Consider the following 72,089-nt stretch of genomic DNA (forward strand, 5'->3'; position numbering starts at 1 on the left):
AAAAAATAGTAAAAGAATACTGGCTGAAAATTATTTTAAAAATATTATTTCTTGGATAAATTGTATGACATTCTTATGTTTACTGAGGAAAGAAATATTGTAGGTTTCCATGCACCCACAACATCATGGCCAGTAGTAGGAACTTTGATGGTTGAACCACAACTGAATCAGAAGATAAGGAAGAACTTGACAGATTCTGTGATGCTCTCATAGGTGATATATTTCTCTTGGTCAATTTCAGTCTCAATATTTAGCCTATTCCTTAAAAGTCTGTATGCATCTTGAGTTGTTCTTCAACATGTCTTCAAATTTCTATTTAATTCTGCCAAATAAGGCTGATCAGAATTGATCTTCAGAAAAAGAGACCAAGTGGATTCAAAATTTGTACTTCATTTTTTTGGGGGGGAGGGGGGGGGGGGAGTATCAACTTACAGAAACTTACATAAACAGAAATTTTATAGAAAAAAAAGATACTGTAGCATTGGATTGTTAAGTTTGTAGAACATTATTATAACAGACTTATGACATAAAAAAATGATTGTGGTAGTAGTTTGTGAAACATAAATTATCTTTTAACATAATATTTTCACAGCAATCAGACATGAAATACAAGATATAGAGGAAGGGAAAATGGACAGAAAAATAAACCCTCTCAAGGTTTGTTTACCACTATTTCTGAAACATGCTGCTTTGTTATTTACATATTTCAAAATTCTATAATATTTTGCTTAATATTTTTTATATTTTGAAGTGATTTAATTACAATATTCATATTCTGTATGCATTTAAATTGTGTGTCGAGTTTCTAAGGGCATGTATTATCTTGTATCATGCATGAGATAATTGTTATGAGATCAATTTGTGAGTAAATCAAGTTTGTAGTGTTGCTAGGGCCATCCAACCTTCTTTTGCTAAAATATGATAATAGAAATCTTTTGTTTAGTTCTATCAACACTCAAATTTTGAAGTGGATAGGAAGATGCATGGAATGTTTCTTGTCGGCAATTTCAAGACAAAAGGTATTACTATATAAATTTCAGATGGCCCCACATTGTCAGGAGGATGTTATTGCTGAAAACTGGGACAGACCATATGACCGTAAAACAGCAGTTTACCCGGCTGTAAGTTTATATATATTTAATCCAATGATGTTAATCTTCTTTTAATATGATAAGTGAAGAGAGTTGCTTGGGTGTTCATGAATTAATTAGTTATTGTGTTGTATGTAGTTAAAAGGAAATTATATTAATAAATACCATTACTTTTCTTAGATTAAAAAAAACACATGATTTTTTTAACTCATTTTAAAGGAAATAAAAACGCTAGTTTTGCTAGTATGCAGATTCTTGAGACTATTAACAGTATCAGAAAGATTGTATAGTGGTAGTTGTACTTTATATATTAAAGAGTTTGTGTTATAATTAATTGTTGTTGTTGTTTTCAGTATCATGAATTATTACATGTATAACTTGAATAATTTGAATCATTAAGTTTAGCAATGCTAGATTTCATTACATTTTTTCTCTGTTTTGTTTCTAGGAATTTGTGACACCATCTACAAAGTTCTGGCCAACTGTTGGGCGTATTGATGACATTTATGGTGACCAGAATTTAGTGTGTACATGCCCCCCTATGTCTACATATGAATCTCCATTTGTAGATGATGCTAGTAACGTTCAAGTGTCTCAGAAAACTTAAACTATATTATCAGGAAGGAAAGACGTTTTTATTTGCTTAAAGCTTATCAAAATTTGGTGTGTCATTTTATTTTCTCCTGCCTATTATGAACATACACCATACCGCTTAATACTGTTATAGTGTGAAATTATGAAAATAATCGAATGCTAATTTGTCATTCCAAGTAAATCTGACATTACTAAATAGTGAATTTTAATTTTCAATCTCAAACATATAAAATTTGAACATTTTTGTCTATTTATCTGACAAAAAATCTCATTCTCATTTTGTTCTCCACAAATGATTATCACATTTATATTATATTTAAAAGCAATCTGTCATACAATGTTAAAGAGGTAAAAGGTTACTTCAATAAATGGTAGATCTGTGTGTGACCAAGGTTACAATAGAAACAAGCTAGCACTGATTTGTCCAGAAATCTCATTAGAGAATGATTGGGAAAAAATGAGCCGCGTCACGACAAAACCAATGTTATGCGTTTGCAACCAGCATGGATCCAGACCAGCCTGCGCATCCGCGCAGTCTGATCAGGATCCATGCTGTTTGCTATCAGTTTCTCTACTTGTAATAGGGTTTGTAAGCGAACAGCATGGCTGGTCTTGATCCATGCTGGTCGCAAACCCATTATGTTGGTTTTGTTATGACAACGCTCAAATACTTTTTATGTATAATTATTACTTTATTACTGATCTGATATTATTTTTAATGAATCTGTAAAGGACTTTATGGTATACTTGTTACTTTCTTTTAGTTAACTTTGGGTTTGTATTAAGAATATTCTGCCCTACAGTAGTTCATTTTGATCTCAATAATGTTGACGTATCATGGTTATAACAATATCACATGATTATTTCTAATACATGTAGTCAAACAGTGTAGCATTGGGTGCCGGACATTCAATGGAAATTTGATACTTGCTATATACCAAAATAGAAGTTGAAATATATGTTCTGTTAAAATGTGTGAATGGGTTTTGTTTAGGAATAAGTGATCACAAATTACTAATAATTTTTACAGTTATTGGGCATTGCATTACTAAGACTTTTAATTTCATAAAATAAAATGTGTGATACAGGTTGGTTTTTTTACCTTCTTTTATTGTGAAACAAATATATATATATTGCAGTGTAAAATAAAACTATTATAGTCTGTATTTTCATTCCCTGTAATTGATTTGAAAGTTACCACTTTGATTGCCTTTATCAATATCATATATAAGCTGATGTTGTCATCACTCTATGCATTTGTTTGTATGTACTTATCCTAATGATTATTATATTTTACATTGTACTAGAGTGTTATTTATCTCTGTAAGAGATTTTACAAAAACTGGTTGCATGTGTATTTAGGGTAATATAAGAATTATATGAATAGTTTGTAATCCTGATACATCTTTGTTGTCGTCTATATTAAACGATTTGTGTGAATAAACACTTAGCAAAGAAAGTAAATCTTGTTGAATATTAATTATAACATTTCTTTGTACCACATGGCTTAATTTTTGATGATCTGACCTGAGCACCATTGGCTCAATGACCTGAGCACAATTGGCTCAAGGTGAGCTGTTGTGATCATTCTGGCGTTCATTTTGTACTATTGTCTGAATGGATGGTCAGTAATCACCATACCAACCTTAAATATTTTAAAGACTAACCACTGAAAGAGACAAGTCTGCACTGAGTCTAGAGAGCATATTATATTACACAACAAATTCATTGTCCATTGCTAACATTTTTACTTCACCCAGTAGTGATGAAACTGTACAGGAATAATCCTTCAAATGAACAATGTGGCTGTTGGAGCTAAAAATAGGAAAAATCTTTAAGCAACATTTTTTTAACAATCAAAGAGTAGAATATTATAAAAAACTACAAGAACCTTGATAATTAGGTTGGTTCCTTTTGATAACTGTTAAATAGATATCCCTCCTCAAATCATGATGCAGATTTTGATGAAAGCTTACAGGACTGATTATTTTGTCTGCTGAGTAAGATTGTTGAGAGTTAATAAAGCTTTAAATGGCATTTCAACAGCTTGCTTGAATTTGATGAAACTATGCGAAAGGCTTTGAAGTGGTCAAATCATTCCAGTCAGCTGAACATGATGTGATAATACTGTAAAAATAAAAAAATACTATTAATTATGGACTTATTTTTTGCTATTTAAAAAGAAAATGAACTTTGGTGAACGAATAGATAGATATAATCCGCAAAATATTTTGTGATGGATGGGTCCTTAAATCGTTTCAACTTCCTCACTTGTTTTAAAATTACTGGAAAAAGTGTCTCAATTAATAGGGAAGAGTAGTTGCTTGAAAATTTCAGATGAAAGAATGGGCCCTTCAATTGAATAGGAATGTTCATCCATTTTTATTTGGACAACACAAAACTGAAAACTCACCAATTGTTCAATAATACATGTATCTATGCACTCAACATTAGATGAAATAGCAAATTACAATCAATTCCAAAAAAGCATCAGGAAATTGATAATGATCACCAAATTTATAAACAGTCCCATTGACTTTTTATTTGAATGGTTTACATTAGGCAGCTATCGTATGTTATATAGTATACAATACTGATCAGAATGGCATGCACAGAATTGTATTAAACAAAGAGGTATTATTTGTCGAAAACCATGACAGATGAAATTTTGCTTAGTGTGGTACATGTACAGTACATTTGCTTAACAAAATTTAGTGGCGTTAAACCAATTACGTGTGTCGTAAATTAAACAAACAAGAAACAGCCAATCAGGAGACTCCATGCATTGGTTCCCCGCATTTCGCAATAATCATGTTCAAACGCAGAGGAAGAGGTAAACGGACATAGGGGTACATTTTGGAGAAGTGTCAAAGTTGGTGAAGTTTTTAACAAGTCAAATTGATACTTCACCTTCATATTTAGACAATGTTTTAGGAATTTGCGTGTTTTTGTTAAATGAGTAAGTATGTCGAATTAAAATTGTATCAAATTTATGTACAAAATAAAATATAATTATGACAAAGTTATTTTGGGAGGAGGTGTCTGATGTTGGAGGCATGGTGCAGGTAAACACGGTCGTTTTCTCACAATAAATATTCTTTTTTACTAATTCAATTACAATTTAAAGCAAAGTCTCGTTGTAGAAACATGAATTGAACGTTGAAATGAAACTGAATTTCATATTCATAGGTTACATTTTGGAGAGATTTTGATTAATTTACACCGGAAGTGGATCCCCTGACAAAAGTTACGCCCCCTAAAGTGAAAGTAATTTCGTGAATAAAGATTAAATAATTGGTATGTTTATGCATAATTGATTATATTTGAATATATGTATCGGGGATACAACTTCTTTATTTACAGATCTGCTGCCAACTTTTTAATGCTGCTTTAAAAGCTATTTTTAATTAATTTCAACACTACCTCTTTGGTTAGTCAAACTACATGTATGCATTTTGACCTTACCTTGTTATAGTTTATGATGGTTGCTTTGCCAAGAAGTAAAATATCTTAAAGCAACATCAGATTTATACTAAAACAGTAAAACTGAAATTTTCTAAAAATGGAAAAAAACTTTATTTGAACCAGGGAAAGGACCTGCCAAAATTGCCATGATCATTTTATGGGAAGCTGCAGCTAATAGGGGCTTCTATAGCTGTAAATAAATCAAACTTGATTATTAAGGATCACTTAAGAATGATGTAAAAACATCAGAATAATATTTTAAAAACTTTATGATCTTTCAGCAATTGTCATTGTATAAATTCATTGCTCTGTATTAAATGGTGTAAAAGATAGAAAGCACTTATCAGCAAGCAATATGTATAACATTTATTCCTGTGAACAGTGCAGAGAGATTTAACCTTCTGATATTTATTTTATAGTTGTTTTATCATTTCAGACCCATATTCATATACTAGCAATAGTAATATAAATACAAACAGTATGTCTGCACCAACAGAAGAAACTCCCACAGACACAACCACAGAAAATAAACCAGCTGAAGAAAATACTAAAAAAACAGACACAACCAAAGATGCAGCTGACAACAAACCAATCAAAAAAGTTAAAAGCAAAAAAGGTACATGTAAATGGAACTGTTAATTTATTCAGTTTAGCTTTATGTATTTCAGCATGATTATGATCTTGTAGAAACAATTTGCCAAGTGTCATTTGTCATTAAACATGATAAAAATGTCTTCTTAATATCTTTTATATTTGATCACCCTCCATGTACACTAGATAACTAGGTCAGATATAAACTGAAGCCTGAGTACTTTCATAAATAGTATCTAGAAAATTTATAGTGAAATACTAGGACACATTCAAGTCTTGTAATTTCTCTTATAAAAAGACATTGAATTCAAATAAATAAATACCTAGGCCAAATCAAAAGAAATCTGATAAACACTCAGTGTCCATTTCAGTCTTGTAATTTCTCTTATAAAAAAGACATTGCTAGAAATAAAGAAGTACCTAGGCCAAATCAAAAGAAAATCTTAAAAACACTCTGTGTCCATTCCAATGTTGCTTCTTTTACTCTTAGGTATTCTATTTCGTGGAGTCATTTACATGTAAATAGCTGAGTCCAATTCTATACTAAATAATATAGAGCAAATGATATTGACCGTATTAGCATAAAATTTGGATGTCATTTGTGTGACTGTGGACACTAATGAAATTATGAAAAATATATTTTCTTGCTGTCAATCACAATATTGAATTTTCTTAAATTTAAACAAAATACATACATGTATATCTCTTGTTTCAGACCTTAAGAATGATCCAAGTAGATTTGACCCTCCAGGTGTTAATTTCAATGCCAAGTTAATAGGTATAGATGAAGTAACCAGTGCCAGAGGAGATAAGATGTGCCAAGAAGCAATGTACCGCCTAAAAGTTGCTGTCAAACAGTCAGGACAGCACAAACAAAAAATAATAGTCAATGTTTCATTAGATGGGATCAGAATTATTGATGTCAGAACTCATGTAAGATATTTTGATTTATATGGAAATACTTGTCTAAAAATTGAATCAAAATATTTTTTATGCTCTCTTTCATATCAGTAATTGTGTCAGTTTTATCATTCTGAGTCTTTACAGATAGCTAATTATCCCCCGCCGAAAAGGCGGCGGGGGATATAGAAATAGTCTCCGTCCGTCCGACCTTCCGTCCGTCCGAGCCAACATTTGATTATTATGAGCTTCATTCCATAGTTAAATAAAGAACAAAAACTCATAAAATTCAAATTAAGAGCTATTTTTTTGTTTTTATGAGCTTATTTTGCTTATGGACGTTGGTCCAGGTGGTGTTTATGAGCTGATTTGCCTCATAAATATCAAATTTTGGTATGTCCGTCCTTCCGTCCGACATTTTTGTCCGGAGCATATCTCTAAAAGTATTTGAGTTATCAACTTGAAACTTCATAGGTGGATAGACCTCATTGAGGAGGAGTGCAGTGCACAAGAATGATAACTCTACCTTGCATGATTTTTGAGTTATTGCCCTTTGTTATTTTTCAAAATTGATTTTTGTCCAGAGCATAACTCCAAAAGCCTATGAGATATCAACATGAAACTTCATAGGTGCATAGATCTCACTCATGATGTGTGCAGTGCACAAGAATGATAACTCTACCTTTCATAATTTTTGAGTTATTGCCCTTTGTTATTTTTCATATTTAATTTTTCACCTGAGTGGAGCATAACTCAAAAAATATTTGAGATATCAACATGAAATGTCATAGGTGGATAGATCTTATTGAGGAGGAATGTTGTGCGCAAGAATGATAACTCTTCCCTTTACAATTTTTGAGTTATTGCCCTTTGTTCTTTTTCATGCTATTTTGTCCAGAGCTTATCTCAAAAAGTATTGGAGGTATCAACTTGAAACTTCAAAGGTTGATGGATCTCATTGAGGAGGAGTGCAGTGCTTAAGAATAATAACTCTACCCTGCATTATTTTTGAGTTATTGCCCTTTGTTATTTTTCAAAATTAATTTTTGTCCAGAGCATAACTCAAAAAGCCTTTGAGATATCAAAATGAAACTTCATAGGTGCATAGATCTCACTCAGTAGGTGTGCACTGCACAAGAATGATAACACTACCTTTTATAATTTTTGAGTTATTGTCCTTTGTTATTTTTCATAAATAATTTTTCACCCGAGTGGAGCATAACTCAAAAATGTTTGAGATGTCAACATGAAATGTCATAGGTGGATAGATTTTATTGAGAAGGAATGCTGTGCAAAAGAATGATAACTCTTCCCTGTACAATTTTTTAGTAATTGCCCTTTGTTCTTTTTCATACTATTTGTCCGGAGCTTATCTCAAAAAGTATTTGAGGTATCAACTTGAAACTTCATATGGATGGATCTCATTGAGGAAGAGTGCAGTGCACAAGAACGATAACTCTACCCTGCATAATTGTTTAGTTATTGCCCTTTTTTTATTTTTCAAAATTAATTTTTGTCCAGAGCATAACTCAAAAGGCCTTTGAGATATCATTATGAAACTTTATAGGTGCATAGATCTAACTCAGGAGGTGTGCAGTGCACAAGAATGATAACTCTACCTTTTATAATTTTTGAGTTATTGCCCTTTGTTATTTTTCATACTTAATTTTTCAATTCAATTTTTTTCTCAAAAAGTATTTGAGGTATCAACTTGAAACTTCATAGGTGGATAGATTTTACTGAGGAGGGATGCAGCACACAAGAATGATAACCTACCCTGCATTATTTTTCAGTTATTGCCCTTTGTTATTTTCAGCCATCAGTATTCACATAGGTTGCAAATCTGTAATCACTATAGCCATCAGTTTTCATTACCAAAAGACCTCTTAAAATGGAAATATTCTGCTCTACTACATATATATTCTTCCAATGAGCAAACACATTCGGCGGGGGATGGCCATGTTGACATGGCTCTTGTTCTTTCATTGTAGTCTTAAGTTTCATTTAACCAAAATTAATCTCAAAAATAAAATATTTTAAAACTCATTAAAGACAAAATTTATGTTGCATTACTGTGGTTTCTTGTATAATATAGTTATGGTTTTTATTTGTTTGGGTTGTTAGACCAAACAAATAATGGTAGCGAAATTTCAGACTCTAATGCTGTTAATTGCAGGTGCCGAAAGTAGTCAACTTTTTTGAAGGGGTTACTTCCCTTTATATGTAACACTTAGGCCGAAAAATTTAGGGGAGATCACTGCGTAAATATGGTCACATGACAGGCGGATTAATTTTCAAGCAAAATAATTCCCAAATGGTCGAAGATTTCTAATATTGTTTTATTCTTTATAAATATACATGCTTATAGTAAGCGCCATGATTATTTACACAAGTGTTAAACAACAGTTAGCGTCGTTACAAACCCTAAATAGAATAATATGTTTTTTTTCAGGCCGTTAACATATAAATTCACCGTGGCCGAGGGGTTTGCGCCCTCGCTTAGGAAGCGAGAGGTCTGGAGTTCAAATCCCAATTACGGCTACTCTTTTTTTTTTCAAATTGTTTAAGTCAAATAAACATTTGATCGAATTAGTCTTATAGCCAATCTACTACAATTAAAACGCTGGAAAGCATTGGTGGCACTATACAAAAACAAATTGTTTTATAATCTCACAACCTTCACCTTTCTGACATTCTGAGACCCAAACAAATTCAGCACCTTCTGTGCTTTGATTTATGAAGTTTGTATAAATTATGTCCAAATTTTTTTTCTTCAATATTTCCATTTGCTCAGTGAATCTATAAACAATATGCCCTCTTGGATATCTTGTTAATTAATTGGTTTCCATAGCGGTTAAAACACTACACTGTGGTACTTTTTGTTCAAGGCCTTAGTTCTCTCATAAGAGGAAGCTTTTTCAGCCACCTTGAAGAACTTGTAACATATGAGGTTCCATCGATGTGATGGTTTTGCCTGAGAAATAAAGTTTAAGGAAAGGCACTTGGGATCTCCTACCTGTTCTTTATGGTGGAAAGTTCGATTATCACTTCCTTTACAATGTATGTATTGTTCAAATTTGATGTTAAAAATTGAAATATTTTAGGCAACAAACCACACTCATCCAGTCCACAGGATCTCATTCATATCACGTGATATAACAGATGCACGAGCATTTGGATATGTGTATGGTGCAGGAGAGGGAAAACACAAGTTCTTCGCTATAAAAACAGAGAAAGCGGTTTGTATTTTGATTTGAAGGATTATTTCCAATCATTTCTTTATGTCCAATTTACATATAAACAATTACTAAAAAAAGTAAAAGAATTGAGAATGTTTGATTTAATGTAGCAGCTATTAAGTGACAAAACATTTAAAACATGTTGAAATAATGAATAATCAAAGGGTCTCTTGGACGGAATGTGTTAAGGTTGCAGAATTCTTATCACTTGCCACTCATCTCAGTGGGTTGAAATCCTGAAAGGGACTTGGGATTCTTTACTGTGAGGAAACTATTTAGCTAGCTTACAGAAGGTTAGTTGTTGTACACAAGTACCTGCTTGTGTTTAAAATATAGTACAATAAGGTATGTGAGGTCTTCTTCACTTAGTAAGTTGCCATGTGACCTTAGTTCTGTTGTTGTCGCCTAAATTCCAGCAAGCAAAGTAATAAAACTATAAATGCTACTGTTATAGATATAAAAAGTAATATTTGTAGACATTTATTACGTATAGTTTTCTACTATAGTTGTTTTTTTGTCAGAATTAATTGAAGTAAGTAGAGAAGGAATCTATGTCTTGATTCAAGTACTGAATAAAGCAACAACTTAAAATCTATAGAAAATGGGTTACAAGAATATATACATGTATTTAAACAAATAATTCAACATTGTAGGCAGAAGCACTGGTACTGACCTTGAGAGATTTATTCCAAGTTGTGTATGAATTGAAGAAAAAAGAGGTGGAGGATGCCAAACATAAGATAGAGGAACCAGCTGATGAAACAGCTACAGAAGCCAAAGAGGACCAGGAACCAGTATACCAGGTAAAATACTACATTATGTTTAACCTTTCTCCTGCTAGAACTGAAAGTAATTTGTATTTGTCCCAAGTATAGAGTTGGGCCAGCCTACATGAACATGCTCTCTTGCGGCTGAGATGTTGCCTTTAGGGGTTGAGGCATCAGAATTGCTGTCACCTTTTAACCCTGTGTGAACTTAGAGGTGACCAAATGGGTTTGAATTACTGAAGTCTGTGCATCCCTTAGCTCCAGCAGGTGGGGTGATAATAGACAGGTTCAAGATTTGAAATTTAAAAAGTCAATTTAAGAAATTTAGCAGGTTCAGGAGTTATGATATCATATTTATGTTTGCAATTTTGAGAATACCACTGATACAGTTAGAGTTTGAGAAAATTGTATTGTGGTTCAGATCATTTGGAAATTTTAGAATAATCAGTGTAGTACTGTAAAGTCAAAGAAATTGAAAATTGTTGTGGTCTTTGTATATGTTATTCAGGAAAAAGACAATAATGAAATAAAATCTATGTGGGTTTCTCTTCATTTCTGAAATATTTTTGTACAAATAACAGTGCCAGTTTAAATATTAAACAGTTGCGGTTAGGGATAAGGATTTGTAGCTCAGGAAAAGCTCCTTAAATCAGATATAGCTGTACAGGAGATAAAAAATTGATTTTAAAGTTAATTTAACACACTGTTTTATATGTATAAATATGATTGAAGTAAGAAATATTGATCAGTAACATGTCCAATAATGCATTTACCATAAAATGTAACATCGTGTCAGTTTATCATAGCTTTCAACACGAGGCTGCAAATAATCGTGTGCTTATATGTATTTGAGATAATTTTTATACCCCCCACAACGAAGTTGTAAGGGGGGTATACTGGAATCAGCTTGTCCGTCCAGACGTCTCCCCGTCCGTCCGTCGGTTTTTCCTTGTCCGCCAAATTACTTGAGATTCCTTTGGCCCACAGTCTTCATATTTGGCATGGAGGTAAGTCATGATTAGTAGATGACCCCTTTTGATTTTGAGGTCACTGGGTCAAAGGTCAAGGTCACAGGGGCCTTGACTAAAAAAAGCTTGTCCGCCCAATAACTTGAGATTCCTTTGACCCACAGTCTTCATATTTGGCATGGAGGTTAGTCATGATTAGTAGATGACCCCTATTGATTTTGAGGTCACTGGGTCAAAGTTCAAGGTCACAGGGGCCTTGACTTAAAAAAAGCTTCTGACAAAGTGGTATGCGGGGGTATTCACGCCATGACAGTGGCAGTTCTAGTTTGTTTAGTCTGTCAATTCAATTTCTATTTATAGCTGTAAAAACAAAACTTTTGTATCTTATTTAAAAGAAAATATTTGTGCTTGTTGCTGTAATTGGGATTTGTCTTCATAACTTGTTGAAATACTTTATATTACTACAGTACTATCAACTTATTTCATGGTACAAAATACTTCTTGGTCTTGTCTTGTACTGTCTTTATATATGGTGAATGTTTTGAGTATAGTGATAATGCTAATGTATAGATATAATGTTTTATTGCTCACAGGAGATTGAAGTGGTAAATATAGAATGTTAAACTTTACTTCCTGGTGTCTGGTGGTGCTGTGTTCTGTTTTACATATTTTTGTTCTAATATTCTGATGAAGTCAAAACTGTTCTCCTTATATTTAAACCTTTATGTACACTCCATTGTTGACTTTATTGTCAGGCCTTTTTGTGTCATTCTATAAAGGATTTTATTTATTAATAGGAATAGTTCCTATTTAAGGATGAACTGCAGTTAAGATCCATTTTGGTACTTTTTTCGATAATAGGGGCACAATGAACCTTTAAAAACACAATCTTATACCAGCTTTTGTTGTCTATAGGTCAATGTCATACTTTGGAGTCAAGATAAAGTATTGATTTTATTATTCGTTATAGACTTACAATAGAGCATTTGTGTAAATAGTAAAGACATCCCTCCAGGAAGTAAACCTCCTACACTTGAGAACAAGTATCATGTGTGTTTACTTGGCACTATTTTTATGAAAGACTCGTATAATAACACTGTCTATGACTTTATCAAGATAAACATATAAGTAGTGACATGATCAATATTTTGTTTGAAGGTCAAAGTCAGGTTATGGATTCAAAATAGTCATTTTTGCTAATAAGATAAAGTGTAGTTTACCACAATTTTAACAGCATGATTGTTTTGCATGATTAGTTATAAAAAACTTAGAAACTACCTTAATTTTCTAATATTTACTTAGTTTCGTGACTAATGTTTGTCACTGGTGAGATATTATTTGTAAAAGCATGAACTTGTATATATAATTCTTCTGCAGTTAAATTGTTTTTGTCAATGTATTGAGATAATTTCCAGTCTATAGTTTATTTATCATGAAGTTTATGTTGATGTATTCATTTTGTCTCATGGCTGAGCGATCTTTTCATTGGAAATGTGTTTCAGATAAATTATAATTATACATAACAAAGCTCCAGGCATTAACTTAACTATGGGAATTAGTTACCTAAACTCTAGATACAGTGTAACTACTGAATTCAGGTAACTTCCAAAATCTGAACTTTTCGGCTTGTCTCACAGGTTCAGTTTTCAAAAGTTACACTGTACTGCACTGCTTGCCCCAGATGACCTGAGATGCAAAAAGCCAGGGATAAAGATAGCCAAATCTTGTATGGATGTTTACATGCCTGAAGATTGGCTAAATTTTGTTCTTCAGTTTAGATATCATAAAAACAGGGAAAAAGTTCTGTTTTTGACTACGTTACAATGATAACCTTCCGCTATTTGATTTCTACTTGGGGACTACCCCTCCACATACAAATTAGATAACCTTGTTCTTCAATGCTCTTTCTTGGTACTTGTGGCCTGATTGATTAACTGGATTTTTTTAAAGTAATCAGTTAGATTAAGAAATCATTTGTGGCAAAGTAATATTGATTTTATATAAACTGGATATAATCAGTGTTTAATGATAAAAAGCCTTCAGGCAAACAGTTACTGGCAAAATCTTATATACAGGTAGTCCAATATAGTTCATTTTTTGTAAATTAAGAATACTATGTTCTTATTCAATGTGTTTTTCAACACATAAATAATAAATAATAAAATGGGAAAAGGTTAGAAGCTGCATATTTTTTAGATCCTAATATCTATGGAACAGCTGTTATAAAAAGCAATTGTTATAAATCTCAATCATAACACCAAATGAAACAGCCGGGAATCTATATATACCCGGTAAATATTGACATATTGAACTAGTTCTGACAGTCATAAGATGTAACATGTAGAATTCTGGTATATAGAATATGTTCTACAATATATATCATACCTTGTAGTATGAGTTACAATAATACATAATTAAGAATGTAGATTGTTGTCCAGATATGTATAAGTTAATTTATAAAATGTAACCTTGTGACATTATGAAGATAGAAATACTGTTAATTACTAGTAAATTGGCCTTTGATTCTGAATCATTGGTTGATATAATCAGTCATGTTTCCATTACTAGGTACCAAAGAATGGCAAACCTGTAGAAAATGGTTCTGACCCAACATACCAGGTGAGATTATTATACATGTATATACAAGTATAAAGGGTATAATCAGTAATTCTAATTAACATGTAAAAGGTACATTGTTTCTTTCGGTTAGTGCTTAAATCACTACCTATATAAAGTAATTGTTGGTCCATGTTTTACTATGTTAGCTACACAAAACATAAATAATAATATCCTGATACTGTGGTGATTATATGATGTGACTTATGGATCTGGAAAAAAAAAATTACCATTAGATTGTATTCCAGTTAAATTTAAAAACTAAAATTTCATTTATGATTGTATGTAATGAGGTTAATATAGAATTTTTGAACTCTGCAAATGAAAACAAGGCTATATGTAGTACAATTGTAAATTGTATGTGTTTGTTACTTGGAAAATGAGACTAGATAGAGTTCAGTAGTGATTTGTTATAAAATTGTTTATTTATATTGGGAAATCACATGGTGCAATTCTGAAAGTTCATTTGTTACATTTTATTTGATGTGAAATAAACAATTGTATCAATAAGTTGTATTATGTATTTTTAGGTACCAAACAACAACAAGCCTGTGTCATCAGAAGGTCCAGACCTGTTACAGATGGAAACAGAGTTGGAGACAATAGAAAGGGTTGGTATTAATATCTTATAAATCTGTTTAGGGAATTTTACATTTATTTGTCACATGAATTGAAATAATTTCCTAATTTAAGGGTAATTTGAATAGCCAGAATTTATTATCTGGTATAACTTGAAAAGTGTAAAGATTAAGCTTAGGAAGATGACTTCTAATTAATCTCAATAGTAAGTATGTAAGAAATCAAAGAAGAAATTTCACCAATTATTTCTCTTCTATATATCTTCAGCGTATAGAACAGATAGATACAATGGAAGAATTATTTAAGGAACTTGAAGCGCCACCTACTACAAGTACAACAACAACACCAGCATCAGGAGGGGGTAGTGCTTGGTCTTCTGACTTGAATGCACTATCTCAAACTATGACCCAGAATCAATCGCAGTCAATGTTTACAGTTGGAGGAGCTCCTTTCTCTACTGCCCAACCATTCTCACCACAAGGTGGTCAGTTATTTAGCCAGGCTGGTCAATTTGGAGGTCAACCACTTGGTCAACCTGCAAGCCAACCATTTGGTCAACCTGCAAGTCAACCGTTTGGTCAACCTGCAAGTCAACCATTTGGTCAACCTGCCAATCAACCATTTGGTCAACCTGCAAGTCAACCATTTGGTCAGCCTGCAAGTCAACCTTTTGGTGGTCAGCCAAGTCCTTTCCAGGTAAATATTATTGTATTTTCTGTAGATATATCTCTTACTAGTGATGTATTTTTTGTTTACATTTAACACAATTTTGAGAAATAAAACAAAAAAGTAAGATATATATAGTGATGTAAGTTGCTTTGCCAAAAAAAAGTTATAACAAATCTTGATGACTCTAACTACTGTGTACTTGTTCTGACTACTGTGTCCTTGTAATTAAAGATTTGTGAAGCTATTTTACTAATTGTATTAATTTAGGCACAACCACCAAATGTTCCGCCAAGAACTGGAATGGGATTTCCAGGAGCAAACTTCCCTGGAACAGGCAACTTCCCTCCAACACCATTTCCTGGAACTCAACCACAAGCCCCTACATTTCCAGGTGTACCCCCCAGGCCTGGTAACCAGCCGGCTGTTACATTTACTGTAAGATAAAGTTTATTTTATTGTTACGATTTGATTTATTACTTTTTTACATTGATAAAAGTAAAGGTCTTTCACATATTATAAAGACGAAAGAATTATGGATTAAATCTAGATAAATATATCTAGATAAATCTAGTGTCTGTTACAAAAGGAAGATATTTAGGTATCTTTTCTTGAGGTAATGAGGCTTCTCAGGGATTTCTTGCCTATTGTTCAATTGTTATGGCTGGTGACTCATTTGCCCTGAAGTGCTGTAAGATTGTATTAGAATGGTTTTAACTATGCAGCTTGTTTAAGGTTAATATCTCCACTCATTATATCTGAAATCTTGATTATCTTTGTTTTGACATGTATCAGAGCTGTTTAAAGATAGATCCAAGAGAAATAAAATCTCTTTTTTTCAAGTTTAAGTTATTAATTCTGTTGGAATGACATTTTATATATCATCAGATTTTACGTGTATATATGTAAAAGTAATAGATGAATAAGATAATTTTCTGCTGAATTAACTTGTAGATCTACTACAATAGTCTTGAGACAGGATGTTATGATGTTACCTTTGTTTTACAGCCAGCTAATGATCCATTTGGAAGTGATCCCTTTGCAAGCAACACTGCATTTGAAGAAGGTGTTTTAGAACCAGCTAAGTTAACATCACTGAAGGAAGAGCAACAGAATGTACAGGCTGGTAAACCTGATGTGTTTGGAGACCTTGTGAACATTGGAGGAAAAACAAAAGCATCAAATCCAAAGGATATGTTTGCTGAATTAGCAACACCAGAGAAAAAGTCATTGAATGCTCTTAAAGTTGATAAATCTCCTTCACCAAAACCTGCCTCACCAGTTGGGTTTCAGGCAAGTGAAGATTCATCAGCAGATTCTGATCCCTTTGGAGGATCAGGAACTCCATTTGGCACATCTGATCCCTTTGCAAATGATCCTTTCACCAGCAATAATCCTGGAACACAATCTACTGCACAACCCAGCACGCAAGAGGCTTTATTTGGAGACAGTTTATTTGGTGATGATGATGATGCCTTTAATATACCCCTACCCCAGGGACCACCTCCTCCTCTACCAGAAAACATTGCTAGTCAAAACCTGAACCAACACTTCCCAAGTGGTCCCCAACCCCCTCCTCGAACTTCAGTAAACACACCCCCTTTACCTGCTCATAATCCACCTTTACCACCCCGTCCAAAATCAACAAGTTCTGATAGTAATAAAAGTACTACCAGTCTAAACTCATTAACTGAATCTCAAAATGTGGTACAGCAGTCCACACCCCCGTTACCACCTAGACCAAAATCAAATATAGACACAAAGATAGTGCCTAGGCCTAGACCTAGGGGAACACTCATGAAAAGTTCTCCTCAAGCAGGAGCAACTTTACCTTTATCTACAACAGACAATACTCAAAATACCCAAGCTGTTAGGCCATTAGACACTGTGATACATGGAGAGAAAGACTCTAATATCAAAAGTGTTAATAACTGTGTTAAAACAAATGAAAGTGATAAAGATGCTGAACAAAAATACTCACAAAGTGCCATTAAAGAAAAAACTTCATTAAACGAATCTCATAAAAATGTGACTTCTAGTGCTTCAGAGACTATTCATAGATCTTCTAGTGTTGTAGCTGATCCTTTTGTATCTACAGATCCTTTTGCTTCGGAGGACCCATTTACACAATCTGATCCATTTGCAAATGACCCGTTTGCATCCGATCCTTTTGCAGAATCGAGCAATACTCAGCTTGCTAGTAAAGATGATCCTTTCACCTCTGTAGTCAATACTTCACTCCCAAACAGTGACTCTGATCCTTTCTCAGTGTTTGACAATACTTTGTCTAATGATTCAGCCTTTAAATTTGAAAGATCTTCATCCAAAAAAGGCAAAGTAAAGGTTTCTGGTAAGTTAAATGATCAGTTATTAACATTTTATTGTTTGCGTCAGATGATAAAAGGCACATTTTACTTCAGGAATCAATTATTTTATTCGTTAGAAATGTCAAACATGTTAAATAATAGATTTAGAACATGGTTAATGTTTAACAAATGAAGAAAATAGCACTGAACATGCAGTAATATGTCGTAAAAGTAACAAAATGTAAACAAAGCAGTATTTTGACTTCCATACAAAAATACCAATTTACTTTGATTATACCGATTGCCAACAGGCTAAAGTTGAAAAAAGGTCATGGATATGGCAAATGAGTATTTTTTTCGGTCCCTGTAGTAAGATACCAAAAGTAAAGAGTTTTTGTGAAATAAAATTGATAGCATTTCTGAGACATAATGGACCTTTAGATTTTAATACAGCAGGGAAAAACAAGAGTCATGTCGAATAATGAAGAGAACTCGTATTTTATCATGTGCTGAATTTCATTGTAAATATTTCGAATATTTAGGTAATGTTATCTATCATTTTGTACCGTTAAGTGAGATAATGTAGAAATAAATCTAGGTTGTTTGTTACCACTTGAAATAGGCCACAGTCTTATTGATAGTATAATACAATACAATTGTAACTCAATTAATTTACTGAACAAAATACAGCACAGTTATATTAAACTCTTAATGTGTGATACAGATGTTAACATTTGTTATCATTGCAAAAATTATCAGCAATTTATTTACCATTGTTACTAGTAGATATATATTAAGGGTTGAGATAAATGTCGTTATCTCATGATGATTAAAGCAGGGTTTTTTTACAGAATATTTCAGCAAAACGGGTAAAATATAACCTTAGCAAAAATGATCAAGAATATCTCTACATTCACAAACTGATAAGAAAGGATCTTGCTTTTATATGTACCTATAACCTCATTTTTATAGACATCATATAATCTCCCTTTGACACACCTGCTATACACATGTAATGTAATGTATACCAAATTTGTTCAGACCACTTCTGTGTATATCCCTAAACCAGTTGCATTCTTTGTACTTAATGGAATCACAAATTTTCAAATTTAAGAAATGATGGCAAAATTGAACAATATAAGAAAAAAGTAACAGAATTTTGTTCTTTCTAGGAATTGCATACATTTTGTGTTATTCATACAAAGATTTCAATATGAATTTTATTCTGTGTAGACAATAGTGTAAAGTCAAGACAGAATGTATTGACTGACCTGTCTGTATACTAGTTACATGAGCAAGATGTTACGGCTAACAATTTAATAGTTAAATAATTGTACTCTAAATATTGTGAGCAGTAAATTGATGTTAGTGTTGAATTAATATTATGAACTTAAAGTGGACTCTGCTTTCCTTTTTCATAAGCTTGTCTGTTTTATATATTTTATTTATCTTATGATATGGATGTCTGGAAGACAGGTGGTTCTACCCTTTTAAGTACTATTGTTGAAAATGATACATACATATATCTCTAGGGTTGTACTTGAACAGTGAAGGTAGATAAAGTTAAGATCTTGTGTAATATACAGTATGTAGAAGATAAACCTTGGTAAAATACAATAACTTGAAATGTAATGTATAAAGACCACAACTTGAAAAAGTATAAAGACCACCCTAACCAGTGTTGAAATAGTATGCTACGTTTTTAGCTCACCTGTCACAAAGTGACAGGGTGAGCTTTTGTGATCGCTTTTCGTCCGGCGTCCATCCGTCCGTCCGTCCATAAACTTTTCATTTAAATGACATCTCCTCATAAACCACTGAGCCAATTTCATCCAAACTTCACAGGAATGTTCCTTTGGTGGTCACCTTTAAAAATTGTTCAAAGAATTTAATTCCATGCAGAACTCTGGTTGCCATGGCAACCGAAAGAAAAAACTTTAAATATCTTCTTTTAAACAACCCTAAGAGCTAGAGCTTAGATATTTGGCATGAAACATCTTCTAGTGAGTGTCTACCAAGTTTGTTCAAATAAAAGCCCTGGGGTCAAAATTGGCCCCGCCCCAGGGGGTCATTGATTTTCCCTATATGCATATAGTAAAAACTTAAAAAATCTTCTTTTAAAGAACCCAAAGAGCTAGAGCTAAGATATTTGGCATGAAATATCTTCTAGTGAGTGTCTACCAAGTTTGTTCAAATAAAAGCCCTGGGGTCAAAATTGACCCCGCCCCGGGGGGTCATTGATTTTCCCTATATGCATATACTGATATAGTAAAAACTTAAGAAATCTTCTTTTAAAGAACAGTAAGAGCTAGAGCTTAGATATTTGGCATGAAACATTTTCTAGTGAATGTCTACCAAGTTTGTTCAAATAAAAGCCCTGGGGTCAAAATTGACCCCGCCCCAGGGGGTCATTGATTTTCCCTATATGCATATAGTAAAAACTTAAAAAATCTTCTTTTAAAGAACCCAAAGAGCTAGAGCTAAGATATTTAGCATGAAACATCTGCTAATGAGTGTCTACCAAGTTTGTTCAAATAAAAGCCCTGGGGTCATTGATTTTTCCTATATGCATATTGTATATGCATATAGTAAAAACTTAAAAAATCTTCTTTTAAAGAACTCAAAGAGCTAGAGCTAAGATATTTAGCATGAAACATGTTCTGATGGGTGTCTACCAAGTATGTTCAAATAAAAGCCCTGGGGTCAAAACTGGCCCCGCCCGGGGGGTCATTGATTTTCCTTATATGTGTATAGCAAAAACTTAAAAATCTTCTTTGAAAAAACCCAAATAGCTAGAGTTTAGATATTAAGCACGAAACATCTTTAAGTAAATATCTACAAAGTTTGTTCAAATAAAAGCCCGGGGGTCAAAACTGGCCCTGCCCCAGGGGTGTCATTGTTTTTAACTATATGTGTATAGTAAAAACTTTAAAAATCTTCTTTTAAAAAACCCAATGAGCTAGAACTTAGATGTTTAGCATGAAACATCTTCTTATGGGTGAGCGACCTCAGGGCCATCATGGCCCTCTTGTTTAGCTATGCTATACATGTAATTTATTAAAAGTCATATGACTGTAGGATTTAGACACGCAGAATATTAATTTTTATAATTAAACATTGTTTAATGTCTTTTATATTGTCTTTTATATATTTTTCACAGGCCAATGATCCATTTGGTATGCAATCAGCTTTTAAATGAGGTAAGATTGAGATATCTTTACACCATGCTGTTGATGTAAATATATGCTTAGTGTTGAAATCTAAAAAAAACACAACCTTTGCCAGCTTTGGGCTGTGATATACACATGTGTTAGGTTTTTAAACAGGATTTAGCATGTAAAAAGTCTTAACATTTTCTTAATTGGAACATCCTCGGCTATTATCTGTAATTACCTCAGAGTTAATAAGGATTGAAAGTAGTTCTACCATGTGGTTTTAGAGATGTAAACAGAAACAGTTTATTCATACTATTGTGTTTGAGGTCCTTATCCAAAGACTGCAGAAAGGGCATTGTGATTGCATTTTTCTAAGTTATTGGTCAAAAAACAAACAAAAAAACAGATGCTTTTTATGCCCCCGCCATGTAATGGCCGGGGCATATAGTGTTACCCTGTTCCGTCATTCCGTCCTTCCATCCTTCCGTCATTCTGTCATTCCGTCATCATCAGTTTCGTTCATTATCTTAAGAACGGTTGGACACATTCAACTCAAATTTGACATATGGATATGTCATGAGAAAATACAGGTCAAGTTCAAATTTGGTCATGGTTCGATGATTTTTGGCAGAGTTATGCCCCTTTTACTTTCAAAATAATATGAAATTTCAGTTTCCGTTCATTATCTCCCCAACGGTACAACACATTCAACTCAAACTTGACATATGGATATGTCATGAGAAAATACAGGTCAAGTTCGAATTTGGTTATGGTTCGATGATTTTTGGCAGAGTTATGCCCCTTTTACTTTGAAAATAATATGAAATTTACAGTTTCCGTTCATTATCTCCCCAACGGTACAACACATTCAACTCAAACTTGACATATGGATATGTCATGAGAAAATACAGGTCAAGTTCGAATTTGGTCATGGTTCGATGATTTTTGGCAGAGTTATGCCCCTTTTACTTTGAAAATAATATGAAATTTTCAGTTTCCGTTCATTATCTCCCTCAAGGTACAACACATTCAACTCAATCGTGACATATGGATGCGTCAAAGGAATGCGCAGGTCAAGTTCAAATTTGGTCATGGTTCAATGATTTTTGGCAGAGTTATGCCCCTTTCACTTTGAAAGTAATATGAAATTTTCAGTTTCCGTTTATTATCTCCCCAATGGTACAACACATTCAACTCAAATTTGACATATGGATATGTTTTTGGAATGCCCAGGCCAAGTTCGAATTTGGTCATGGTTCAATGATTTTTGGCAGAGTGATGCCCCTTTCACTTTGAAAATAATATGAAATTTACAGTTTCTGTTCATTATCTACCCAACAGTGTTACATATTCAACTTTAATTTGACATACGGATATGTCAAAGGAATGGGCAGGTCAAGTTGGAATTTGGTCATGGTTTGATGATTTTTTGGCAGAGTTATGTCCCTTTCACTTTGAAAATAATATAGATACATCTTAGGAATAAGCAGTTTAAGTTTGAATTTGGTCATGGTTCAATGATTTTAGACAAACTTATCTTTCCTGAATGTTGGAAAAATTTTGAACTTTCAGTTTCAGCACTCATTCTTTTAGCCATTATTTTGGCTACAAATATGCAATATGCTATTTCTAAAAGGTTAAGACTGAATAATTTCAGTGCCTTGAACATTGTATGGAAATATGGAAATGGTTTGTGTTAACATTGAAAAGTTTTAAGGGCTTTGAACTTAAAATGAAAAAAATAATTAATGCACCATCTGAAATTTTGGCTGCATGCGGGGGCATCTGTGGCATGATGACACATTTCTAGTTTCTTTATCTGTTAACTTAAATTGTTTTCTGTTGCAGATGAGCGATCATCAAGGTGACCAAAGATGTTTATGTATTTGTATTGTTTTAACAACTTGTGACTTCTCTGATGTGATCTATTAAACTACTGAAAATCAACCTTCAATTAGTGATATACGCAAATGTACATGTACTATATAGTGTTGCTGATGTTGAAACAAACTTTGTATTGAATCATTCTTTGAAAAATCTGATGACAGAAAATAATTTTGACTCGCATTACTTTCTATTTCTAAATATTTATTACTGCATATAACTTACCAAGTGCAATTGAATAAATTGTGCCTGTAAATGTTTACTTTTTTAACCTACATGTATATTAGTTTTCAATATCCAATAGCATAAAAACCTTACTAAATGAACCATATTTTTATTTCATTATCAATTTGTACATGTACTTTCAGTTTATAAACATTAGACTTCTATGAAATAATGACTTTTGTATCAACTTGCATCCATGTTTAATTTTCTACAAATAGTATGAAGTATAACACAGTTTTTGTGTCAATTTTAATGTGATATAAATGTTAGTATTAAGAGAGTAAATGTAAAAGTTTATGTTGCATTTATTGAAATGTTTTAATTATAATATCAAACTTTACTTTTGATCCACATATAGAATTTTATATGCAACAGATAGAAACAAGAAATTTTAACAATTGTTTGTCATATGGTGAATTTTAAGAGGTGATTTTTCATGGAATCGTGTTATGGACTAGGGAACAGTGTCATAGTAAAATATGTCATAAGTTTGTATTTTGAAATGTATTTTGTTATATTATGATTTTACAATTTAAACTACAGTAACCATCACACTGTAGGAGGGCAAAAACCAATTTGGTCTTCCATAGATATTGTATGCGTGCAGTGGTTCTTTTATGTCAAAATAAGTAATGTTGTTTTTATAAGCATATACATTCATTTTTTATAAAAATGTTCTATATTATACGTATATGTATATTCAGTTGTATAAATATCATTAGTCAGTACATTCAGGAATTGGTTTTCTAGTGAATCAAATTTCTGTGATTTTGTCAAATATGTAGAGTGTATTTAATGTTGTATAACAATGATCTTGGTATACACTGTTGAAACCCCAGATTGTAAGATTTACAAGTTGACCTCTTGTGTTGGTGTCAGTCAGATCCCAATAACATATACTGTTATTTAGGATCTGATTTTAATCAGATAATCTTGGAATACTGTATACATGTAAATGCTTTATTCATGGGGGAATATGCATTGTAGCTTATGCCTCACTTGCAATTATTTGGCTTCAGGTTTTTCAAGTGACCATTTTATTGTATATCAACAATTTTCTGATTAATATTGGATTCAAATTTGTTAATTAATATAAATGAAATATTTTTACTTTCACAATCATTTTTTCACAATATAAATACAATGAAATTTAGAGGGTAAATTTTCATCAAGAATTTGTTCATATCATTTTACAGTGAAATTTGATGTTGTAAATAGCTTATTACTATACTTGTTAATGTTCCTGTTTTGTCTTCCACAAGTTACGATTATGTTAACAGTTTAAATTTGTTAATGATACCAATCATGTTTTTTTAACAACCAAAATTATTGTTATGTTGTGTTGTCTATTTATTCGCATTTTGTTAAATTTATGTAACAGCAACTCTTATTAAAGTGACCTTAATTAATAAATCTACTGGATGAAAATTCAATAACAATACATAGGTATGAAAACTTACATGGAAATGACATAATTAGCTTGAAAATTGAAATAGATTTATGCATGAATGATTTCTAAATATGGAAATGTACCTCGATGAACATAATATCTTTATACACATCAATTATAGATAGGTTAGTGTTCATAAATAAGCATTTATGAAATTAGATTGGTCAAGAACGGGCACACCTGTTAGACCAGATATTTCGTTAAATTCTATTATTTGAAATTATTTTTAAAAACAGTCTGTTTTCTAGACTGTTAAAATAGTTAGCTGATTTACCAAAGTAAATGTGTTGCGATACATTTGAAAATACTGCAGTCCAATAGACTAACTTCGGAATTAAGAATATTTGGGATTTTCCCAGCTAATCTGAGGTACAAACAAACGTACAGTTACAGCTTTAAAAAAAAGCAGGTTGACTAATCAATTGTCACCGGTAGTGCACAGTGAAGCTATAATGGTTAAAGTTTTTTTACCTATAGATAAGCTGGGAAAAACCCACATTTGCCGAGTTCTGAATAACATCTATTGGACAACAGATAAAATAACATCAACACATTGTGAAAATGCTATACAGCGGCGCAGCTTACATGTTAATACTCTATATAAGTTATACCAGGCCTTGTGTATTTTATAATCCTTGTATTTTATGTTAACCGTTTCTTCAGTTTTATAGTCATAGATGTATATTATTACTTATGATGGCCTTAATATAGATGGCATTCCTATTTCATTTACTGTAGTATATATATTTTTTAGTTTATTAATTTTCTGTTATACTATTATTGTAGATGGCCTAATATAGTTGGCATTTCTTATGTGCAATACATCTTTGAATGAATTAAACAACTTACAAATGCTCACGCCTAGGTTGTAGTTGCTAGAAATATATTATAAGCAATATGAAGTATTATTTTGAATTTCTGTTAGTTGATGTAATTAAAGTGGAGTGTGTGATCAAAATTATATTGTTAAAGTGTGCTTATTACATTGCTAGATTTTAATTTATGATTGGCATATTTATATTTTAATTCTGTTAATGACAAATAAATCATACTGATTTTTATACTGGTACTTGTTGTATTTTGTACATGTTAAATTGACAAAAGACATGTCCCTCTACCAGTAAAGCTGGAAAGTCTCTGTATGGCCTTTATAGTGTTGGTAAACAAGAGAATTGATATATGGTGACACTTCCCAACAGATGACCAGGTGCCATGTTCTAAAATTGATTGGATTGGTAAAAATGCAACATTTCAAATGATAAAAAAATGCATCAGGCATATATCAAAGGCCTAAGTTGGCAAATGTCTTTTAATCTAAAAGTTTGCAATTTGAAAATATTGAAAAATTTAGGAGAATATTATTTTTGTTCGCAATTTGCTTTTAGAAAGTTTTCAGAAACTGAAATCTGAACAAATGTTGCCTTATATGGCCGTGATAAAAAACAGACTCTAGTTTGAACTAAAGATATCCTGGGTTTTTTATTCAAATATGAAAGACAAACTTTCAGCATAAAGATTTGCACGAGTTTTCACTTTCAAAAGAACATTGAATATTTTGAATGGTCGAAAAGTGTTTAATTTGATAATTTTAAATGATAAAATCAGATGTTAAGAGTATTTATATTCATACTTTATATTATTTAATTATTAAAATGGATATGAACCAGTCCTTTGCAGAGGATAGATCTTCAAATTTTTATGCCACTGCCATGTATTGGTGGGTGGGGGGTGGGGGGATACCCTGTTACCCATCAGAGTGTGTGCGAACTTGAAAGCTGCACTGTCTGGTAAGATTGAAGTTTTGTGTCCCGTATTAAAGCTGTAATGCTTCTTTCATAGCCTCGTTACTTGATGCTCACATCACAGCTACATTGTTCATGTTATAGCTCCATATTTTCAGTTCTTGTCACATTCAGATTGGTCAAAATTCAGCAGAGTATGTGTGGACTTTTGTGAAAGTTTTTGTCAGTCAGAATGACTACGACAGTACAAAAGTCCTAATGTTGCTGGTTGTCGATGTATTATGTCAATTCTGTTCTAATTCTCCCAAGTTTAAAGTCAAGGGGATATCTCTTTAAATAAAATTTGCCATTAAATACCACAACTTTTCATGATTCAATGAATGTTTTGAAGTTTTCGATTTTTCAAGTTTACAGTTCAAGTATTTTGCAAAATCATTGGCAGATCTTGTTTTTCAGACAGAGTGTTAGTCACATGACTTTAAAGACCAACGAGGTTGAACATACTATGTTGCTTCTTTGAATATTCAGGTACATGCCAGCACTAGAGTAGAACCATAAACCATTCAGATCAAAATGTTCAGAATAAACAGTGTAAGAAATTCGGATTTGAAACCACTAGGCTGGTCGGACTACCAGATTGGAATATTCAATAGCCCAAAAGACATTTCACTAGCACAATTCATTTGTTCAAAACAGTTGTTTATATTGCTTCTGAAAATACAGTAGCCTGGTCGGACTTGTTACTTTGAAAAGTTGGTAGCCCCGAGGAGAAATTTAGTAGTCAGGGGCTATAAGACTAGTGCCAATTTCGAACACTGGAATAAAACAAAAACCTTTTGTCACAGATACTCAATCTTTCATCTGTTTGGTTAACAGCTCATCAACAAGAAGGAAACCTTGTTATAAGTTCACCAGATCAGCTCGAGAATAACTATTTTGGATTACAGTAATGACGAAGACATTTTAATTTTTTATAAAACATTTTATACCATTTAAGTTATAATACCAACATATCCCTTAAACAGTACAAACACTAGTTAAACATACAGCAATATTCAGATCAGTTCATGTTTACACAAAACTACAAGCAACAACATAAAACCACATTCATAACAATTTCATTTACACATTTATATACCATATAAACAATTAATCACTAACAATTTCAAAATAAAACATTACTGATCGCCATTTTGAGCAAGTGAACTGATACTGAACATTGCCTATAGTCACCTAGACAACAATTTCTTGAATTGTTAACTAAATAACTTCCTATTAATCTTGCAATAACAGCTGCTGTACTTAAACATAAATATACACAAATGTACAATAACATTGTATTCACAAGCATACTTTTTGGTTAACATGTGATGCAACTGATTTCCCGAGAATATGGCTAGTTATACAAGATTTTCATGCATTATCACAGTGCAAATAGTCCCCGACAACTATTCACTATCAAAGTGAATTTGTGACAAGACAGCTTTAAAAAGTTCCTAAAATACAGTCTTAACTACATTTGGTGCTTATTTTGTTAACCATTTTATATAGAGTACTAACTATGAGAGAGTCAGTTAAATTATTCACTCTTTTTGTAAGTATGATAATTTGTATGTAAATGTATTGGCTTTTTACACTTCAACTACATTGTAATAGAAAGTGTCCGATAGTGTCATGAGTAAATGCTGCAATCAAATAAGAACATGATCTCACAGACGATGACTGTTGATAAATGATTCAATAATGAAGTGAGTTAAATGGGGGTGTGGTCTAATTTAATGGGTATGGTTACAACTCGTCATGGGGATCACCATCTTCTTCTTCTTCTTCCTCATCTTCATCTGCCTCCTCATCATCACCTACAAATATTGAAGAATAAATTGTAGAATAGTATTAAGAATTTATTGCCTTATTCAAACATACAATTAAGACAGAAATGAAAATCTTATAAATGTATTGGTATTGATTATAAAAAATACAAGTATTAAAATATTTTTCCATTAACAAATCATTTAATGCAGCTAATGTTAATGTTTTCAATTATCAATTGTTTTATCTAAAGAACACTTCGAACCTCCATAAAAAATGCAAGCATTGAAATATTACTCCATTTACAAATCATTTAATGCAACTTATATCAACAATTTACATGCATAACTGTTGACCAATCCTCAATCATAAATGTTTTCAAAAATTAATAATCAATTATTTTATATAAAGAATGCTTTGTACCTCCAGCTTCCTTTGCTTTTGCTTCTTCTTCCTCTCTTGCTTTCCTCTCCTCTTCATCTTGTTTATCCTTCATTTTTTTCTCGGCATCTTTTGTAACTCCCCAAGTCTCATTTCCAAATTCTTCAGCTGCTTTAACATCATCTGTGATAATTATGTTATCGAAAATAGTTCCAGATTTTACCTGAAAAGTAAATCATACATATTCAGAATTGGAAGAAAAATAATGAATTTAAAGCAAAATTAGAGTGATTCTTGAAATTGTGCCTCTTTCAAGTTTTTGTCTACTTTCTATCATGTACTTAGTTTGACCTTGGGACCTGGTGTCCTTGCATGATTTGAAAACAATTATTTACAAGTTATTCTTGATGAAAAACACATGAATTTTCAGAGAAAAAAATAAAACTTTATACCAGCCACTTAAAATACTTTGGGTTATGGCTTGGCAGTCTGAAATGTTCTACCTTATCTTTCATATATTTGCATATATCATTATAATACATTATTTGGACTTGCTCAACTTTACTTAAGCTCTACAGAGTTTCAATTACTCACCTGCCATAAATCAAAACCAATGATTGAAATGTCGTCATATTTGTAAAGCTGATCATCAGCAACATAATCTGGGTTATCAATTTCTGGGTGAATCCATTTTCCTTTGTATGCTGGGTTATCAATTTGTTTTGGTTTCCATTCACCCTGGAAGCAAAGATCAATTGTTTAAAATGAATACATTTTAAATTCCAAAGCATTTCAAATAGCCTAATTTATAATTAAATGCATATAAGTTTTGTAAGTATAAATTTATTTTCATAATTTTAATGTTTATATAAGATGTATTTCTTCTGCCTGCAGTTAACAAAATTTTTCTTTCTATTTGGAAAAAAAATACTTCAAAATGCAAGTATGAAAGAAATATGTTGGTATTATACTTGCTTATGAATGAATGGCTCATGTACAGAATCATTGCTAAACAGTTCAAATCCTACTTAAAATAGCAACATAATATCTTCTTCTAGAATTATAGAGTTTTAATGTGTGTTAAATATCATGAACATTCCGTTTAAACCTTTTGGTAATTGACCATGTAATTATGAAAACATCATATTTTTACCTTTTTCAAATTATATTAAATTGAACTTGATACACTTAAATTCTTGAAAATAATGTGAAAGTACAATCAACCAGTATTCATACACCTGAAATGTTTAATAACTGAAAACAAAACTACCTTGTATTCTGGGTTATCAATCATTGGGGGTTCCCATTCACCGTCCATTTCATCATCCCAATCGTCGGGTTTCTTGGCATCTGGGTCAGGAATGTGTTCTGGCTTATCCCAATCTTCTGGTTTGGTATCATCTGGATCATCAATTTTCTCATTATCATCCCAATCTTCTGGTTTCTTAGCTTCAGGATCCTTGATTTTTTTGGGCTGTAGGAAGTCCCAGTCATCTTCTAGTTTACCACTTTCTACCTTAGAGTTATCAATCTTTACTTCATATGTATTGTCTGATCGTACAATCAATGTGTACAAATGAGTGAAAACGTCGTCCTGTAAAAAAGTAAACAGTAACATGTATGATAAACTTGAATTAAAACTTCTAAAAAGAACATCTTGTAACAAAACTTTCTTTGATGAATCAAATCAAACATTGACATGTGCAGATCTTCAGACTAAAAACAGATAACTTGATTTATTACATGCTTTTCGGTGGTTTATAGAAATATATCAGTGATTTAAAACTGGTAATTTCACTGTTTGAAACAGTGAAATTACCACTTTGATAATTTCACCGTTTTGAATTTAAGCCCCTTACGTTGTTTCAGTGAAATAAAAGCGTGCACAGAACTGGGTACCAACTTAATGACGTGGCGTCATAAATGACGTCACGTTGTATTATTATTTGGCGCGCTTTTCATTCAGTATTAGGTTTAATGTCTTTTTAAAACGTTTCTTTGCATATAATAAAAAGAAAATTTGTTTAGTATAGTGTAAGATCGAAATATATTTCACCTTGTGAACACCGAAAGTTCATATTTCACTCGTGGCTGCGCCACTCGTGAAATATACCTTTTGGTGCTCACTCGGTGAAATATATTCCGATCTTACACTGAACTAAACAAATATCCTCTATATTATGTTAAGTATGGATCTATTACTTCATTATAAACAGATAAATAGATATATAATCCCTATAAGTTACCTTGCATCTGATGTCTTTCTTGATGAGAAGATTCTTTCCCTTGTAGTTAAAAATCACATGCACCTTCTTGGTACCTGGACCGCAAATGTCTGGGCCTGTAATATTTCACAACATTAATAAAATATGCCTAATAAGGCAAAACAAATTTGATCTGAGGTTGATGTAAAAAGCTATGCAGGTTTGTACAATTATGAATAGAAATAGGTTTCATACAAATATTTTCTTTGCTCTGTATACTGTTGAAAGGAATTAGTAACGATTCGCCACACTAACGATTCGCCACATAACGATTCGCCACAGAGGAATAACGATTCGCCACAGTTAAATAACGATTCGCCACAGTATGATTATAGATCTAACAATGTTTTTTTTTAGTTATCAACAAACTTTTTCCTTTTGTTTTAATAATTTAACATTGACAATAATTTAATAATGTTTCTTAATGTAAGTAACATGAACTTGAAGCCCCCATCGCGGATTTTCAATTTATCAAAGTAACATTATAACAGGAGTACATTTACAATAAGTAATTATATGTTGAAATAAATATTGAATTAATCATTAACATAAATGTCAATTAATATTTTTATATATAAATATATATTTCATATATTTTATATATATATATATATATATATATATATATATATATATATATATATATTATATATGTCAAATATTAAAAAAAAAATATTGCAAAAACATGTTATCATTACGAAAATTGATTTACGATAATTGATTAAAGAACGCATATCTTAAACATTTGTCACACCTTTAATTTTAATAAGCCAATCACCTTAAGCTTGTTGTAGAAATATTTAATTGACGCCGAAATAATCCTTTAATTATCTGACAATGTGAGCAGATTTCAAAACAATGCGGCAATTAAGCTTATTTATGTAAATTTTGTAATAAAATATGTTAGTTATATAAATAACTTCTCTAAAATGTGTAATGTAATTTTGGTAATAAAATAAATTTATTTTCATATATTCAATTAAAGCTGTTTTCTTTTCATTTTCCAGTTTATATAAATAACAAAGTTTAACTTATCTACAATGTGTAATGTAATTTTTGGTAATAAAATATTCATGTGTCTTTATTAAAAAAAAGCTGTTTTCGTATAATTTTCCAGTTTATATAAATAACGAAGTTTTTCTCATATACAATGTGTGATGTAATTTTGGTAATAAAATATATTTATTTTCATGTGTTTTTATTCTATAAAAGTTGTTAGTATATTTTTCCAGTTAAGTTGTTAGTATATTTTTCCAGTTTATATAAATAACGAAGTTATAACATGTGTTATGTAATTTTGTTCATAAAATATTTGGTTTTCGTGGGTTTTTATTCAATAAAAGCTGTATTCAGTAATTAATTTATGTAATTAACAAATGAAAAATAAAATGGAAATTTTTTTTCCATCAACAATTTGAAAACAGGTGTGAAAACGTTTGTATTTGAACACGTGGCGAATCGTTATTTAACTGTGGCGAATCGTTATTACTCTGTGTCGAATCGTTATGTGGCGAATCGTTAGTGTGGGGAATCGTTACATTACCGTTGAAAGAACTGTAATTTGAACTCCATTAACTGATACTAGTCATATGCATTTAGATGGACAAAATTTTTCTTACTTACCAAACATAATGTTGTATGGAGAGTCTCCATGCATATCAGTCTGCTTTAAATCACTTCCAAAAACTTTAACATAGCCACCACCACAGTCAATATTTTGCTCATGCTTGACAGTAAACTGGATAACTAAGTCTTTGCCCTCATTGCTGAATTTATCAAACTTTGCAGACAGAGCGTAAAACTTGGCATCCTGGCTTGTCTGTATACCTAATAAAAGGAAAAATAAATAGATCATGAATTACATAAATGTATTTATGTCCGGCATTTATCTATTTACAATGCAAATTTTATACATTAACTTCATCAACTTCAATGCCGAAGAAATTTTGCAGATTCATAGGATTTATTTTTTTGTATTAAACGAGACACAATTTGCTTTTCAACAGCGTTTCTGTTTAAACAAGATTTAGTGACAATAAAAAACGGTGTTGATAATAGGAAAGGCTTGTATTTATATATGATACACTACAATATTAATTGTTTCCAATAACGTTCTAATTCTTCAAAGGTTACAAAAAATTATTATAATAATAAGAAAATACCAATTTTCAATGTAAAACTGGTCATGTTGAATTAAAACATATTTGACTTACCTTTGTCTAAGTTCTCATCTCCATAAAACTTTCCTGCAGTCCAAACAAATTTGCCAGCATCACTGCCTTTATGGGTAGATTCTACCCATCTGCTCTCCCATCCATCTAAAAAAAATATTTGAACTTGTCTGACAATGATCTCAACATTTATACAGATCCTCTACTGGTCAGGGACCATCAACCGGACACTTTTTGAACATTTTTCTATACAAATTTCATAATTTTAAAGCTAAAGGTACGAAAATTTGACACAGTACAGCTAGGTTCTTCTCCTAACTAACAAACTAGTTTGTTTAGTTCTGATTATGTTGACACTTATATCCGAGGCCCGTCAAGGAGGGTATCAAAATTACCTAAATTGTACATACTACAGTACCATGTGTCCGGACAGATATGTAATAATGTTGATTTAATTCAGATAAAAGCTTTGGTGTTCTTTTTTTATTTTTAACATGACACACAATATTTCAGCAGCAAATGCTGAAGTTTTGGATATTCTATTGTTTACTTTGCAAATAATTATTGCTGTTATATGAGGTCAGGCATTGCTTTCTTGACCCCCAAATTTCAACGTCAACATTCTTGAAATAGACATTAAAATATTACCATTTACGGAAGTTGAAATAAATTTATTTACCTAATTATAGAAGAAACATGCATTTTTTGTTGATAAAAAAGTGACTGACAACCACTGAACAAAGAAAATTCTAAATCAAGCATTTTCGGGGCCGTCCGGGTTTGGTGGTTGTCCGGTTTTGGTGGTCCCCAACCAGTAGGTAGTTTTAAAGTGGCAAATATGTTCAGTCAACAGTGGTCAATTCAATATGAAAACCGTGAACAGCCAAACCGAATTATAATAATTGCAACACTTTAAAAAAAATTATGTTCAAGTAATCCTCAAAAATAAGATTGTAACAGTTCACTGTTCATTTATAATTTTATATAGATCTTCTTGAAAACGTTTACGAAATGGATATGAAACTGTCATGATACAAAATGTCACTTTAGTCGCAAAACTTAAAAGTCAGGAAAAACGAAAAATAAACATTTGTGGAGAGAAACAATAACACTAAAAACTTACCTTCAAATTTCTCTGTAAAATAATCTGTTGCATTTACAAATGCAAACCCCAAAACGGCTAGGAAACAGAGTATTTTCATCTTGATGTTTACCATTTACTGGAGAGATGTCAACTGCAGTATGCCGGTATTAACCACGTGATACGACAGATGGAAACTTTTCATTGGTTTAAAGGATATGAAGTGGACCAATGAAATCTCACCACGCGCAGCGATGGAGTTTTCCAACGTGGAGGAAATCCTTCATCCGGGTAATTCCAATCTTCCGGCTCTTCTCGGTATTTTCCGTAGAAGCGCAGTCACGCAGTGATCTCCCTTTCATTCGTACAGTTAGGTGGTGGGCGTGTACTTTCATTTTGACAAAGTGGTAGCCAGGTCAGTAATTACAGCAACCCGTCTGGTTATTTACGCTATAGATTTATATAGTTACTTTGATTTTATAATGGTCTGTAACATTTTAATGATATTCATTATTTTAAATAATTTAATTCTAAAAATATTTTTGGGGGTTGTAAGGGCTGGGGTTGGGTACTTAGCAAAGACCAGCCTGGCTACGCGCCGTACACTTGCGCTCGTTGTAAGTTTATTTCATTGTTTTTTATTTTTGGAAACAGAGAAAAAAACTGTACTGCAGTATATTTCACTTCACAAGAAAGTATTTTTGTAAAAGAATTTCAATAAATGTGTCAGCGGCTTTATAAAGGCATTTTTTTATGGAAAAAATATTTTTTAGAATCGCTTTTCGTTCTATAAATCATTTTGTACATGTTCATTAACTAATGTAGAATACATGTAATTGTATTAGAACCTAATATATTTATATGTACGATATGTGGAAAAGAGAGGTCATAAAACTCTAAGAAATATTATGCATTCATTCAAATGTTAAAATACTCGCATAAATTTAACTATGCATTATACAAGTAAATGTTTAATTATTTGAAAACATGTGCTTGAGAAAATTAGAAAATACAGGAAATATTTAAATAATCAACTATGTTCCTCATAATGGTCTACATATATGTTTTATGTGTATAATATCATTAGGAAGAAAACGAAAATCATTACTGCAATGGCCTTCACTGTTATAATGAACTCCCACAAATATGTTTAAAATAATGACACAATTAAAAATAATGGCATTTCTTCAGAAGATTTCAATATGTTTTTCGAGAGACTTAGTAATAATACTTCTGATTGCAATAATAGTGAAGCTGAACAATTTTGTTTCTAGTAGAGAACTTTGTATTTCCGGAATAAGATATTGTCCTATAACTGTTGATGAAATACTAAATGCAATCAAACACCTTAATCGCATCAAATCTGTTGGTTGTTACTGTGTTTTAAACGAGTACTTTATTATTATCTAATCATCTATGTGATATGTTCAACAGTATTTTGCATTCAGGATTTTTTTCTGGGTATTATAATTCCACTGCAGTCCGGTAAATGATGTTAATATCTGTAAAAAGGGAAGATTATAAAAAAGAAGAAAAAACATGCGTAGAGATATTTACGTCAAGGTTAACATGACATTAATTTAAATGATTTTACTATTATATTTACAGATGTAATAAAAAACATGAAATATTCAAATTTGGTGGGACAGACTATAGTAATGTTTGTTGTTTTTTTGCTTTAGTAATGTTGTCGTGCAGTAGTAATGTCGTCTATTTGATAGTATAAGACAACAATATTTGTTTCATTAGTATAACGGAAGACTAGAACCAGTTAATTTCTCATACTTAATGAAAATCGAGCATCATCCTATATATTAAAATGTTTAGCATTGTATTTAACCAAACTTATGATAAATATTGATAGGAATTGATTTGGTTTCATATATTTTTCCAGACAAATGCATGTATATAAATGTAAACAAAAGTTCATGCATAAATTATTTGTCGTATAGTGTTTTATATTTGTAGAAATTCACAAAAGATTTTTATCCAGGAAAATACGCAAAAGTAAAAAAAAGTTGTTTTTTTCCCGATGTATTATACTATGTTTTTTAAAGTGTCTCATTATATGAACTTGAAATAACATTTTGTACATTAAGAGCTATATGATCCACTATGTATTTACCTTGTTGCTTATGGAATATGCTACTGTATTGTATATTATAACTTGTGACACAGCCAGATGAACATCATTTTGATTTTATATTTTGTGTATTTGGACCGATGGCCTAGAATTACATTACAATAAACTTGGTTTATATAGAATATAATTATTTTTATTTCGATTGTGTAGGAAGCTATATATAAGCTTATAGACACACTTTCGAATCCGTTCCTGGAACCAACCAGTACTGAGCAATGAGTGTAAAGTTTCTTGCTTAAGGAAACAACGACTTGTCGCTGACGGGGTTTGAGCCCACGCGGCTAGCGAACATTATTACTAGTCCGACGCGTTAACCACTCGGCCATGCCGCCACTATAGACTTGAAACTCGTCGTCAAATGCTGAAGTGATGTTGTTTGGCTATAGTAATGTCGTCGTGTTGTAGTAATCTCGTCGTGCAACAGTGATGTCGTCGTGCTGTAATTATGTCGTCGTGCAGTAGTAATGTTGTCGTGCTGTAGTAATGTTGTCGTGCTGTAGTAATGTTGTTTTCCTATTGTAATGTCGTCGTGCTGTAGTAATATCGTCGTGCAGTAGTGATTTCGTCGTGCTGTAATTATGTCGTCGTGCTGTATTCGTGTAGTAGTAATGTTGTCGTTCATAGTAATGTTGTTTTGCTATAGTAATGTCGTCGTGCAGAAGTGATGTTGTCGTGCTGTTGTTATGTTGTTGTGCTATGTTAATACTGTTGTGCTGTAGTTATATTGTTGTGCTGTAATTATGTCGTCGTGCTTTAGCAATTTTTCTGTGCTGTAGTTTAATGTTCTTGCAGTAGTAATTTTGTCAAGCTGTATTTTGAATTTAGAGCTGCTTTTGGTACCCAGTCTCGTTTGCCAAGCAAAGCTAGAAGGGGAGAGAAAACAAGTAGATCTATTTGGCCCTTGTAGATTACTGCTCACAATTTAATTGTTCTTCATTCCCATTTCAAATAAATGTATTGCTAAAGAAAATACCTCTCCCCCAAAACATATACAGAAAACCTTTATTTTGTGTTTGGTGTGTGCCTTTGTGATAAAGGAGTCAAAGATTTTCAAAATCGATACTTTAGATTGAATTAAAACCTTAGATATGTAATGTTTATGGTAATAAGGAATACTATATTATTATACTTTGATCTTTTATTTTTTTACCATTAATTTATTGGAAACTCGCATTATGAATTGACGACTTTCACAATCATTGTGTATTAACATTATCACACATTTATATTCTAAAACCCACAATCTATTGTTACTGTTTTGAAGTTTTCTGTTAGTATTCAATCAAGAACCATTTTGATAAAGCAGCATCTATTAATATCGTATCTATGTAAATCTAATGGTGGCGCTTGATGTTACAATGTATACGTGTAAGTTCTGAACATCATCGATGTGTCCCCGCACCTGGCACATCTGACGTGTCAACTTCACGATTGTATTGGTAATACATTAAAGAATATCTGATGAATGTTGTATTTGTAACAATGATTAATCTCAGCATTTCTTGTAAAGCAGAAAATAAAGATATAGGCAATGATTATATATTGCATATTGAAACATGTACGCGTATTGATACTTGCTTGGATATATCAATCTTTCATTATTGTATGCAGGCCTACAAATGGCTAGTGTCTGCCAGGAGGGGCACTGGTAGTTTTCCAACAAGAGACGTTGAAAGTCGTCATATTTCTTTTACAATGTGTGATGTTAAACCCACGTTCATAGAATTTTAACATTAAGAGATAAAAGTCTGTTAATTAAAGTTATGCTTTTTTTGATGCATCTGAAGAATAGAAGAAAAGACGCCCCCCCTCCAAAAAAAAAAACATCAACAACAAAAACAAAACAATCAATAAATAAAAAACAAACAAGCGCAACAAACAAGTCACATTATATAAAATATGAGTAGGACTGTCTTTGTCTTATTACCAAACTCCTTAAAGGCCCAATATGACCCAGAAATGCATTTAATTTTAACTCTTAAAAGCTTTTTATTTTTTGTGTACTTTAATGATTTCTTAAAAGTTACTCATTGGTCAATTACCTGAGCATTCATTTTCTTCTGCCGCCTTTTGACAAATATAAATAATTACATTTAAAGTGATTTAGTATTTTGTATGGAAGTTAAAATACTACATGTACTTTGTTTACATTTTGCTACTTTTATGACGAGTTATTTCACATGTAGCGTAAATCTCTACAGGTAAAAAGCATCTAACATGATTTGAAACCATTATTGAAACGTTATAAAGTTCATATTAGCCATTTCTAAAGAATTAAAAATATATTCATTTCTGAGCCATAATATGCCTTTAAAAGTAGTTAGAATTGTCTTGAACACAGGTCACAGACTTTGGATAGTTATTATGGAAAATACGGTAAAAACGGTTTCTTGAAAAGAACATGCTTGTTTTTCTGCTATGCCACGTAGAACATTTTTCACATCATTTTGGATGCAATTTCGATACGAAATACTCCAAAATGACATTTCTATATAAAGAACTTTTATGTGTACTTATGTGTACTTAATTTTTTTTCTTTAATGTTGCGACACATCTTTAGTGATTGTCTTTTTTCTTTTTTTTTTACTGTAAAGTAAATGTCTGCCCATTTAATCGTGCCTAACCTCCACTTCGGCTCAACACAAAAAATATTTCACAGAGTTTATTTAAAAGTAAAATATTAACATTAATTCAAATGTGATCAAGCTACCGACAAGGTTTTAGTGCCATAGGCAATGAGATGGAGCCAACAAAAACCATTCAATTATGTCCATTTGTGGAATTATGCTGATAAATAGTATAAAATATGATCTGTTTAATAACTTCAATAACTTCTTCATTACTAATTTAATGACTTCCAAATGAAAAATTCAATGTCCTTTTTAATTTTTTCCACAGTGTAGACTATTTGATATTTAAGTATTTAATCTAGGGTATTTGATTTTTTTCGGGAACTTAGTCGTTGGAATTCTTTTAGGGTTTTCGCCGATGTGGTGCGCTGAAAATTAATTCTTTGATTCAATGTTCATTATTTTGACAGTAACTTTTAAATCGTGTTGCATTGTTTTCCTGAAATTTACTGCATGCTTAACGCCATACATTTTATGAAAGTAATTTTTTCATCAACTCATGCAGATTGTCTAACTAAAAATATTAACTGGCTGGTTTCATTGAAAAGCCTCCTGTTACAAGAAACAATAAAAAAATGCTTCAATATTCATCAAACTTGGCACAAATGTTGACTGGACCATAGTCTTTGTAACGACATGCTCAATCTTAAATTTCCTATTACCATGGCAAAGAGGGAACATAGCAAAATTGCCAAAAAACACTATTTTGCGTTAATTTTTTCCATCAAAACTGATTTCAAAGTGCTGCAACTTCTCAGTGGATTGTGATAGTGTCAAAGGTTTTCCAGCATTGGTTACACGTTGCCTTCTGATCGACCTGAGGCCAATTTTAGCCTCTCACATGTCCAAAATCTTCTTGGCGATAAGGGGGGCTGCAACCCCCTTCAAAACCCTAAGCAGAAGGGGGCACCCCCTCATGTATCTTTTTGATAGGTGATGGCGCCGAAAAATTGATCACTTATTTAACAACATTTCTCAGCATGTGAAAAGGCGTGAAAAGACGTTTATATGAAGTAAAAGGTTATTCGCCAATATTCCACAATATCAACAGTTATTAAATGGATATGTTGGCTCTTTCAAATTTATGAGGGCATTTTCACATTGACGATGGCGCCAGTACCTTGACGATGGCTCGATCACATTTGAACAAGTGTAAGTATTTTATTATAACCAAGCTCTTTGAACTTTCTTTGTGTTTTGAGCCAAGGGGCGTGGGTGATGTGCCACAATGTTACATGCACAATTAGGTTGGTTAACATTAACTTCATGACAGAGAAATCACTCAAAATGTGCCTCTTCTTTTAAGAAAACACACGAGTTTGTATTTGGTTAAAGTTCTAGCAACGTCTTTTTGGGGAATTCCGTATTAAAATTGCATATAAAATGATGATTTGTAAAAAACAAACAAATTCTTTTAAATCGGATATTTTATAAACTGCCTTTACCTTTTTCAAGTTTGCTTTGGCCGATGGCTCTTTGACGTAAGTGTCGGGGCCCTCATTTTAACAGATCACTTAAATGTGAAAAGCAGCGTTTAAAAGGGGTGTAACTTCCAACAAAATAACTAATTCAGTTGTATTTCTAACTTTATTTGTTATTGCATATACTGTTGTAAAACACTTTGAAGTGCACATGTGATAAGTATTTATAAAACAAAGATGATATAAGATTAGGTCATAGATAATATTAGATTTTTATTTCGTTGACCACATTTCTAACACATTAACACAAATCAATTGTACGGTCTTTGACCATTAGGGCTTGCAGCTTATGAACATGCAAGCTAGCAAATTACATACATGTACATGTATTTCTAAGATCTGCAGTGACAAGATTCACAACTTTCATAATATTTTACTATTCTGCCTGAATGGTCAATAGACTTGGCTTGACCTGACAACAAGCTGTATAAACCTATAATTACAAAGTACAAACATGTTAATAAATAAAAATTATGTAAAATATCCTAAACTAAACTTGTGATGTTAAAACGTGTCCAACCAAGTAATAATAATTCTGAAGCAAACGAATGTCTGGACATGGGATAAAAACTATATTCTATACTGACAATTTGTTTGCACAGATGAGAATGAGAGTAATTCTACCTTTGATTATTCTAGATATTTCTTTGTATGGTAGAATCGGCGTCTAGATTATCGTATTAATTAAGCGATGAAGTCGTGTATCGATGGCAGTCCGGTTCATTGTAACCACTATCACATTACCGGTATGTAACGGGACAAGAGGGTGAAAATTGAGCATCGGTAAAATCCGCTCATCCAGATGTGAATGATAACACCAGATGTAAATATGTAATTGGGTCAATCGCAGGGTAAGTTTTCAACTTCTTAAACAGTTATCTTAAATTCAAACCTTTTTTAAGAAAACGAAATGTGATTCTACCCTGCTGACTCTCCTCTATATAACCCATTTTTGTATTAAATTTCTATGCAGTCTTCATCGAAATATTCTTTCGGTCGTGGGTTCTGGTATGTCCAAAACATACTATGCATTTGAAGAAAAATGGCACTAAACGGACTCAAAATTTAATACAGCGATTTTACGAAATCACACCACAGACCGATGCTTAAAATTCCAACAAATCCTGAATTAAACATTTTTTTGAAATTTGGCCACAAAGGAATCGATGCTCAAGATTGCATTTGAGCTCCATATGTGCTGAAGGGATCCATAAGTGATATAAAAAAACATTTACAAAACTACGGATAACTTCCATATAAACATTGAATAGCCAATCTAAAGGAAGGTTTGTAGCTTTGGCTGAAAGTTCAATAGTAACATTAGTTTGTTTGATCACCACAATAACATGGCTAACTAGTTTATGCTAGCATTAGAAATACTAAATAGGCCAAAGTCGTATACATGTTGACGCAGAGCGGATATTACTCGTACATGTATGATAAATTATTTCACTAATAAAGGATATGGAACTTGGACAAGCGAAACTGGTTTGTTTTAAACTTTGTAAAGCTATCGTGTCATATAATCTGTTTCTATAAAATGATTATTCATCACTTTAATATTCCATATCAAGTTATAATTATTGCACTATGCGTTATTGTCAGTAAACCATGTTGCTGTCGTATAACAGTTTAGGAGCATCAAGGAAAAATCACCGCACCATGTATTAAGTTGCCTACAGAGGCTAAATATTGCACAAAATGTAAGAATGGCTATGGCATTTTTGGAAACGTGTTAAATGTTAGGGGAAATAAATCTCATTGAATTATAAACATAGTAAGATTGAGTAGTTTCCCTTGTTTTATATTACTTATACTAGAGTAGTATTAAATATTATGCTCGACGGAGCGGATTTTCATTGACCCTGTTAAATATTATATTTGCTCACAGGAGCGTATTTATTATTATTTGGCTCACTGAACCTCATTGGAGTTTATTAAATAGTATTTTGCTCTGGAGTTGATGTTAAAATCAATTTGCTTTCTGGAGCTGTACTTGATTGAAATGTACAGTTTAATTTTCACAGAAGTTGCTGAATAGAGTTTTTCTCAGTAATTTAGATTGTTTTTCGTACAAGTATTATATCATATTGAAGACAGTTAATTGCATCCATGTTATCGTATCAGTTAGATCTATTATAATGTTTGCATTGCCATTAGATTCATGATAATTTTAACTATAGAATTATTTGTGCACGATATAACACGAAATTTCCGCATGGGTTCAAACCCCTGTCAGGGGCAAGTCGTTGTTTCCTTGAGCAAGAAACTTTACATTCATTGCTCAGTACTGGTTGGTTCCAGGAACGGATTCGAAAGTGTGTCTTCCTACACAATCGAACTAAAATAAATTCTGTATAAACCAACACGAAATTGCTTTTGAGAAATGTTCTTTGGGAAATTTAAGAATAGTTACATTATGTGTGCTATGTTATGAAAGTTTCTTTAAGAATAAGTGAACCTTTGAATATAAAACGATCTAATGTAGATTTTTTTATGCATATCGTTCAATTTATATCGAAATGTCAAAAACTGATGTATACAGATATTAACAACATGCTCCATATATAATAGCAAAAACAGGAAAATATTCTTGTCCAGTTGCTCTTTTAGACAGCTATTTACAAACTGCAAGATTCTTAGCACTTCTGACGAACATATGCATATATTGAGGCATGTGGAGTTGTGTAAACATTCAAAGAAAACCATCAAATAAACCAAAGTCTAACATAAGAACAATGAAAATTTTCAAGAAAATTTTAACTGAATTAGGGTTAGATCATACTAAATACGGTTTACATTCTTTTCGTTCTGGACCGGCAACAATTATAGCTAATCGGAAAACTTGTCATAGACTTTGGAAAAGACATGGACACTGAAAAAGTGTTACTGTCAAGGATAGTTATGTCAAAGATTCACTTAAAGATCTTTTGTCAGTTTCCTTGCTTTACAATGCCTAGGGTACATCCGCCCTTTCAGGCACTGAGAGTATGGACTCTGTCTGTTCCTACGCCCAACCACTGTCACATAATAATCATACAGTGTGTTCATACCAGGTGACTTTGACGTATTTTTGGTAATACAGCAAATTCAAATCTTTAAATTCTGTTGTATGATACACAACATACGTGTATGGTGATGGATGGACATTTTGGCCTGAAAACGGGAAAAAATTACGTACTACTGTACAAAAATAGTTTTTCTGTTTTTCGGGCAAAACAGTCGGTCTGTTTTAAAAAATAATAACCATACACTTACGATATACAACATTTTTCTTAGCCTCGGTTTCATTTTGGTCATATTTCATAAAGAAATAAAGGATTTACGTGAGTTCGAGCGTTTTATCTTTTGCTATTTCTGCTTGGTGTATTACCAAAGATTTCGCCAAAATCACGTGGTATGGGCACACTGGAAATATTCAGTGCACTTTCAGAATACAGCCGTGGCACATCAATAATAAGCCATCTCATCGTACAACATGTTCAGTAACGTTTAATTGTAAAACAGTATGAACATCATAGTAAGTTCTTTAATTACAATACTATAAAAATAAATTAAAACTTGTAGAGTCATACTCTCATCTTGCTCTTAATTTACAGTTCTACTTAAGGTGGGTTGAATCACAACACAATGTTCCGTTTTATAATTTAATGTACCTTTCTTAGTGGAATACCACAAACAATATATAAAATATGCACAGATTATCCTTACATTAACCAATAGATATTAAAAAACAGTTTTAAATATTTCTAATGGAAAGCCACAATGTTAGCACTTGGAAATCCCAAATCTTACTGTCCAAATTTTCCAACTTTACAATATTTCTAAAAATGGTTTCGTTTTACACTGACCAATAGAATTTTAACAGCTTTGTTTCTTAAATAACAAAATGACCAATCAGGTTTTAATACAAAATAATGTAACATAGCAACATGAAATTTATAACAACAATCATCACCTGGACAACTTATTAAGTTCAGACAGCTTTATCACCTATATATAACAAAACTTTTAGGACAATTGATTGGACAAAGAGGAAAAGCCATATTTAATCTTCCGGTAACATATTTATAAATTTAACATCTGTTATTGAAACATTAACTATTTGTAACTTTACCATATTTGAAATTTCACATATAGTCTTTTCAGATTATTTTAAAAGTAAATAGCATCCATATTTATTCAGTATTTTTTCGTTTAAGAATTTCTCTGTTTTTCCACTGCACAACACTCTGTACCTCTACAGAAATGCTGTTTTATCTGTATAACTCCTACAGCTAGATAAAAATAAATAATTGTGGTTGGAAAGAAAATGCTCGTTATGTAAGTTCAATAATTAATTTGCATTAAACATTTACAATGTTTATAGCATAAATGCAAAAGAACATAGGCAGGTAAAAAAAACAACATGCGTACAAATAATAATACGTTAATTGTACAATGTAATAAGTATGTAATTGATATTGTAATTGTGATGTCACATGTTAATTTCCTTTTTTGAATGTCTCTACATATAGTACTACGATATGTTGGCATTACCTCCGATGAAATATCACAAATAAATGATAATAAGTATAAGAAAACCACCAAATTGTCCAAATCTCATATAAAAAAAACAAGACTTTCAATAGTATTGCTGAATCAAACAATATTTTCACAACAATTGATACTGGCAATTGGTGACTAAAATGACCGTTTAAAGTATTTGTATAATACATCCAGTCTTTTTATCCAGCTGCAGGGCAGCTTTTAAAGCAGACAGCTGACATAGCAAAGGTTAGAAAACAAACCTCTAGGTTTAAAAAACAAACAAATTGATCTTTAAATGTAAAACTTATGAAAGAATAACAACTTGTTTACCATATGTTTATTATTATGCTTATGTATAATAAACTGCATTTTATATCATAGCAGTATCACAGTACTTTAACCACGTGACTTTTTATGATCTGAGGGGCAGAAACCTAATAAGACCAATTTTTTAAACAACATATTTCCTTTCATGTTTCATCATTTTATGGAATAAAATGAAGAGCCCTCTTATTTAAGTGAAAAACGTACATTTAATTTTTTTTGGGAAGAATAAGTATTTTTGCCAAAGAAACCGCGTTGAGACTTTTGCCAGTGCAAACACACGGTTTCACTTTACGAAAACTATTATCTTTTTTTCTCTCCATTTTTGTATGGGTCTTTCTCTACTACACTTTATCCAGTTGTAAAAGAAAATATTATCCGGACTTTGTTTAGCTTTAGTTTCCCACGCCACGCAGATTCCAAAAAATTACCGTGATTTTTATATTAGAAAATAATCAATGCTGTAATTGAATGTTGAACACATTTGTAGCTGCCATATTTCACTGTATTAGGGTTTCTATTGTCTTGTATTCCATTGATTGATTGCCATAGCAACGTAGTATGAAGTCATGCACTGAAGGAAAGACATACCTGAAATAACAAAACCTGTCGTCAAAACATTGTTGTAAAAAACTTCTACATTTTCATGACGTCTATTACCAGGTTTAAAAAAACATAGCGTTTTCACAATACCCCACTTCTTACATTATGTATGCAGTTTATTAAAGAGGTATTGCAATCCTCCCTTAGAACAAGAAAATAAAACTGTATCATCTGCAAAGAATGGCAAAAAATATATTTGTAAATCATCTAATGAAAATGTATCAACATTATCTACTTGTAAATGTTAGCGCATATCATTTCCGAAGAAAATAAATAACAGAGATGAAAGAAGTTCCCCTTGTTTAAGCCCAAATAACTCTCAAAATTATCTGACAGGCAATCATTTGCTCTTACAAAGATTTCACACAATTATAATCATCTACTTCGTAACATTATTATAGCTTTATATGATACATCTGGTTCAATTAATTTAAGACAGATTCCATTTCTATATTACATATCAAAACAGATCCTGGAATCAATAAATGATACATGACTTCATGTTTTATTATCTTATTGATAAAGTAAAAATGCAATCAATATTACTTATAACTTTCCTAAAACCATACCGTAAATCGTTCAATATTTCATCATGCAATTCATATGTAAAGTAACAGAACATCTTAAAGCAAACAAAACAAAAATCAAACAAACTATTTGTCCGTGGAAATTTGACCTCTAAAATTACAACATGTTTGCGTTAAATTTAACTAATACACACGACGTAAAATTTTAGCAATACTGCAAACATTTATTCATGTATGAGGTAATCTAAGCTGAACGGCAAATATTTGTAAGTTATTGGTCATATATCAAATTTTATGGAATTCATTGCGAGCGAAGCCGAAGGTGTAGCGAAACAACCAGTTCCATGAAGTTTGATATACGTACACCAATAACTTGCTGATATTTTGTCACGCAAGCACAGCGACATTGTCTTTTAAGGTCTTCATAAAACCGATAGCTTTCTCAGAAAAGGTGGGTTCAGTGGCGATGAACATTCGTTGCAGAAGCGGTGGATAAATATGACTTTAAGTTAACCTTTTCGCTGTCATCGATAGGTTTAATACGATGTTTTACTTTGTTTTATTTTACTCGAAATGCCTTAGTCTCTAACTTGAGCCGTTCTGTTAGCTCAATAGCTAGAGTGTTGGATTATGAATACGGCGACCCAGGTTCGATTCCCGGACGGCGCAGGTCACTTTCGTTGTGATTGGTCATGGAATCCTTTCTACGGTCATTCGCACTGTACCTCTGCTCTTGCATGTACAGAAGTTATCAGTTCCTTTCAAAAGTGAGGCCAACTAGTACTGGTAAATTGCTTGACAGCCTGCACAGGAACGATGCGTTGGCTGAACTGAGCTCTGGTAAATCCAATGTGGCTTAATGCTGTGATCTGGAGTGAAAAACTACCAACACCACCACCACTCTCTAACTTGATAACGATTATTTCTTTATTTTAGTAAGCAACAATTGACTCGTAAATTATACAATAAGTGGTTTTTATGTTATTAGAAACATGATTTCAATAGCTTTTTTCTTAAAATTTTGACCTAATTCCCCCTAAGTTACGCGTTGAATACAAGCTGCTCATATAGCAAAAGCCGTTGACAGACGGTTTATGTAAAAACTGAGAGGATGTTTGAAGTTTTAAATTTACTAGAATAGCTAAATTTACATGCATGTTTCATTAGTTTATTTATTTGTATCACGGAATGAAACATAAAATCACTAAAAATCACATGATTCGTCTTATAGAATGAATTTAATTTAATCGAAAAACATATACGTGTCAAAGAAACATAGGTATCAATAATATGGCAGATAACAGACTTGACTTATGATAAAGATATCTTTATTACGAAATAATGTTCCTAAAAGGACACCGCAGAAAACAAAAATGATTGCGTATGTTTAATGAAATGCATGTGATCTGATATGGATTTGACATTTTAAACACCATTCATGAATGAATAACATCAGTATATTTTTTTGAAAATATCATGACTTTGGAATACAAGTGTGACCTAGACCTTTGAGCTAGGCGTGCAACACGTTGCCATCATCATATCCAACACATTTATGCATAAACAAATTCAAATCCGTCCAGGAATGACTGAATTTTGACCGAACAAGTCAATAAGTGCACTTACAAAAAAAACATATCATTGAATCTAAAAGTGTAGGACCTGATTCTTGAGCTTGGCACGTCATACTAATGTTCAAAATCTTATGCATAGTAATCCATACAGGATTGGCAGAGTTGCGGACCGGACACTTTTTTATTATAAAATTTCATATCATGACTTTGGATATTGTAAACGTATGTCAGGATGGGGAAAATAAATACAATTCTTTTAAAGTTTTCTAAGTTTATAACAAGTATTTCGGCAACAACAGTGTCTAGTGAGTCAATAATACTGGATATAAATACATACCAACTTACAAGTTTGGATAACAATGTCGTTTGTAAGATGTTTACTGTATTTGAACTTTGGCGGTTTTAAAACTTTATTTGCATTACTTGGAGGTCAAGACCGAAGTGACAACATTGGTTGGATTCCGACTTTTATAAGGTTCGATGTTTGAAATCCACCAATGAAACAACAGAAATCCGGAAATCCTCCAATGGACAGACGGCCGGATTTCTGAATCTGAAATCTTGGATTTCAATGGCGGCCATATTGAAATCTCATATAAAATCTACATACGAAAATCATTAATATACAGAAACATGTAGTGAATATTTAAGGATTTCTGACCTTAATCAATCATAAACTTTACATAAATTAGGTTCTTGAATTGAATTTGACTGAAATTGATATTAACAATAAGAAATCTTCAATATAAAATATGAAGTGACAGATTTCAAAGATGTCTGGCATTCGACGTCTGCTACACAAAAATGTAAAGAGAAAATCAGTTATCTGCTATATATATAAGGTAAGTTTAACAATTTTATCAGCTTAAATTGCAAAGTCAATAAGTGTTAATACAGTGTTCCTTCAGATCAATCAGGTAAGTGAATCTTGTTATTGTAGAAGTCAACAAATTATGGAGCTATAGGATTTCACAATGTCACTTGGATTTCATTAAAAGTTCTGTTGTAAGTACATTTCAGAATAATGCTAGAATGTCAGATCCTTACAATATACAAGTGTGAACTTGACATTTGAGTTAAGGATCTGATCTGTGATAATAATTATTTAATACAGTGTTACAGTCAACTTATACAGCTCACAGCTCACGTGTAAGCTGTACGTCGTCAACTACGTAATCAATGAAATATGAAACAATAAATTAACATGGGCACTATTAATGATGTTATGGCATGTTAACTCGTTGCAATTTCTGCATATAGCACAATGTAATTGGATTGCACAAGAAACATGGATAGTTTTCACGAAATGACAATTATTTTTAATTAATATAACATCATGGCTATCATATTAGTTGATTAAGCCTACAAATAATCTGAATATTTTATAAGAAGCAAACCTGCATATATAATTGATGCGGAATTTCCTGGATTCCCGGCAGATTTCGTTTCATTTGTACTTAATGTTGAAGTTGGCAACATAGTTGTTACTGTTGATGGTGCCAATGTCTGTGTTACCGATGTTGTCGTTGCCGGTCTTGTTGTTATTACTGTTGATGATGCCAATGTCTGTGTTACCAAGGCTGTCGTTACCGCTGTTGTTGTTGTTACTGTTGATGGTGCCAATGTCCGTGTCATCGATGTTGTATTTGCCGATGTTGTTGTTGTTACTGACATTGATGGTGTCAATGTCTGTTTTACCGATGTTGTATTTGCCGGTGTTGTTCTTGTTACTGACATTGATGATGCCAATGACTGTTTTACCGATGTTGTCGTTGCCGGTGTTACTGGTGAATCTGTCAATGACTGTGTTACCGATAGTGTCTTAGACGGTATTATTGTTGTCGTTAATGATAGTTCTACTGCCGCTGTGTGAAGGTTAAATATTTTATATATAATAATTGTATGAAAAATGCCATAATAAACATGATATATGAAACATTTTAACATGATTCGCACTATTTCCCTATCCAACAGATAGGCCAGTCAAGTGCTTTACAAGATATATGCACAGGAAATAAAAAACTCAAATAACGTCATAAATTACGTCAATTAACAAAATTATGTCAGGAAAATTACTTCTACGCTCGATGTAGTTAAGCCTATTTTTATACTAGCATAGATCTATATTAGAATGCAAATAGATATAAATTTTTCTTGTATTATAGTATAACAATGCACGGTTTATCGTTCAAGTGCTTTGTAATTAATCACCGTGATATTCCAACGCATCTGAACTCGAACCGTCCCTTATTCTACATTCTAACACGACCCGCATTTTTCCTATTGAACATAGAAGGACCGAAAGTGATATAATCCCTAGCATCCGACCTCCAAACAGTGATTTTTATTTAGCGATAAAATCACTGTTTTTGGATATATTACAAATCAGATAGCCTCGTGTTTCGATGCTCTTTCTATTACATAGAACATTATATTATATAACAATAATGTAGCAATAGAATCTCGACAAAGTGGACGTACCCTCTAACGTGTGATATTGAAAACCAAATTTCCTGAAATATTTGTGAATGCGATTTGAAACATTATGTCAAAATAGTCATATACAGTAGACCAGTTCTTTCAATGATAATTAAAAATAATTATGGTCCATATAGTTGCCGTGTTCACACTGGCCATAGATTTCACAGAAACGGTGGGTCCATCGCAGCGGCGGTTGAGTATTCATCGCAGAAGCGATGGATAAAAATTGGGCGTTTGCTTTTGTCGGTAAGTTTATGACTGAATTTTCTTTAAGTTTTAACGCTTTACGGGAAACACATAGTGAGACTGGAGCCAACATATGTACTCTTCCAACTTATCATACGCACACCATGCAATTAATTGCCATTTATGGAAACACTTCTGTACAGTTTGACGAGGGGACGCCACTTTTGCCGAATAGTGGTTAAAACACATACAAATGTGTGCAAAACGACCCCTAAATACAACGGCATAGCATCGTATGAATAATACTTACACAAAACAACTTAATACTTACACAAAACAACCATATTTTTGAATATTTTGAAATTGTAAAACAAAAAATGATTACAACGCAGACGGCCGTGGATTCGGTTGCAAAGCAGTGCGGGGACCCGATACCATTATTTCAATTTTAAGCGGTAAACTTGACATATAACGCACCTTTCAATCGAAAGATTTAGTTTTATTACTGAAGTATTTTTGTATGTGAACAGATATCGCTTTTGATTTGATTCTTGTTGAAAAATGCACCATTCATGTTAAAATGTGCAGTTAAGTAAGAACATATAAAGTGCCCTTTATCTTTATATTTCCTTTAAAGATCAACAACCCGGACTGATGGAGAAACAATCCTGGCGGAAACTAGGAGTCAAGACATCTGACCTTGATGCACCACCGAAAGGAAATTTACCGATGCGCAGGGAATTGCATAAACCAATTTATATATACAATGTATGTGATTTATTGATAAGCATTTGTCTTTGGTCGTTTTCTGTCTGCATGTGTTTGAGTGGCGAGCATAAGTAGACCTTTATAAATAATGCCTATGATATATCATATATCTGTGCCTGTGGTGTAAATTCTCATACTTATTGCATAAGAGAAATAACAAGGTTTCGAGTCTAAGTTATTATACATCAGACATTTATTAATACAAAGTACCAAAACATATTACATAGCAAAGCGGCCTCACATAAACGACAGTTATTAAGAGCGTCTACACGGGACGCAACAATATTATTAGTTATAAAGATTTTTGACATGTTATATGCTAGTATATAAATTTAATCTCTTATAAAACACGTCGCTTTTCATTGGATAATCTTGACGTTTATATTATTCGTTATAAAGATTCTGATTTCACATACACGTACAAGCATAATAACAAATTTATTTATATATTTAATTAAAAAGATTTTTGACAGGTTAAATAACTTATTATAAACGGTTATATTGCAAACAACGTTTATATACGGTCATATAACCTGCTAGAAAAATTTATATGAATTTATAATACAGTAAGCATTTTTTTAGAGAACAAAGTGACATTTCTTCATATATTGACAGCAGTCGTTTATATAAAACCATATAAACGTCCCGATTATCCAATGAAAAGCGGCGTAACAAACGTGCAATATTATAAACACAGAGATATTCAATAATTTTACTTTTACTGAGAGTAGCTCATTTAGACAGAATCAATCCATTTTTATTATCATCCATTTCCCCGCTTCTTTCAACAACTTAAGACGTCATATACTCAGAGCTACCTGTAACCGAAACTGGTATTTCAACAAACGAGTTTAACATCTAGTAAAAAACAGGATAAAGCAGGATGATATCTAAATAACTTCAAGCGTCTGACTCACAGAGAACAATTGTTTCTCAATTAAATAATACTTTATTTGGAGTGTTTGTTATATTAAACAATCATGATAATTTCCTTATTCTATTGACATAAAAGTGTTCATTCCAATTTATTTAAATCAGCCGCGACATGTTTCTATTGTTCAGAGAAATACTTGGAAAACATCTTGACACTGGAAATTAAAATAACAACCAAAAGAATAATTGTGATTATTGTTTAATTGTTTTAAGTAAGTTAGCCCTGAAAGTGTTTCCTGTTTCAAGAACAATATGTCAAGTGTCGTTTGAATAGATGAAATTATTTTTATCAGCTTAAAATTTTCCTTGAAATTCCCTTTCTTATGGTACCTAAAGTACAATTGAGCGAGTGTTTTGTCAGGAGTTCAAAGTTACCAGGCTGCATTTTGATAGATGTTTACCAAAAAGTCTATACACTTGTATGACCCTTGATGTCTGTAGATTAATTTATAAACATTTTATTTTTTATGTTTAAATAGCATAGCTTTAGAATAGTTAAAATGATAATGCTATTATTTAACATATGGCGCACAGTGTCAGAGTGATTGTGACGGGATTGATGTAGTTTACGTAAACTTTATATTGTCTCAATAAGACAGCCGTGTAGATCTTTGTATAAAAGAATATAATATGAGACGTAGGTTTAACAAAAACAACGAATGCGCGCACTGTTTAAAAACTGCACAGCGCTGATTGAAAAAGTGTGCGTCATATCATTAAGAAATATTGACGTGAACTTTGACAACGCGTTTCTACGATTACGTCATTTGACCACTATGTTGGGAATGTCATGCCAGGGCTCATATATATTCTTTAAACTTGGTATGATATTAGAATTTCTGCACGTGAATTTAATTTTTTTTTATATTTATTTGGGGTTATTTCAGGGGCAGATAACATTTACATACGTCTGAAAAATCGTTTATCCTTCAGTTTATTTTTTGCACATTTTCTAAAAAAACATTTTATTCCATAAAATATTTCTGATACCTTTTTTAAAAAAATCATAAGAGGTACTTTAAATTCTATAAAAGAAAATTGCCATTTTAAAACCATTTTTTTCTTCGATAAATGTCACAATTTAATAAAAAGAAAGAAAAAGCTATATCACGGGCAGGTGTTAACAAAAAGTAATAGATAGAAAACTTCCCTCAAATTACACTTCCGCTGTAAAGATAAAATTTATATAAATTGGTGTTCTCAGTTTAACACAGTGACATTCAAAACTGAGATTGTTCTTCGTATTCAATGTTAATCTTTACGAGAATTCTATGATAATACAAATCAAAGGAATTTTCAATGGAAGGAAAATGGAAGCGAACTCGGACATCTATTTGTATTTAAACACGAAATAAACCCGTCTCATTGATGTCAAAGTTAGGAAATGTTTTTACTCAATTGAAAAGTGCGTTATGTCAAGTTAAACCCTCAAAATAGACATTAATGGTATCGGGCCCACCGCATTGCATTGCAATTAAATCCACATCCGTCTGCGTTGTAATCATTTTTTTTGTCAATAACAATTTCCAAAAGTTCCAAAATATGGTTGCCTTGTCTAAGTGTCATCCATACGATGTGATGCCGTTATATTATGGGGTCGTCTTACACCATTTGTATGTGTTTTATCCAAATTCGGCAGAAATGGCGTCCTCTCGTCAAATTGTACAGAAGTGTTTGCATAAATGGCAATGAATTACATCGTGTGCGTTTAATAAGTTGATAGAGTACATATATGGGGTTCAGTCTCATTAGGTGTTTTCCATAAAACATTAAAACATAAAGCAGAATTCTGTTATAAACTTACCGACAACAGCAAACGGCCATTTTTTATCCATCGCTTCTGCGACGAATACTTCACCGCCGCTGTGGTTGATACTATGGCTATGACCAGTGTGGTGTTGCGTTACGGATATACACGTTGTTATATAAGCTCAATAATAACATATCCAATAATAACATATTCAATAATAACATATTCAAACTGTTCACCTATTAACAAAATCCACAGACACGGAATAAATAATTTTTTATTATACATATTGTTTCTGTTGTGCAGCACGTGTAGTTATTACCAGCGTTCTTGTCAGACTGAAGTCCGCTATCATTTCACATCCTGTCAAGGGCGGAAGATATATGATTCATTTCTTGTGGTTAATGATATGGGTATTCTTATATCTTTTTAAATGATGTGTTTGTACGAGTTGTTTCGCTTGGGATCGAAAAATACTACAGCCAACTCCCTTTCAAAATGTTTTCCACGACAAATATTCTACATGTCACGTTTCGGTCGCCGTGATTTGATATGATGAAATTATAATACCTATTATTATTTTGAAATTTGAACGTTTGTGAAATATCTAAAAGACCGTGTGTATGTCATATGTTTAAGTTTGTAACAAATACCATATGATGAAAATGTTTTATATTCTTCTGTAGAATGTGACATAAATCAAATATTGGCTGCAATGACTGTAGATTACTTAATATACTAGTTAAACCTAGACATGAACTATTTTTTGTGTGTGTTGGGCCAAAGGGGATGAGTGTAGTGCCACAGTGTAACATCCACGATTCGGTCGGTAATATTTGGTTCATGTTCTAGCAACGTCATTTTGAAATTGCATATAAAATGATGTTTTTTGAAAAACAAACTTATTCTTTTATATCTTTAGAAACTTCTACCGTTTACAAGTTTGCTTTGGCCGATGGCTCTTTCACGGAAGTGTCGGTGGCTCACATTATAACAGATCACTAAAATGTGAAAAGACAGCGTTTAGTAGGGATGTAACTTCTAACAAAATAACTAATTCAGTTGTATATTTAACAGTTTATTCTCACTTCATTTATTATTGCATATTACTGTTGTAAAACACTTTAAAGGACACATGTGTTAAGTATTTATAAAACATAGATAATATTAGATTAGGTCATTGATAATATTAGATTTTTATTTCGTTGACCACATTTCTATCACATTAACATACATCAATGAAACAGACTTTGATCATTATGGCTTGTAGCTCATGTAGCTAGCAAATTATATACATGTATTTCTAAGATCTGCAGTGACAAAATACTCACACCTTCCAATGGCATTTTACTATTGTGCCTGAGAGGTCAATAGACTTGGCTTGACCTGACAACAATCTGTATATGCATATAATTACAAAGTACAAACATTTTTAAAGTAGGTCGAATCCTAAAAATCCTAAACTAAGCTTTATTTGTTAAAACATGTCCAACCAAGTAATAATACTTCTGCAGTATACGAATGTCTGGACATGGAATAATGACAATTTGTCTGCACATATGTAAACAAATTCCTAATATTTGAACGAGACTAATTCTCCCTTGATTATTCTAATGTCCCCAAAGGCGGCATGTAATAATCGCACTGTCTGTCAGTCCGTTCGTCCTTCCGTCCGTGCGTCCTCAGAAAATTTTGTCCCCGCATCATGATCAAAACAGATGAGGGATTTCAGTGAAACCTCATAGGATTGTTTGTCACCAAGGCTAGTTGTGCATTCTCTCTTGATTTTCCGCTTGAATATTTTAGGCACCGTTATATGGCCCCTTAATGGTCAATTTTAAGTAAAATAAGCTTGTCCGCGCTTCATTTCGGGATTTCAGTGAAACTTCACAGGATTTTGTCACCATTCCTAGTTGTGCATAGTGTTTTGATTTTCCGCTTTATTGTTCTGGCACAGTTTCGGCCCCTTAATGGTCATTTTTTGAGTAAAATAAACTTGTCCACGATACATTTCCAAAAACCGTTGGATGGATTTGAGTGAAACTCCAGAGGATTGTTTGTCACCATGCCTAGTTATGCATAGTATCACGATTTCCCGCTTGATTTTTTTGACACAGTTATGGCTCCTTATGTTTTAGTAAAATGAGCTTGTCAGCGCTTCATCACCAAAACTGTTGGGAGATTTCAGTGAAACTTCAAAGGATTGTTTGTCACAAAGCCTAGTTGTGCATAGTATCTTAGTGAATTAACTTTGTCCATCCCTCTCCAAAACCACTTGGGGAATTTCAGTGAACATTTTTAAAATTGTTTGCATGGTGCCATGTTTTTCCAAGTCTAGTTTTCATTGTGCCATGATTTTGTGCATGAATATCTTTTCGCACAGGCACAGTCATTGGCCCTTGATGATGAAACTTTTTTAGTAAAATTTGTTTAGACTATTTCTCCTAAATTTCTAATGGAATTTCAATTAAATTTTAAGATAATTAAGATAATTATCAAAGGCTGTCGGGGGTATACTACCGTTATTTTGGCATTTAATTCGGATTTTATGTCAAAGCATTCTTTCGTGGGCATAAGTCACTTTTCAGAGTCAGCTCTTGTTCTAAAATTATTTTGATGATAACATAAAATTATTTTGATAAGGGGAAGTAAATAATCATGAACACACGATAATTTTCTTTCATATAGTTCTATTGAATTAACTACAATAAAGAAATATTCAGACAACATTGACACAGTGATATAAAAAGCTATCCTAACGTACACAAATGTTCTGTAAAAATACATGTATACAGTATCATTAACAAGAGCTGTCACAGGAGACAGCGAAGCTCGACTAATGAAATACTGGACGCAGTAAGGAGGACAAAACTATGAAAGAAAAATCAATTATGTATAATTATGTATTAAGTTACTGTAAAAAATAACATTTGTTAACATAAATTCCAAGATCAAGGCGGAATAATTCTAGAAATAGTCATGCTAGAGTTTATGGACCTTGCCACACAACATTTGTGTAATGATAAGAAATATATATTTGAAGTTTGAAGTAGATACCTTAAAAATTAAAGAAGTTTATTATATTTCTTAAAAGAAAATCCTAAGTTCAAAGAGAGATAAAGCTGTAAACTATTGCTTCAAGAGTTATAAACATTGTCACATAAAATGTATTTGATGATAAGGAATAAGTATTTGAAGTTTGAGGTAGATACCTTTAAAAATAAAAAGTTAAAATTAAAGAATAACATTTTTCTGGTAAATAAACTAAAGTTTATGGGAGATAATTCTTGGCAATATTGGTGCTAGAGTTATGAACCTTGTCACATAAGATGTTTGATTGATGATAACGTAAATATAATTGAAGTATGAAGTTGATCACTTCAAGAAATAAATAAGTTACAGTAAAAAATAATATTTTTTATGGAAAATTTCTAAGTTCAAAGGGAGATAAATCTGAAAATATTGGTGCTAGAGTTTATGAACCTTGTCACATAAGATGGGGATGGTGATAACATAAATATATTTGAAGTATGAGGTTGATCCCTTAAGAAATAAAGAAGAAACAGTAAAGAAATAGTATTTTTGAGGGAAAATTCTAAGTTCAAGGGGAGATAAATCTGAAAATATTGGTGCTAGAGTTATGATCCTTGTCACATAAGATGGGGATGATTGATAAGGTACATATATTTTTGAAGTATGAGGTTGATCCCTTAAGAAATAAAGAAAGTATCAGTTAAAAAATTAGTATTTTTTAAGGAAAATTCTTAAGTTCAAGGGGAGATAAATCTGAAAATATTGGGTGCTAGAGTTATGAACCTTGTCACATGAGATGTGGTTGATGATAAGGAACATATATTTGAAGTTTGAAGTTGATACCTTAAGAAATGACAAAGTTATAGTGAAAAATATTTTACTGCACCAAAACTTTAATCTAAAATCTGGACGCGGACGCGGACGCCGACGCCGACGCCGACGCCGGGGCGAGTAGGACAGCTCTCCATATACTTCGTATAGTCGAGCTAAAAATGAAAACGAAAATATATGTACATGTATATTTTTGTAAAATGTTTTTAACAATACCAAACCCCGTAACACTATATAGACAAACCGCTAAACCTATTAAAAAGATACTCAGGCAAATTAATAACAAAAATATTAAAATGATCTTATTAACTTAAATCACGCTAAAATGACATTTTTGAAAGTACCAGCATGAATTTCTGTATAAATTCAAAAAATTTCGGTTTGAAGCGTAAATGAACGAACGAATCACAGAGTAGTTTAAAACAACATGACTTGACGTTACTGTTATGCGCTAAATTATAGGTTCTACTGAATGTGGATTGTATCACAACACAATGTTCCGTTTTATATTTTAATGTTTCTTTCTTAGTGAAATACCACAGATAACATATAACATATACATAGGTTATCCTGATGTTAACAAATTAATATTAAAAACAGTAACAATTTTTTCTAGTGGAAAGCCACAATACAATGTTATCACTTGGAAATCCAAAATCTAAACTGTGCAAATTTTCTATATTTACAATATTTCTAAAAAATGGTTTCGTTTTAAACTGACCCCAATACAAATTTAAACATCTATGTTTCTTAAATAACAAAATGACCAATCAGGTTTCAATACCAAAATAACTGTAACATAGCAACATAGAATTTTATAACAACAATCATCACCTGGATATTTTATCAGTCATAAGGTTTAACAACAGATAAGTACAGACAGCTTAATTGACCTTATCACCTATATATTATAAAAACTTTTAGCACAGATGAATGGACAAAGAGAAAAAGCCGCATTTTTTAATCTTCCAGTTACATAATTTTAAAATTTGACCATCTGTTATTGAAACATATACAAACTTGTAACTTAACATATTTGAAAATTTCACAAATTTTGTTTTGAAAAATATGACCTTTTAGAAAAATGATTATATATAAAAACATTTGTTTTAAAAAAAAAATCATCATGCATATTTATTCCTTTTTTTTAAAATGAATTTTATCATTTTTCGTGTGCACAACACTTCTCCCTCCTTTAAGACTATTTCACTCCTGTGAAATGAAGTATAATTACAATATAACAAAAATAAATATCATTAAATTAGAATACTGTTTACGTAAGATATTCAGTTACAGAAATATTATACTTGAATATAAAGCACCGATTTTGCTGAAAAGCGTAAGTACCAATTCACTAATAATATATATCCTAATCACTGTCTTATTGTAAACAACACAGTTTTAATGATGTCTATTTCTGTTGTAGTGCCCCCCTCTGTCCTTGTTGTCTTCCATGATGATATTGACCTCTCCATTCATGTGGGAAACCCGGTTTCGCATGTATTTGAAAGATCTTGATTTCTGTTCCCTCTTTTTCTACATAGATATTTTGTTTTGTCTTTCAACCGGGGCAATTTTCATCTTCAAGGTGTGGTTTTCATCTTTCAAGTCATCTATTTGATCGTTCTTTTTTGATTCCATCATCATAATTTCATAGGCTTTCTGGTTGTGCTTTCAATCTCAGTTTGTTCATAGTCGTCATTTAGTTTTTAAATTCTAATATAAGTTTGTCCATTATCTTAATTTTGAGAGTTAGCCCGAATTGTTTCCTTTAGCGAGTTGTTTTCTTGTAAAAATGTTTTTCTAAGTTGACTTATTTCTAATTTCTTTAGGGAAACCTCATCCTGTAGTTTTTCATTAAAATCCTTAAGTCTTTGATTTTTAAAAACAAGGGCCATATTTTCTGCTTTTAAACCGTTAATAGTTTTAGTCATTGAATCGGGTCAATGATTTTCAAAACTTCTGAAATTCTGCTGTTGAAACATTACTTACAGAATTGTTTGTTTGGTTCTCTTTAAAGTAGGCATCGTCTTCATTGTAAAAATGGAAATGTGTATTCAGCTGTCTTGCGTCTGATGAAAGTTGTCATGCGTTCCTGATCGCGTAGTTTTTGAGTGGTTTGACTTTGCCTAACTGCTGGACGTAGACAAACTCGTGCAAAATGTCCAAATTCTATTACATTTTTGCATTCTTGCCATTTTTGCACAACACTTCTCCTGTCTGTTATTATTGTATAAAGTCCACATTGTCCACATGATTTTCACCTCTGAATGGTATTCCATATGTGAAACCTCATTGTTATTTTCTTCTTGGGGAATTTGAATTCGTAGTCTCGCTTGCTAAATTGAGAGGTTGGGAAAGACCACTGATTTCCGCCACGTGTGTTATGCGCTAAATTATGGGTTTCTACTGAATGTGGATTGTATCACAACACAATGTTCCGTTTTATATTTTAATGTTTCTTTCTTAGTGAAATACCACAGATAACATATAACATATACATAGGTTATCCTGATGTTAACAAATTAATATTAAAAACAGTAACAATTTTTTCTAGTGGAAAGCCACAATACAATGTTATCACTTGGAAATCCAAAATCTAACTGTGCAAATTTTCTATATTTACAATATTTCTAAAAAATGGTTTCGTTTTAAACTGACCAATACAATTTAAACATCTATGTTTCTTAAATAACAAAATGACCAATCAGGTTTCAATACAAAATAATGTAACATAGCAACATAGAATTTATAACAACAATCATCACCTGGATATTTTATCAGTCATAAGGTTTAACAACATGATAAGTACAGACAGCTTAATTGACCTTATCACCTATATATTATAAAACTTTTAGCACAGATGATTGGACAAAGAGAAAAAGCCGCATTTTAATCTTCCAGTTACATAATTTTAAATTTGACATCTGTTATTGAAACATATACAACTTGTAACTTAACATATTTGAAATTTCACAAATTTTGTTTTGAAAATATGACCTTTTAGAAAATGATTATATATACAAACATTTGTGTTTAAAAAAAAATCATCATGCATATTTATTCCTTTCTTTTATAAATGAATTTTATCATTTTTCGTGTGCACAACATTACAATAACAAATATTGTGAATATTGTATGATTGAAATAAGTCTAGCACATTCATTTGACATGTTATTTAACGTTTCCAGAGTTCACTGTGACAACTATTGTGAAATCCTAACGCTCTAACCTGCCCACGTGGGTAAGGTAAGGAAACCACCATTTTATTCTTTATAAGGAGAAAAGATTTGTTCCTTTGACTGCCTAGTGTATTCATTTTGAGGAGATTAACAGAATAATGAATGAAACATTCAAAACGAAAGAAATGGAAATTTTTCCTGTGTCTCCCTTTAAAACATCTGATTTGAGGGTTCTTGTCCCGTGAAGCATGAAAGCTAGATAGATGACAAAATGTCGGAATTTAGCAACATAAGAAAAAAAATCTGGAAAAAAAGTGATCTCTCGGAAGCATTAATCACAACAAAATTACATAAAATTGCAGACTCGGTTTGATTGGGTCTGTACATGAGGGAAGTTCAAAGATAGACAAAGTTCTATATGTCGATCAGTTGGTTAAAAAAATGTAGAAAGCTTGTCGTTAAATACCATCGCACTAGTTTGCCACGTGTTTGTTGTTTTAATAAAGTCATCATCATCATCATCATCATTATTATTAGAAATAATGTTTAGAGAAAGCAACATTTTTATATTTAAATTGATTACCCTTCCAGATTTTTTCCGCCTTTTTGATTGGATATTGATCACCAGAAAGAAATTGATATTACCGAGCCAGACGGGTAATATTCACACTATATTTCCCCGTTGGATACCCCAAGTTGTAAACAACATGCGCTGTGGCGATGCGCGTACGGTTTGATTTTACGCGATGTAAATTCCGATTAACAAGCACTTTTTAACTGTCAAATGATAAATATTTACCAAAATAGAGTAATGATACATATTCTCATCAGTATTGAAAACAAATATGACCTTGTGTAAGCTTGATATTAATTCCAAAAAAAGTGTGTTCAACAGACTAGATCTACTCCTATTCTCTTGTTTACATTTGTTAGGTTCAAAAGAAACTACGTCATGTATTTATGTGACGTCATGTTGTGGTGAAGGGGTACCCTTAAGGGAATCTTATTTCGACGTTTCATTTGAAGTAGCAATGATTTATTTTAAAATCGTCTTAACTCGGCAGGGGAAGGGTAATAAAATTATTATTTTGGTTTTGGAGTGATATATGTGGATATATTACCTGCCAAGATAAAATATCACCCTCGCCTAACGGCTCGGGTGATATAAAATCTTGACAGGTAATATATCCACATATATTTAATGTACTGATATTTTATGTAATTGTATGCCTGAGAAGGCCCATGATTGGTAATAAAACATTGTTCTATTCTATTCTATTCTATTCTATATCAATACAAAACCAAAATAACATATAATATTTGAAAGAAGTTAAATACAATATACAAATCATATAGTATATTATCATATTACAAACAAGACATAAATATAACATCGACAGATAATCCAAAAAGAAATAATTTTCATAATGAATGAAATTCTTACTAGAAAATATAAACAAAAATATATACTGTCATTAGATTGATAGACAAACAAACAAACAAACAATCAAATATCTAAACAAACTAATATTTAAACAGTTAAAACTAATGAAGAAATGACATTTTTGGGGTTTGTTTTTGTTTTGTTTTTGCTAAAATATCAACTTATTCTGTCTCATAGCATTAAAATCTGCATATCAGCTAAATTTTCTAGAAAAATGGGCGACCAGGCTAATTGATTAAAGTACTCGGTACAAATAACTTGTATGTATGCATCCGTTCGACCAATTTAAAATGCTTACTAATGAACATTAAATTTTACCAATTTTGAAAGTTTAAAATTATTCATATAAACAGCTGATTTATTCGACTTATTAATATCTAGACGATTAATCAAATTATATATCTTTGCTATTGAACAAAATTAATTCAAAATACTAGATATTCAATAGCACTGTTTTTGCTATTCAGTTAATAAAAAGAAAGATTTAATTAAATGCAGCTGCCAAAATACACTACTTAAATGTTTCTATTTCCTTGTATTCTATCGATTGACGGCAACAGCTACTAAGTATGACGTCATGCATTGTAGGATAAGCATACCTGAAAAAGAAGTTAAAATATATGAAAAAAACAACACCAACAACAACAAAAAACAAATATCAAACGAAAGTTGCGATCCCTGATTTTTTTTAATTATTACTGCAGTCACTACACATTTTTAGGGTAATACAAAAAAGAATAGAGAAAATTAATCGGGTATCCACAGATGTTTGTCTACTGATTATAGTGTCCTGATTATTATTTCGTTTATTTTATTTATTTGAACGAACTGAATTGACAGAACTCCTGGGGTCGTTAAGTTGATATGAGAATAGTCTTTAACCGTTTACCTTATATAGACGTGTTTTTGAGGCCTCATATTGTGAAAAAATGCCCTATTTAGGCTCCAAACACTTTTTCGTTTGAGAAATCTTGTTATAAAATGTGATCACTTTTTCGGCGCCGCCCCCATCAAAAGGGTACATTAATGGGTATGTGCCCCCTTCTGTTACGGGGTTTGAAGTAGGCGAAAATGGACATGTGACAGGCTAAAAATGGCTACAGGTCGATCTTAAGGTAACGTATAACCAACGCTGAAAAGCCTTTTACTCTATCTCAATCCATTTAGGAGTTGCAGCACTTTGAAATCAGTTTAAACATAATGCAAAATAGTGACATTTTTGCAATTTTGAGACGTACACCCGTTGCTATGGTAACAGGAAATTTGGGATTGAGCATGCTGTTACAGAGGCTATGATCCAGTCAACATTTGTGCCAAGTTTCATCAGTATTGAAGCATACAATGTATTTTTCATCGTTTCATAGCAGTTGGAACTTGTGACAGGAGGCTTTTCAATGAAATCGGCCATTTTTCACAATGCTCATGCGGTAAAAGGTTAATTACAAAATGAAAAGAATATGCCACAAAACAACGATTTTTCAACAAAATTAGGTGTAAGGCCACGTGTTAACATGGAAAAACTAGATTTTGGGTAATTCCAAGGTTTTTCATCATTTGTTTTTGTTAATGCATGTTAAAAGCTAGATATGTAGTTTATATGGTGGCTGATTTGTATGGTGGCTGATTTGTTACACTTTGCACGTTGCGTTGTCTATAGCGACAACACAACCTATATCGTTATCGTCTTTTCATCTTCTTGTCTTGTCGCTAGCGAAGCACGCCAAACGGCGCGTTGTTGTGCGGTGCGTTGTCGCGATATCGCCCTTTCGCTGGACTTATATATATATATATTATAAATTAGCCAATCCACTTATTTGAGCCGAGTGACAATGTGACATCGCGATGACACGCCATACGACAAAGCACCGTTTGGTGTGCTTCGTCAGCGACTGGACGATAAGACGACAGTGCGATTATGCGCCATTTGGCGCGTTGTCGTGTTGTCGCTAGCGCTAACACGACACACAAAAGCGTTCCAAATCAGCCACCATACATACCCGTGCCGATTTTCCTGCTTTTTGAAAAAACAATACGGCACTTTTTCAATATCATCTAGTTTTCAATTACTCTAAAAGATCTTAAGAATGTAAGAAATGGAAATAGAATCAATAAATGTTTTACAACATACCTGGTATACTGGTTGATGCAACATTTTCAGACGTTGATGGTGTGTTAGTTCCATTGGTTGTTGTCGTTGCTGTTGTTACTGATGTTAAGCTCGCTACATAAAGATAAATTGATATAAGTGACATAAACTCAAAGTCTTGTAAGACCCAAGTGGCTTGTTTATTTTATCATCAAACTTCAAAAATCCTCTAGATATTAAATGTCAGAATTTAGTACATGTATATTTGCACTTTCCTCGAGATTACATCAAATGTAATTGCGATTTTTTCATTTAAAGTATATGATGCTAGATATATTCTGTAATAATTCTTTAACAATGAAGTCTTTTTTAAGTCTATAAGCCATGGAAAATTGGTATGTTTCATTTTAAATTACGAAACTACACAGACATCAATAAAAACAAAATATGTAAACCTGTTTACAAGATGTTGTCAAGATTTCTGAATAGAAAATAGAAAAATGTCCGTTGTAAGTTTTAAACAACATTTGCTTATTAAACATATGAGAAATGTAAAAACAAAAATCATTTCTATTTTTTTTTATTAACTTTGGGAAATTTTCTCCTTGTTTAGAATCTACTATAAGTTTTGTTGAATTACTCTAACATACATTACTCTATTACTCAAATACAGGACACTGTTGGTGGACATTTGACACGGATCACATTTGTCACAACGGTGTGACTGTCTCCTATATAGCTTGTCGAACACATCTCGTCGCCCTAATTCCATAATGATGTAAGTCGTATTTTTACCATTTTGAGAAAATCGACTTCAAAGTTTTAACAGGCTATATCTTCACACTTACTCAACCAATTTTAATATAAAATATATCATAGTGTGCAGAATTATTTTAACTTTTACACTTTTAATTACGAAGAAGTTCCTGTAGATAGTTTTTTTAAAAATCAAAAATAAAAAAAAAATGAAAAAATCACTGAAAAATATATTTTATTGACAAAAATACAAGAACCAGAATGCTGTAATAAGTTACAGCAATGTGACCCTAAAATATCATTACATTTAGGAGTTACAACAGTGTGAAATAATGACTATTTTACTGTTTTATACTGAAATTATATTAAATTTAGACGTTACTAGAAATTTGAATGCTTTAACGAATAGTCTGGATCCACATTTATTTAGGCACCACAGAGCATGTAATGTATCAGGATCAAAACAGTAAATTTAGTTTTAAAAGTCAATAATAGAAATCCAGACCAATGCGGTGAAGTGTGAAAAGCTACGAAAGGCATTTTAAGGTTGAAATTGAACCGGGCTTCATTATCTTATGACCATTTTTACATGAAATAGTGAGCCTTGCAAATGAACAAAAAAAAAATAAAATATTACTGATTTTGTAAATGTATCACATTGAGTTAAACAAAACGAAATCAAAATTTAGAAACGTCGTCATTGTATTGATATTTACGACGTTAAATAGCAAAACTTTTATCATATGATATGCTATTTTCACATTAACACTGTACACTATAAAATATTTGAAATTCAGATTTACTTTTGGTTTCGTTTATTATATCATTAATTCATTCCAAATTCAATTTTGAATACTTGTTACTTGCATACAAACAGCATGTTGAACACAATTTGACTTACAAAACACACAAAAAATGTTTGAAAGATGTAACTGCTTAAACTTTGACAAAAAACAACATCAACAATGAGTTCCTTTCTCTGTAACATGAAAAAGAATAAACCTATAAATTTACTTTTCTAAGAACAGCATTACTTAATGCTTTTGTTTAAAAAAAAATGAAAAATATAAAACACAACTCAAAGCTCACAAATTTTCAAAGATGCTACAGATCTGGATTTATGGTGTTTCAATGATCTACTGTACTTCAATTACTACATGTATTTATATATCAAGTGGCATACAACTTTTTTACATACAATAACAATTAAGTATACGTTTAATTGCTTTTAATGTTTTTAACTGAACTGTTTACATCAATTACCTATTCGTATAAAAGCAATGCTCAATATCTAAGAGTTTCAGTCAAATATTAATTCTATTTTACTTCAATAAACGTTTGATGAAACAAATATGACAATTTAAAGATTCCTTAATGTTTGATATGGTCTTAAGACTTTGTAACATTTTGTTCACAAAATCATTTTTTCTACGTTTCAATCGAATGACAATTTTTAACTAAGCATATTTTTTTTCTTTTTAAAAAATAGTTTTGGGAATGAATAATTTTGAGTTCAAAGGTTCAAATCACTTGATAATTACAGGTAGTATTACCTTACGAGTTGGAAGTAGATGTACTGAATTATTTTTAACTTAGAAACTGAGATTAATTTTGCTTTGCATGTTTCAATTACATAAGAAATTTTAGCATAAGATTGAAAATGATTATGTTGACAAAAAAGGTATAGACTGACACCCTGTTGATTTATGCAAAATAGCTGAGTAGGTCAACAGGGTGGCATTCTGTTTAATAAAGAATTTGTTGTGCAAATGACGTCTCTTATTCAACGCTAAATGGTACATCTGAGACTAACTCGATCTCAGCTTTTAAACTTTTGTTATAGGCATATTGTCAACTTTAACCCACCATATAGTCTTTGACGTTTGGGCGTACTGTTTTAAGACCACAAACGAGTGATGTAGGACTGAACACTTCTGCCATTTTAAAAGTGTTTTTGTCTTTCTTTCTATATGACAGTGGGTTATTGTTAACCACTCTGGATTGCATAGTGCCTTGGACAGCAAAACTTTTGATATTTTTTGTGATGAAAGTGCAGAATTTTGAATTTATGAAAATTATGAAAATTATGAATTATGAAATAAACATGATTAACCTAATTTAACATCAATTATGAGTGGTAAAAGTTAAATGTGTAAATTTTATTCGAATCTCTTAGCACCAGTACCGTAATTTGTCTTATATAAGTAAAGAAAAACATTGTACAAAATGTAATAATGGCAGTAGTATGTTTCTATTTGATGAGTTTTGTTTGTAAGTTAAAAGTATAAACAATCTTATGCAAAATCTGATTGTCCGTATTTAATGGTAACATTGATCAATCGATTATATAATCAATCACATATCAAGTTATTAACAGCTGATACTTGTGAATATTGAAAGTTTGTATCAATTTATCCGATTTTCATGCTATCCGAATTTCATAACACAGCATGGTGCTTTGAATTTAGCTCAAGGGTTGAGATTAGTTATTATTTCTTTTTAAGGTTTGAAACAGTTCAATAAAATATTAATCTATAGATAATTAGATAACATCTAAAGCAAAACACTTACATGTTATCAAGAAATATAAAACGTAAACTGTCATTCCTGATACCTTGAAAAATCTGCCATTTTGTCAAAACAGCATCACGTGACTAGAATCTTAACAAACTATTGGTTCAGAAGTTACGATATTATGGACTGTATTTTTATCACAATTTTTGGACTTACAGCACTCTGACCCATTCAATATATTGTTACAGGCAAGAACCAGAGTAATGTTGTTCTTACCATTAGATAGAGAAAAAAATTACGAACATTTTGATACCAAACACTCATTTTTTTCAAAATTGGAGTTACGACACTCTGGAATTAGGGCGACGATCTGTCAAACTTCTAATATTTGCTAAATTCAACTCAAGCTCCACTAAACATACAATATTACATGTATATAGATATGAACATTTTAGCTGGTGAATATGATATATTTAAATTAAATTAGCTCCCATATAAATAAAGCAAGTTTTAAATGAAGTATGTGCTCGCCCATATGGTTCATTCCGGTGGCGAGGGTAAACAAACCAAACACACACACATGGTGAATATGATGTGATATATCCAGAAAAAAATTGACCAAGGCGATATCGTCTCGGTCAATATGTATATGTTAGTGTTCATCCGTGCTGTTCTACAGAAATTAGAAACTTCGACGGGAGCGATAGCGACAGGAGAATGTTTCTAATTTCTGTAGAACAGCACGGATTGAAAATACTAACATATTTAGTGTTCAAAAGCTTATTTGGCCTCATTATTATTCACTTTATACGTCACTTATTTTTGCGGTTTTATGAAAGTACTATAAAAATAGAAGGTCCACTATGGGACGGAATTCGATAATAGTATCGACTTTTGTACTTCTATTGGAAAAGTTAACGCACAGAATATTTAAGATAATACAGCGTTTTCAAACTTTTGGATGGACAAATCAAGGCTGGACACGTAATAATTTTCAGTACATATCACAGTTTACTTATATTCAGACAGGATTATCTTACCGTTTACACCGGTGCTAAAACTCCTGTCTTACACCCCATTTAAGACAAGTCGAACGTGCTTTTAATGACTGTCATTGCCGCGCGCCTTTTTACGAATGATTGCGTTCTAAGGATGACGGCATTTTAACCGTTATGAATGAAATTGTAAGTTCATACGCTACTATAAGAAAAAAGTGCGTAATGAGAATATCAGTTTTTGGTAATTTTCTGTTTTGAAAATAATTAATGAAGACGAATCAAACATTGGCTGCCGGTACAGACCGGAATATCTAGCTCTCGGGTTACTGTTTAGCGGAAACTCGGCAGAGCCTCATTACAGCCGTAAACAGTTACCCTCGAGCTTGATATTCCGGTATGTACCGACAGCCAGTGTAATATTCCTATAGTATTGTCGGGAAGACGTACGCTATGTGTAGGCGGGAACAACAACGACGTATTGACGGCGGGAATCAAGATGACGTCAACGTATATATCAACGTCACTACCGCTTTACTTGTATATATTATTGAGATATTAAAAAGATAGAAACAAGACACGACGCGAAGCTTTAAGCTTATATCTATACCCCACATTTTGGTGCCGTGACGAACTAGTGAGAAATTACAGACAAACATGGATCTTAATAAGCTAAAAAAGAAGAGAGACGCTCAGAAAGCTGTTATTTCCAGACATTTACAGAAGTTAGAAGATTCTACTGATGATTGCGTTCAGTTCCAGACGATATTTTCATAATTTACAGTCTAAAGTTGCAGCACTTGAAGAGCTTAATGAGAGGATTATTACTCTAACCGACGAGGATGATTTCGAAGTTGAGATGGTGGAAACAGAAGATTACATGCTAGATTTTTAAGATTCGAATCCGAAACTTGGAAGCAGAACAGAGACAACCCTCCGGTAATGTTATACCACCGCCGCTGCTCAATCCGTAGATCCCCCGCTAGATGAGCCGCCTATGAATAACAGTGCCAACATCGCATATCATTCCGAGAACACTTCCGGTAACACGACCAACAGTACTTCCGATGGACATGTAAGTGACATTTCTATACATAACGGACAGTATTCTCATTTTCACAAACTGCCGAAACTTACGCTACCTATATTTACCGGCAACATTTTAGAATGGCAGACATTTTGGGATTCGTTTGAGTCAAGTGTGCACAATAACGTATCTTTATCTGACGTACAGAAGTTCACATATCTGAGATCTTTACTCCACGACGATGCAGCTAGAGTGATTCAAGGATTTCCGTTAACGCATTCAAACTATACATAAGCAGTTGCGTTACTGAGAGAACGTTTTGGACAGGAACACAAGATTATAAACGCTTACATGCAGTGTTTATTAGATTTACCCCGTCCTTACTCTGACAATAATAGTTTACGAAAATTTTCAAGAGAAAATGGAGTCATATTATTAGATGATTGCAGTCACTTGGTCAAGGTCAAGACTCTTACGGTAATTTACTTGTCCCTGTGGTATTAGAGAAACTTCCTGCTGAAATTAAACGCAACATGACTCGTGACCATGGAAACAGTAACTGGGCAACTTCCGGAACTACAACAAGCATTGAAAACAGGAGATCGCTATTCTGGAGTCAGGTCAATCTTTACATACAGTTTGAAGTTTCATAACGCTACCGCTTCATTCCTTACGGGGACACGATTTCATCCGAATTGGGCACGTACCACACAAGCAGCAGACGACAAATGAAAAGAGAGCGGAACTTCCGATATGTGTTTTTTGCGGAGACCATCACTTTAGGAAATGACTGTAGGAAGGTAACAAATACTGTTGAACGTAAGAAAATTGTTAAAGAGAAAAAAGTTATGTTTTTAATTGTCTAGGACGCCACCAAGTAGCTACATGTCAAATCGAACCATCGATGCCGTTTTTGTCAGCGAAAAACACCACACTAGCATCTGTGACAGTAATCCCCAGCCATTTACAACCCCACATAGTAATTTGAATGCTACAGCCCCAAGTTACACTCCAGGTTTAAGAGATCAAGCTACTTCCGGTTCCAGTGATCAGTCCGCAATACTACATTCTACTACACATTCTAGACCTAAAAAGTTTTTTTGTTGAAAACCGCTGTTGCGAAAGTAACATCTGGAGTTGCATCTGGTAACCTTTGTACAGATGTTAATATTTTATTTGACGAAGGGGCACAGAGGTCATTTGTAACAAAGGAACTTGCAGAAAGACTCGAACTCAGAAGAACGGGAACAGAAGTCGTAGAGCTTGCAGCATTTGGTTCATATTTAAAAGAAAGTAAGTCATATTGATACCGTAACAGTATATTTAATAACTGATACCAAAGAAAAGATAGCTATAGATGTCCTGATTGTCCCAACTATTTCCGTCCCCTTAAGAAACGTACATCAAGCCACAACAGCACTTCCGTATCTTCGTGGGCTTAAACTTGCGCATCCGGTTACAGATGACGACACTTTCTGATACTTCTGATTGGTGCAGATAAGTACTGGGAAATTGTTAGTAATAGAGTGATCCGTGGTTATGGTCCCACAGCTGTCCAGTCCAAGATAGGATACTTGCTTTCCGGTCCTCTTCCGGTTTCTTCTACTGATACCGCTACAGACTGCATATTTAATGTATTAATATCTAAGCCAGATACACATGACCTAGAACGTTTCTGGAAGTTAGAGTATCTAGGTATTCAGCCTGAAAAAGAAGATGAAACTACCTCCGACTACCTGGCAACATATCAGGAAAAATGCATTGAATTCAAAGACGGACGTTATTCAGCACAGTTACCATGGAAACGTGACCATCCGGTGTTACCTGACAATTATAACATGTTGTTTTAAAAGAACGGAAATACAATCGGCGCCTACGACAAGATACAAACATGTTACAGAAGTATGGCCAAATTATCTCAGAACAAGAAAATCGAGGCTTTATCGAGAGAGTTACAGACGACAATATAGATAAAAGAGTTCACTACATCCCACATCACTAACGGTGTGAAAAAAGATTCAGCCACCACCCCAATCCCGAATTAGTAATATGACTGTAGTTTCCACCAAAATAAAGATTCCCCTAGTCTGAACGATTGTTTTAGAATCAACATCTCCCCGGAATTAAATGACTTAACCAATACTATACTTATGAGAATTTCGCTTACACAGATTTTGCTGTCTCGACAGACATTGAGAAGGCATTCCTGCACGTGCAACTGTGTACGAACAAAGAGGAGCATCGTTGGATCGTCACCCTCTCACCCTTTGTCTATCCTTGTAGTGTTAATCTGGAACGTATTTCGTTTTATTCATCTACAGAGAAACAAATTTATACTCTAATACAC

At 32.3% G+C, this 72,089-nt stretch overlaps 4 protein-coding genes across 7 annotated transcripts; 2 read left to right on the plus strand and 2 right to left on the minus strand.

Annotated features, from left to right (window-relative positions):
- Window positions 1-93: 93 nt before the first annotated feature.
- Window positions 94-1,929, plus strand: LOC132757806 (glycine dehydrogenase (decarboxylating), mitochondrial-like). The gene is made up of 4 exons (XM_060749213.1): window positions 94-213; window positions 593-657; window positions 1,041-1,121; window positions 1,540-1,929. Exons 2-4 carry the CDS (start codon window positions 631-633, stop codon window positions 1,696-1,698), a joined length of 267 nt encoding a protein of 88 aa, XP_060605196.1. The 5' UTR covers window positions 94-213; window positions 593-630; the 3' UTR covers window positions 1,699-1,929.
- Window positions 1,930-4,486: 2,557 nt separating this feature from the next.
- Window positions 4,487-25,557, plus strand: LOC132757807 (disabled homolog 1-like). 4 transcript variants are annotated; one of them, XM_060749214.1, is made up of 13 exons: window positions 4,487-4,644; window positions 5,587-5,766; window positions 6,457-6,674; window positions 9,746-9,880; window positions 10,534-10,683; window positions 12,209-12,220; window positions 14,184-14,234; window positions 14,762-14,842; window positions 15,078-15,506; window positions 15,747-15,914; window positions 16,485-17,826; window positions 20,943-20,982; window positions 22,786-25,557. In XM_060749214.1, the coding sequence occupies exons 1-12, from the start codon at window positions 4,641-4,643 to the stop codon at window positions 20,948-20,950; spliced, it is 2,778 nt and encodes a 925-aa protein (XP_060605197.1). In that variant the 5' UTR covers window positions 4,487-4,640; the 3' UTR covers window positions 20,951-20,982; window positions 22,786-25,557. The 4 variants fall into 4 exon arrangements, with proteins under 4 accessions (XP_060605197.1, XP_060605199.1, XP_060605201.1 ...); XM_060749216.1 differs by having other exon boundaries at window positions 16,485-16,935; XM_060749218.1 differs by having other exon boundaries at window positions 16,485-16,769.
- Window positions 25,558-27,199: 1,642 nt separating this feature from the next.
- LOC132757808 (calreticulin-like) lies at window positions 27,200-34,147 on the minus strand. Its single transcript, XM_060749219.1, has 8 exons — window positions 33,987-34,147; window positions 32,906-33,010; window positions 32,316-32,519; window positions 30,675-30,769; window positions 29,699-30,022; window positions 29,023-29,166; window positions 28,471-28,651; window positions 27,200-28,097 (listed from the first exon to the last, which is right to left on the minus strand). Exons 1-8 carry the CDS (start codon window positions 34,078-34,080, stop codon window positions 28,027-28,029), a joined length of 1,218 nt encoding a protein of 405 aa, XP_060605202.1. The 5' UTR covers window positions 34,081-34,147; the 3' UTR covers window positions 27,200-28,026.
- Window positions 34,148-43,831: 9,684 nt separating this feature from the next.
- On the minus strand, window positions 43,832-54,367 carry LOC132757809 (integumentary mucin C.1-like). The gene is made up of 3 exons (XM_060749220.1): window positions 54,114-54,367; window positions 49,154-49,621; window positions 43,832-45,643 (listed from the first exon to the last, which is right to left on the minus strand). Exons 1-3 carry the CDS (start codon window positions 54,160-54,162, stop codon window positions 45,570-45,572), a joined length of 591 nt encoding a protein of 196 aa, XP_060605203.1. The 5' UTR covers window positions 54,163-54,367; the 3' UTR covers window positions 43,832-45,569.
- Window positions 54,368-72,089: the final 17,722 nt, after the last annotated feature.

Source organism: Ruditapes philippinarum, unplaced genomic scaffold, assembly GCF_026571515.1.
Source record: "Ruditapes philippinarum isolate M1 unplaced genomic scaffold, ASM2657151v2 ctg252_1_1_1_1, whole genome shotgun sequence".
Lineage (NCBI taxonomy): Eukaryota > Metazoa > Mollusca > Bivalvia > Venerida > Veneridae > Ruditapes > Ruditapes philippinarum.

Bases quoted from the DNA above. Each gene is read 5' to 3' on its own strand.
- LOC132757808 (XM_060749219.1), bottom strand. From the start codon at position 34,080: ATGGTAAACATCAAGATGAAAATACTCTGTTTCCTAGCCGTTTTGGGG. The intron at 32,520-32,905 runs GTAAGTCAAATA...TCCTTTTATTAG, and splicing joins AGATGAGAACTTAGACAAAG to GTATACAGACAAGCCAGGAT. The intron at 28,652-29,022 runs GTGAGTAATTGA...TTTACTTTTCAG, and splicing joins TTGGTTTTGATTTATGGCAG to GTAAAATCTGGAACTATTTT.
- LOC132757806 (XM_060749213.1), top strand. From the start codon at position 631: ATGGACAGAAAAATAAACCCTCTCAAG. The intron at 658-1,040 runs GTTTGTTTACCA...TATAAATTTCAG, and splicing joins GAAAAATAAACCCTCTCAAG to ATGGCCCCACATTGTCAGGA. The intron at 1,122-1,539 runs GTAAGTTTATAT...TTTTGTTTCTAG, and splicing joins AAACAGCAGTTTACCCGGCT to GAATTTGTGACACCATCTAC.
- LOC132757807 (XM_060749214.1), top strand. The intron at 9,881-10,533 runs GTTTGTATTTTG...TCAACATTGTAG, and splicing joins CTATAAAAACAGAGAAAGCG to GCAGAAGCACTGGTACTGAC. The intron at 14,235-14,761 runs GTGAGATTATTA...ATGTATTTTTAG, and splicing joins GTTCTGACCCAACATACCAG to GTACCAAACAACAACAAGCC.
- LOC132757809 (XM_060749220.1), bottom strand. From the start codon at position 54,162: ATGTATAATAAAAAATTATTTATTCCGTGTCTGTGGATTTTGTTAATA. The intron at 49,622-54,113 runs GTGAACAGTTTG...ACCTTCACACAG, and splicing joins TCTGTGGATTTTGTTAATAG to CGGCAGTAGAACTATCATTA. The intron at 45,644-49,153 runs GTTTGCTTCTTA...TTGTTATTTCAG, and splicing joins CGCATCAATTATATATGCAG to GTATGTCTTTCCTTCAGTGC.